Here is a 72,089-nt window from a genome sequence, read left to right as displayed (position 1 = left end):
ACCCCTCTGTCATGTCACATAATTATCTTTTATGTGTTGACAAATTTTTAGTTAAATCAGTTTAGTTTTATGAACCTAAACATATCTGTGCCGTTATTACACCCATTGTCTTTTCTTGTCTTAATATAAAATACATTTATTTTGAAAACTTTATTGCACTGCTGTATAGTCACATCTCACACCAAGTAATTCAATCAAGATAAAATAATGTCATTAAATTCCAGTTACTCCACTGTTGACAGCAGTCTCTGAACCCCACGACTGTTTTTGTTTTAAAAGAAGAAGAGGAGCAAGAATTAGAGATGTCTTAAAGGCAACTCTTACCTAATTGAGACCTTTTTCCAAGTGATCAGAGAAGGGTTAAAAGGGAATTTAAAAAAAGATTGCTGAGGCAGCCTACAAAATGGGAGGTGGGGCAGATGACTCTAATGCCCTCCCAGAGCCCGCCTGCTGGGGATGGGAATAGGTCACGACAAATCTAAATCTCAAAGGAAAAATGTTAGAGGATACACAGCAGCTTTAAATCTTTTGTAAAGCGCAAGCGACTGCACACACACACACACACACACACACTCTGCAGCCCTGAGGCTTAAAGGAAGGAACAAAATGGAAGCTATTCCTCTGGACTGCCATGTCTGTGAATCACTCCTTGAGAAAAAAGGCAAGAAAATACTCAATTAAAGCACCTTGTCTGGGTGGAGGACCCTGATCCAGATGCACAGTAACTGTTTCCCTATTTAGAATGACAATGCCAGCCAGGAAAAATAAGCGGGCATAATTGATTATAATAGGTGCCCAGCTTCCTACGGTTTCCTGTGACTTGTCACCCATTACCTTTCAAAATTCTCAAGGGCAGGAGTTCAGCTTTTTCTAGTTTCTTTGAAACTCCTGGAAGCAACCAATGACATGTCCTCTAAGCAATAAATATACATTGACACTGAGTTGTGTTGACCCAAATCTTCAGAGCTAAGTGGGAAGTGGCACCTAAATGGAAGTACTCCCATGTAGATCTTCTTTCCTGCCGGAATCATCCTGGGAGCCTCACCTCCACCCTGCAAGAGCATGCTGGCCGCAGGTTTGCTGCATTGGAACGTGAAATTTGGCGGCTGGCATTTAATGAGACTTTTGTGTCAGTCTAAATTAAAGTGGAAATCTTCAGGGCTTTTTCCCACTTTGGTAAGAAATGGTCCACCCCAGGCGTAGGCAAACCAAGACTGGAGGACCAGATCTGGACCAGATGCCTTTTTGGGTATGAATGTTTTTTTTCTCTTTTTAAAAGGTTGAAACAAAACAATTTTTTCATGATATGTGAAATTCAAATTTCAGTGTCTGGTGTCAGTTTTATGGAAATACAACCACACTGGCTCGGTTATATATTGTTTTGGCAGAACTGAAGTTGTGATTGAGCCAGAGAGAGCCATTATTAAACTTAAAATGTTTACTATCTGGTTCTTTAGAGAAAAGTTTGCTGACACCTGACCTAGACCATTAGCTTTGACTTTGGCTGCACATTGAAATTACTTGGAGCACCTAAAACACATTGATGGTAGAACTGATGCCTGGTCTGATTCTGATTAATTAGCCCAAAAGCTGGGACTTTTAAAAGTTCTCCAAGTGACTGGACTATGTAGCCAGGTTCAGCAACAGTTGACCTAGGCTAATGTTTGTCAAACTTTAACTCGACATAAGTCACATCTAGTTAAAATGCAGGCTTGTTAAAACGCAGCTTTTGATTTAGTTATTTTGGGGAGGGGCCTGCTATTCTGTATTATTAATGAGCCCCCTCATGGAACCAAGGTTGCTGTTCTGTGGCCCTATTTTGAGTAACAGAGTTACTATTGGACCTATTCTAGCTGTCCCCGAAAGAGAAAAAAAAAAAAAAAAAAAAACTTTTCCAAGTGTCTTTTATCCTCCCTTAAAGGTAGGTTAAATGATGCAGCAGAACAAATATGCCTGAATCTGATTTCTTAAGCAACCTCAGTGGACTGGAAATCCACCCTGCGCTGAAAGGGATTTTGATCCTTTCCCAGGAACAAAATGGTTTTGAATACCTGCCTTCACATCATTCCATTAAGACATCCCATTTTTACTGAAGCAACGAAAGAATAATTGCTGTTTTCTCCTTTCACCTTCCCAGTCTTTGGAGAAAGTTCTTGAGGACTGTATAAAGAAATCCTCTGTTGGATAATGGCCTTGAAATTGTGTGTGGATTAACAATTAGTGACTGGGGGAACCTCTTCCCTGATTAGCCATGTGTGCACCTCAGGTATTAACTAGAAGGAATATAATGTCCTTCAGGCATGGAATACTCTGGAATCTAAGTCAACCTGAGTCATTTGAAACCTCTTTTAAAGGAAATTTTAAAAGGGAAACACTAGCAAATCCCATGAAAACATTTTATCACTAACTTCTGCATCCCCTTGCTGTGAATTGGATTAAGAATGTTGAATTTGAGAGTCTCTTTCCTCTATTTGAAGTTGGTGGGTATATCCTGTTAAACACCGTTGCCTGCCAATTATATAGATAATGTAGATAATATCATAATATGACAATAATGTAATGTAATATAAATATGCATGAACCTTGAATATGTTAAAATGATAGTGATGAGCTCTATGGAGATAAAAAAGTTTTACTTCCTATTTCCTTTTCTCTGGACTCAAAAGCCTCCTCCAGAAAATTTTATTATTGAAGCCCCAATTTACATTGGAGAAAAATGTCCTTTTCTTACATCTGCCTTTGAGATGCTCATGACCTGACAGTGACTGAAACTGATGACTCAGCTCCACACTACACCTGCAACCCACAGTCCATACAGAACAAAGACCATTGGATACCATAAAACTATGGGAGTTCCCAGGGTACGGGGTGGAGGGTAGCTTTTAAGGGATAAGGAAACAGCTGAAAACACCCCTGGATTAGCCCACATCCATTCAGGTGTTGCTTTATACACACTTCTGTACTCACCGCCTTTGCCACCTCTGAGCCATTTTCTTTAAGTAGATGAAGGAAAATGTTAGAGTGGGAAGAGAAGCAGAAGTTGAAATTTTTAGTATAGTTTTATAGAAATCTAAAAATCTAAATGAAGTGTAACCCCCAGTGGTAGTAAACACACAGAGTTGTGCAACCATCACCGTCTAATTTTAGAACATTTTATTACCTCAAAAGAAACCCATGTCAATCAGCAGTCATGCTCCGAGTTCCTCCCCAGCCCCTGGACACCACTAATCTGTTTTCTGTCTCAGTGGAATTGAAGAAGGTTTTTGTAGCCTGAGTGCTGGTTTCAAAATGTGTGATTCTCAATTGCCTTCTTGACTCCTTGCCCTCCCTGGACCTCAGTTTCTTCATCTGCCAGGTGGGTGTTTGTCGGTCTTGGCTGTACTTTTGAATCAATTGGGGATGTTTGAAAAATACTAATGATCTGGTCCACCCCAGACATTCTAATTCACTAGTTCATTAGGTTTGAGTTGGCGGTTAGGGCCTAGAAAATTTTTAAAGCTTTGTAAGTCAGATTTACTCCAAGGCCTTGCCATCAAAATGCAGTTCTGGGACTAGCTGGGAAAGTGTTAGAAATGCAGACTGTCAGTCCACCCGATACCTCTGAGTCAGCACGAGGCACTGTCAAGACCCCAGGTGATTGGTATGCATGTGAAGACTTGGAAAGCCCTACTCAGTGTCCCCTCCGGCTCTCGGTCTGCAACTCTGACCCCTGCTCCTGCCTTCATGGGCTACCAGGTGATTTTCCTAATCCTTTCCCACAAGCCAGAGTTTACCCCACACTGGAAAATTGGCTCTCAGTTTGCTTGCTGAACAGGATCTAGGAATATGCCATTGGCAAAACCCTAAGAGAAGTTTGTTCAGTGATAGTTAATTACACAGTAATTTGGAAGAACATCAAGTCACTTTAAAGGTGTTTTATCTACTGTCCCAAAGCGAAAAAGAAAATGATATTTCGGTCTCAACCTGTAGCCAACTTCGAAGTGTTCTGTACTTTGCAAAATCATATATCAGGCAGCCACTCGGGATCCATTTAAACAGAACAAGCAGTTTCTCAACTGCTGCTGCCCTTAGAATCACCTGGGGAACTTTAAAAACTGATATCCAGGCCCCCCTAGCCAGTGGTTTGTAAAGCTCCCTAGAGCGATTCTCATAATCAGTCAAAGTTGAGAATCGCTGGTATGGAAGTTGTACTACTGGTATCCTATTTTGGAAATACAGAAGACTCCTGGTTTTATACCTTGCTCTGGTTTAAGGCTGTGTTTCCAATGCACTGTCATTGATCCAGAAGGCTGTGTACCACATATCCAAATATCTCAAGCCCCTCTAGCAGCATTTGAAAGAAGGAAACTTCCAGAAAAAGAGACCTAGACAGATACTTGGAGAAGCCAGTTACCTTTGCCTGGTTACCACTGTTACATGCTCTGGACAATGGCAGCCTCAACTTTCTCCAGGGCTCCGTGGTGTGGGGCAAGTCGGCACTGACAGTCCAGCCTGTCCATCTCAGGAAGTAAGTCATTGGACATAATACGGGTTTAGCTTTCTCTTGGTTCTCACATCTATGATAACTGCACCAAAAAGTTAAACTAAACTGAAGTTTAGTTTAAACTAAACTAAGTTAAAACTTAAACTAAAAATCATTCAACAGCTGTGTACTGAAAAAGTGGCCAGCACCAAAGGGAAGGGCTGAAAGAAGAGACCTCCAGGCTCTGACCAGTGGGATAAGGCATCCTGAAATGGGACAGTGAGCAAACAGGGCTTAGTAACTTGTAGTCAAGGCACCAGTTGGTAGCAAAATCACAGGACTGCAGAAATTCAGATGAAGAGAAATCAGTGGCCACTGGAGAAGCTACATGCAAAGACATCTCTTGGGGCAGGGAAAGGGAGGGGGTAGGTGTGTGAGGAGGGTGTTCTTATGACTGTAGATTACATATCAATAATATGCTGTTGGTTACATTTTACTATGAGCCAGGCATTGTGCTAAATGATTTCTATGTATTGTCTTATTTATTCCTCTCAACATCATTATAAGACAAGAACTGTAATTAAGCCCATACTGTAAATGGAAAGACTGAACACAGAGACATTAAATAACCTGCCCAAGGCCACCTTGAACCTGGTCTTTTTGACTCCTGAGTGCATGCACTCCACCATGCTATATTGACTATCCATGACACATTTATTAGCACATGCAGACAGACGGGTTTCTAAAGTGTTACACATATATCTCATTTAATTCTAAGGCAATATTTTCTAGAGGGCAATCCCATCATTCTTAAATTCTGAATAAGAAAATTCAGGCCCAGAGAAGTTAAATAACGTGCCCAAGATCTAGGGTTAACATAAAATACAGGACATGGTTAAAATTGATACATAACAAATAACAGGTTAATATAAATATTGCATGGGCATACTTAAACTAAAAGTTATTCATTGTTTATCTGACATTAAAATTTAAAAAGGTGTCCTGTTTGCATTAGTTTGTTTTTGCTAAATCTGGCATCCTACTAAGGTCACCCTGCTGGCAGGTAACAAACAAGGTTGGAATCAGGTGTCCAGTTTTAGGGCCCACACTGTTCAGCACGGCATTCCAGTTTGGCTGGCGCAGGCGACTTGACTTGGGTGGACATTAATCTCAGCAGAATTGGGAGGAAGTGAGAGGACCTGCCTTTGCTCAGAGGTTAGGTTGAGGGTGAGTGAGAAGCAGCAGCAGGCTTTACCCCTGTTTCACTAACCCCACCCCCCACCCCCTTCCCCAGCTCTGCTGCTGTAGCTACTGCTGCTATCCCCACCTGCTGGTAGTATCGGGGTTAAAGCAGCCGGGCAATGTGATCACAGCCTTTGTGGTAACAGAAGCTTGGTTCTGATGCCAAATACTGGAGGTAAAGCAAAACAGGGAAAATGAGAGAGACAGTGCGAGTTCAGATGGGATTCTACAGGCACTGTCACACTTACATCTTCCAATCTCAGGACCGCCTAAAGGGGTTTCATGGCTATGCCTAAAAGCAAACACAGAACACAGAAACCTGCACAGTGACTGCAGTTACATCACCATCTGATTGTGCCTCTATTGACCAGGGATCTAGAACTCTCATCTGGAAACTTACAAATCAGTCAACTGACTTAGGCCCAGAACCATCAGGCCCCTGACTCTGTGTGTGTGTGTGTGTGTGTGTGTGTGTGTGTGTGTGTGTACTGCTTAAGCAAGGAGGCCTGAGGAAGTGACTTCTCCCGAGTAGAAGTTGAGTTCTACCTCAACACTTAATATCAAGGAAATCTAGCACAGCATAATGAGCTGCAGGGATGTTGCAGCTGCAGAAACACACTTTCCTGTAGTTAAAGGGAGTGAACATTTGTATAATTGAACATCGAGCAAGTGTAGAACAAATCTGAGAGCTTAATGGGACCAGTGTGATACTCACAAAGAGGCATTAAGAATTAGCAATAAGAAGATAAGCTGGGGCCTCCCCGGTGGCGCAGCGGTTGAGCGCTGGGTTGCGAAGCTGCCCGCGGCCTCTGCTGTGCCGGCTCGATCCCCGGCTGCTCCCCGGCCACCGGAGGAGGGTCCCACATGGCGCGCAGACCTCTCCTGCCGCCCGCTGCTCCCCTCAGCAGTGTACTTCGGTCCTTCTGCCTGCTCTGCTCCCCGCTCTGGCTCTGGTGAATTCTCTCACCCTCCCGCGCTTCTGACTGTACCCAGTGCATGTATAAACAAAAAACAAACAAACAGACCAGCAAACAAATAAATAAAGCATGCCTCTATACAAAAAAAAAAAAAAAAGAAAATGCTAAAAAAAAAAAAGAAGATAAGCTGAACCAGGTAAACTGTTCCCTGTTGTGGAAGAAAGGGAGTCATAAAAGAATTCACCATATATAAATACACAAATAAATACATATTTATATTTGAAAATGCAATACCCTTTACTGTATTACTTAGTCGCATTTTTTACGATTATTTTTATTATTTCCTGAGACCTGAGTTAAAGAACGTCTTGAGGGAGGATATACATGAGTAGTACTGAAACCACTCAGATGCAGCCCAATAATGCCAACCATTGACAGTTTAGATCTCTTTTCTAGACTGTTGAAAATGTATTAACCACTTCCCCTACTCCCAGTCTCGCTGTCCTCTAGTTAGTTCTCCTTACCATCACTAGAGTTATTCCTATAAAACAAAGTTGGTTTAAGTCACAGTCAATTGCATCGAAGGGAAAATTGCAAAAGTTCAATGCCTTTCGCAACCTCTTTCCAAACTGTTTTCCTAGTTCTTCTTTCATGATCCGTTTCTCCTATCACAAGCTACAAGATCTTCTCTCTGTAGATCATCTTGTTCAGGCTGTGCATGCTTCCCCATTTCCATCTTTCCCAGCCCCTGTTTCACACTCTGCATGCAGGACAGTTGTCAACTGATCACCAGGAACTTTCAGCCCTCCCTGCCCTCGCTTGGGCGCTTCCTTTCCTGTGGTCCCTCAGTCATATGTGGGAGCTGGCTCTCCAGCTTATGTACCCCTAAGTCCCAGCTCCGTTCAGTGGCATCACTTTGGTACCTTGAGATCTGCTGCAGAAGACCTTCCATATTTACACCATGGAAATGGCAAATGCTGGGCATAGGACTTTCTGTTCCCCTCCTGGAGTGCGGTTGTTGAATATTCACTGGCATGCCACTGTCATCTTAACCTTCAAGTGTTGAAAATAAAAATTTTCTTTTAAATGTAGAAAGAAAAATAAATGGTGCATTAGAGACCTGTGGCAGTGCCCTTGAGCTAGCACTTGAAAAGCCTGCCCAGTAGCATGGGTCAGGAGAGGGGCAGCGTAAGGTCTTGATGAGTCCCTTGGGAAACTCATGGCACACATTGACCTTCTACTTATTTACCTCTAGGACCACACACTTCCTGCTCACCGGTCTAAATAAAGTACTTCATTTGAGGCATCCCCTACCTCAGGTAGCAACTATGGAAAAGAATCACGGCAATTTCGGAGTCCCGAGAGGAATATTAATGAACAGGAAGTGTCACAGAGTTCAAAAGTTTCTGAGCAATAGAGGAAACTCTTCCAGGTAATTAAAGTACCTAGAATTTGTTCTCAACTTGGACATCTTCATTTCCTTCAATGAGGAAGTGGTTGTGAAACCCCTCTCAACGCTCTAAGGAAGTTCAGATGGGCAGTGAGAGTTGAGTTTCCTGGCAAGAGGTTGTGACAGGACACGTGGCTTCCACATAAACTGAAAAAATATTTATTGAAAAAGAGGACTTTTTTTTCTTTTTATTTGCTTTTTCAGATATAGTGGACATAAAACATTACATTAAATTAATTTGATATTTACTCACCAAAGTCTAGTTAACATCCATCACCAGATACCATTACAAAAATTATTTTTTCTTGTGATGAGAACTTTTAAGATCTGCTTTCTTAGCAACATCCACATATACAATCCAGTATTATTATTATTACTATTATTAGTAGTAGTAGTAACCCAGAGGTCTTTTGTTTTCAGACCTATCATGCCATGAAGTCAGAGATATCTGTGGCACGCACGCTCATGGCCTTGGCATTGCTAGCCTGCATTTTCTTCACACCCTTCTTGTGCTATTTGACAAAGCACATGTTCCTCAGGAACTTGGGGCCACCCCATTAAGAGATTTGTATCTTTGTGATTGGTGTCTCTTGCTGCCATTTCTGTGCCATTTTTTCAGGACTAGTGTATGGTGTGGTTCTTGGGCATAGCCTCTGCAACTCTGTGGCTCCCCCAAGCTCCTAGAGCCAGAAGAGCAGACCATTACAGTTTGGTTTTTTTGGAATGGTTTTAGGTTTACAAAAAAATTGAGGAAAAGGTACAGAGATTTTCCATATACCTCCTGATTCATATGCATAACCTACACCATTATCAACCTCCCTCAACCAATGTGTTACATCTGTTACAACTGATGAAACTAAATCGACATATGATCACACAAAATCCTTAGTTTATCTTAGGGTTCACTCTTGCATAGTCTATGGGCTTAGACAATTGTATGCCAGAGTACTATACAGGGCAATTTCATTGCCTTAAACATCCTTTGGCTCCATCTATTCATCCTGTCCATGCCCCTTCCCCAACCCTTGGCAATAGCTGATCTTAATAATTTTTACATAATTTTGCCTTTTCCTAGAATGTCATATAGTTGAGATCATACACTATGTAGCCTTTTTAGATTTCCTTCCTTCTCTCAGTAATATGCATTTAAGTGTCTCCCAGGTCTTCTTGTGGGTTACAGTTCATTTCTTTTTAGTGATTAATAGTATTCCATTGTATGGATGTACCACGGTTTTTGTATTCTACTGAAGAACATCTTGGTTGCTTCCAAGGTTTGGCAATTATGAACAAATCTGCTATAAACATCAGTGTATAGATTCTGTGTGAACAAACGTTTTCAACTCTTTTAAGGAGCATGATTTCTGGATCCTATGTTAAGATTATGTTTAGTTTGTAAGAACCCACCAAACTACTTTGCAGAGTAGCTGTACAAAATTCATTATATGGGCCTCCCTGGTGGTGCAAGGAGTTCAGACATAGCACTATGAAGCTATCCACAGCCTCTGAAGCACGAGTTCTATCCCCGGCCAGCGAGGTGACCCACATGGCGCAGCAGACCTCTCCTGACTCGCCTGCTGCTGCCCTCAGCAGGCATTTCAGTCAAATCCACCTGTTCTGTTTCCCACTCTGTCTCTGGTGAATTCTCTCACCCCCTACACTTCTGGCCTATACTCCTGTTCTTGTATGCATAAATTAATAAATCTTAAAAAAAAAGTTCATTATATTATATACATTTATAAAGCTGTATGTCAACGAGTCCCTTTAGATAGCTATCTTCTGAACCACACCTAAAAACTAGCCAGAACAAGTGACCACAGTAAAAGGCCAGGCAAGCAGCCAACTTACAGCAGAGGGTCTTATTTTTGGTGGGAAATGTGGCATTTTGGATTATCTTAGGAGAAAAAAGCCAAATGTTGGGCCTAGAACCAATGTTTGGTTATTGGATTTGATTCATTTGGTGTCTCTTAAATCACAGGAAAAAACACTCCTTGTCTCTAGTGTGAGATTTCCATGTTCATCTTCTCAGTTCAGGGCCTTTTGTTCTGTCCCAATACGATGGAGTGAGAGGAGCTGTTCCCAGATTAGCCCCTGGTGTAATGCAGCGCTGGGCCACATGTGTGACTTGGAGCCAAACACAACGCAGGCTTGCCAGGTGTTCCAGCAGAACACACACCCCATCTGTTCATCTGGCTCTTCACTGACGCATGTGGGAAGGGGACAGATGTGAGGGCCGGGCTTCCAACCCCAGCGACAATAGTAACAACTTCAGAGGACTATTTATTTAGTGTATTTACTCAGATGTTTGGAAGTGAGCTTTAGAAAAATCAATAAAAATAAGACAAACTGTGGGGCATCTTGGCAACAGTCAATTCCTTCTCCCTGGTGCTGAACACTAATTATCCTGTAACTGTCTGCATTGAAGGAAAAAAGCAAAGTCTTTTTTTTTAATAAAGTGTTTCTACTGAGGATTGAGTCTAAACTGCAATCAGTCTTTCTTTTTCTCTCTTTTGCCATATATATACATGTATGCAACTATGGCATACATATACCTATATACATGCATAAACATAAATCTGTCTGTCTCTCAGTCTGTCTACAAAAATATCTATTTCAACATCTTATTGGGTAAGTGAGAAGGTAGGGGAAATTTAAGTTATCGTCTTTGTCCTTTCCTGAAAAAGCTATTTGTCCCGAGGTACTTGGCAATTGTCAGGCTAAGGAGGTGTAACCTATCCTGAGGTTGTCTGGGGAGGCACTTTTCCCTAGAGACCTCAGTCTGACTCAGACACCACCAAAAGATCCCATTTTGAGCTGACCTCAGAGAAGTGTCCTTTTCTCTGCCTCATACAGGCTTTGAACTTGGAGTCAAGGCATTGACATTTTAATTCTAGTTCTATCTCTAACTGCCACGTGATGGTGCACAAAACCACTAATCTCATTGCCCTCCCCCACCATCTGTCCAATTAGGAGCTTTAGAGGAGGTCAAATCAAACTTTTTCTGTAACAGGATAGATAGCAAATATTTTTGGCTTTGCTGCCCATGAAGTCTCTGACGCAACCAATCAACTGTGCCATAGTAGTGCAGGGCTGCCATGGACAGTGGGTAGATGGATGCCATGGTTGCGATCCAAGAAAATGTTACTTATGAAAACAGAAGGCAGACCTCCTCCTGTGGGTCATAATTTCCAACCCCTAGTCTAGATGGTCTTGGAGAGTCCTTCTAACTTTAAAATATGTAAGGAGGCCTCCTGGTGGCTCAAGGGATTAAGACACAACCTGTGAAGCTATCCACAGCCATTGCAGCACGAGTTCAATCCCCGGCCAGGGAGCTACCCACATGGTGCAGCAGACCTCTCCTGACTCGCCTGCTGCTCCCCTCAGCAGTGTATTTCATTTCATTCAATCTGCCTGTTCTGTTGCCCACTCGGTCTCTGGTGAATCCTCTCACCCCCCACACCTCTGGCCTGTACCCCAGTTCTTGTATGCATAAATAAATAAATCTTTAAAAAATAATAAAATAAAATATATAAGGTCTGATGATTCTACAATGTTGCTATTAATGTCCTCTTCCTCCTTCACATCACCCTAGAGCACTGTCTCTACCAACAATATCCTGGTAAGAATCACTAACCAGTTTCTGAACACCTGTTGTCTCTGATGCTTGCTATGGACCAAGCATTATTCATTGCCCCCAACAGGGATACTAAGTGATTACTATTATAACCCTCATTTTGCCTTAGGAGCAACTAAAGTGAGTGAATCCCCTAACAGATCCAAGGTCACAGAGTTGGTGAGAGCAGAAAGCTTCACTGCAAAAGTAAGACTGCAAAATCTTTGCTTTGTTTTCTTCACCTCAGGTCTCCTGGGTTAAAGCACCGTTGAGAATCCAATTTTCTTGATGGGGCGGGGGCAGGAGGGGAAATCATGCAATATGTTAAATTACTAATGAACTGATGTAAATATTAAATGTACTTGTTAAAGTATATTTAATGGTATACTAATAGATATTGAAATATACTAAATTATCACAAAAATTTCACAGACTCTTTTTTTAATTATAAGTAACCAAAGTGATTAGTTGCTGACTTAACTGTTATGTTTCAAGATGCAAAAACCAGCAAAAGAACATGTTGATACCCTGGGGGAAAAAAAGCTCCATCTGTCTGGTAAGAGACATGAAAGAATTTGTGAACAAAAAATTACAGTTCTGAATTAATTATAGTCAGAGTGTTTGAATTATAACTCACTTACTGCATTTGCGAGACAGACGGACACATTTCTTCAGGACCACTCTGCCTGATGCCCACAGCCCTCAGAAGGATCTCCCCAGAGCAGTACACTCAGGTCCTGGGTTACTCTTCTATGACTGCTGTAGCAAGTTACCACAAACATAATGCTTTAAAACAACACAACTTTATTATCTTACAGTTGTGGAGGTTAGAAGCCCATAATCAGTCTTACTGGGCTAAAGCCAAGGTGTTGGCTGGGCTGGTTGCTTCTAGAGTCTCTCAGGGGACAATGTCTTCCCTTGCCTTTTCAGCTGAAAGCTGTCTGTAGCCTCAGTTCATGGTCCCTTCCTTAGATCTCTCAGAGCTCTTGCTTCAGTTGTCACAGGCTCTACTACCAACGCCGACCCTCCTGCCAGGACCAGCTCCCCCTATCAAAATTCTTAACTTAATCACATCTGGAAAATCCCTTTTGCCATGAAAGGGAACATTCACAGGTTGTTGGGATTTGGACATGGGCATATTTGGGGAGCTGGTATTCAGCATCCCACAGGCACTACACCCAACTTCTTCCAAAGTTAAATTGTATCCTGAGCAATAATTGGTAATGTTTGTTTCCAGATCTGCTATTGCACTTGATCTTGCAACTGCCTTGTTTAATTTAAAAATTATGAGATCTGAGAGTTGCAGTGTCTACAGAAAACTGAGATAAGTCATTTTTTTTTTTAAATGAGGCTTAATTAGTGTGGCCAGGAAGTCTGAAAATTTGAGAAAAAGTCACACTCTAGAAGAATTAAACTCTGTAATAGGGATGTCTTGTGTAAGAAAGATGAAGCAAAACATCTCCAAGGAAGACCTACTCAAACAAAGGGACTTGGCCCCACAGCACAAGACTGGTCACTGCTGTGCTTTTAGATGGTTTTATTAAAAGTTTAAAGTAGATATGTTTAAATTATGACAATCCCGCTTTAACCAACCTTTTAGGCTAACTGACCAGCCTCTTCTAGAGTTTAAATAAAAAGGATCTCATTAAATTTGATGCAGGGTTTCAGAGACAATATTCCTCAGTTACACCTGCAAAAGTTTGTGAAGGTTTAATCAAGAGTCAGACCTGGGGGCCTCACTGGTGGCGCAAGGGTTAAGACACAGCCTGCGAGGCTGTCCGCAGCCTCTGACTCACCTTAGCAGTGTACTTTGGTCAATCTGCCTGTTCTGTTCCCCACTCTGTCTCTGGTGAATCCTCTCACCCCCCACACCTCTGGCCTCTACCCCAGCTCTTTTATGCATAAATAAATCTTTAAAAAAAATAAAATTAGCAAGAAACATATACTGTTAAGTGGAATTTGGGGATAATTACCTAGAGTGAGTCCAATCTGGAAGGTTGGGAATAGATTCTGGCTACAGCAGTTTATGCAAAGAGAGGCTAAGTCCTCTTTTTCCCAAGGAGGCAGTGAGATGGGCTTGCCTTTTCTTGTCCTGACTGCCTTTTATTCTACCTTTTTTTTTTTTTTTAAGATTTATTTTTTTATTTATATAAGAGCCGGGGCACAGTCCAGATGTGCGAGAGGGTGAGAGGATTCACCAGAGACAGAGCAGTAAACAGAAAAGGCAGACTGACGAAACACACTGCTGAGAGGAGCACTCTCCCCAGCTAAGTGCCCAGCCCACATTGAACAGGATAGAAGGAATTTCAGCAGTCTCCCAGATGTTGGGTGCTGTGGACACTGTGAGAAGGTGCATGCCTATTCTGGAGGCTGTTTTTCAGCGTTCTAACTAAACTTTCAATAGGAAAGGTCTCTGCCCATCTCTCCATATAGTCTGGGGGTGGCACACCGTGGATCCCTAGAACTACACCAAGTGCAGAGCAATAGACTAAGTCCGAGTGCTCACTGCCACTGGGCTTAACCCCAGAACCAATTCTAATCATGGGCAAGGGAGGTGCTGGTGGGGGCAGGGGGAGGGTGGTAAGGGGCATTCCTTTCCCTCAGACTCACACAGGCACATGTTGTATTCCAGAATCAGAAATGTGAGCGTGGGAGGAAGTGGTTTAGCCTGCAGAAAGGCAAATGAGGATCATGAATCTACAAAGAGCTGGATCAAAAATCAGACTATGCTTACAGACCAACCATGATTCCGGGGTCTTTGCCAGCTCCCAGTACAGCCTTAAAAGTATCTACATCCAAGAAAAATTCCTGCAAAGCAAGGAATCTTCCCTGACTTTACTCTCTACCACTTGAATCCTTGCAGGGAGTATAATGTGTATCTAATCAGTCTATTTAAAAATACTTTAGGGCCTCCCTGGTTGTGCAGGGGGCTGAGCACCACACTGTGAAACTGTTCGCAGCCTCTGCAGCGCAGGTTCGATCCCGGCTAGTCGGCTAGAATCCCACATGGCGCGGCAGACCTCTCCTGTCTCACCTGCTGCTCCCCTCAGCAGTGTGTTTCATCAGTCTGCCTGTTCTGTTCCGCACTCTGTCTCTGGCGAATTCTCTCACCCTCCCGCCCATCTGGCCTGTACCCCAGCTCTTGCATAAATAAAATAAATATTTAAAAAAATAAAAATAAAAATACTTCAAAAGTTCAACATATGTATTAACGTGTGGTATTATTTTTGCAATGTTTTAAAATTTACCTAAATGATATCATAGTATATATGTTCTGAAAATTTCTTTTCAATGATTCAGTATTATAGTTGGAGACATATATTGAGACATATATTGAGACATATATATATATATACACACACACACACACACATATGTTGTATATTATATACGTTTGTTTAGCTAACTGTAGCCTATTCTAACTGATAAATATATAACATTTTATTTATCTATCCTCCTACTGTGAAACACTTAACTTTTCACTATTTCAGTTTTTCACTATTAACAGTCTTGTATTAATTAATAACCTTGTATTTTTTCCTTGTGTACAAGTGGGAAATATTCTCTCTATATATATATCTATCTACATATATCTCATATATATAACCATGCATATAGCCACACACACACACACACACACACACACATATATATATATATATATATATGATTCATTTTAACTTTTTTTCCCTAAAAGCAGAATACAAATATCTGCTTAGTACATGGAATGACTGTTTGGAACAAGTAGCCCTGTAGATATAAAAGTGCTTTGTAAATGATGGTGTATCATACAAATATACCATGTTATTATTCACAACTTAGTATAATTAGATCATTGCAATATGGGTTACTCTATCTTATATTTAGAAGACTATCAGTTTTCTTCCAATGATTACCTCTTCACCATCACAGAATTTTTTTTTTAAGCTTTACTGCTAAAATAAAATTGAAATATAAAGATTACATAATAGTTTGTTGGTCTTACCCAAATAGACCTCAGGCTCTGGACACATGTTGTTGGAAGAGGTGGACATTTGTTGGAATTTGGAGTATAACATATTTATTAGAGGGCCTTCCTGGTGATGCAAGGGATTAAGCATAGCACTGTGAAGCTATCCACAGCCACTGCAGCATGAGTTTGATCCCCGGCCAGAGAGCTACCCACATGGCGCAGCAGACCTCTCCTGTCTTGCCTGCTGTGCCCTTCAGAAGTGTATTGCAGTCAATCTGCCTTTTCTGTTCCCTACTCTGTCTCTGGTGAATCCTCTCACCCCCACACCTCCGGCCCATACCCCAGTGCTTGTATGCATAAGTAAATAAATCTTAAAAAAATATTTATTAGAGATCAACCCCTATAAAAGTGTGGGAGGAAAGCAGGACTGGGCAGAGAGGTTGAGCGGGGAGGTAGAACACAGAACCCTGGACCCAGTGAGGGGCCCTGAGTGTGCACTGTCCAGCAGTGTCCCTTGTCAGTTGAAAGGCTGGATGTTTTATTAATGAGGCAATTTATTAGCTCAGCATTATTTGTTCTAATGCTTCTTTTTGACAGTTGTCTCCTCTCTGGAAATTCTGTCCAGCTCCCTCTGTCCCTGAGGTGTCATTTTGAGCCCCCAGCTTGGTCTTTCCACCATTTTCAGCCCTTCCAGGGCTTAGAGGACCTGGCAGGCCCTGCTCTTGGAACCTCTGCTGAAGAGACTGAACGTGACACCACTTCTCTGATTCCCCACAGATACCAATCATGGACCCCACCCCAGCGCCACCCTGGAGGTACAGATGCCACACTGTGGGAGCAGCTTGTGTGTGGAACTCTCTTCCTAATGAGCAAGCTCTTTATACTTGGGCAGCCTGGCAGTGGCCATCCATTCAGGTCCTTTCTGTTTCCCAACCTTCTGAGGATGGCTGCCTGAGCACACATGCACTCCTGCTGTGCCAGGCCCTTTACAGAAACCCCTGGCGTGGCATGGCCTTCAGGCTGCCAGGGGAAAGGAAGCAGACCTGGAAAAAACTTCACACTGAAGCATGAGCATGATACTGGAAAAAAGCACAAAAGATAAAATCTTGGAAGCTGATCCAGGTTTAAAAAGAAATACAATTTGATGGCACATGGAAATGCGTATCACAAATTATGCAACAAGCAGAAGGAAGCACTGTCCAAATTACTCTTCCTAAGCTAACTATAGAACTGAAGCATCCAGAAGGTTGAGGAGATGGGGGAGCAGTAGGAATAAAGAGGGAACACAATGCAATGGACTACAGTGGTGGACTGTGGGTGATTTGGTGGTGGGTGCACTATGGTGGCAATACCTACTGGGGGGTCACCTAATATTACTTCAATTAAAAAAATTAATAATTAAAAAAAAACTGCTCTTTCTATTTACATAGACACAAACTATCTTAATTTATTTTAACATCATTAATATATTTCATTAAAAAAATATAAGAATAGGGACTAAAGATCTTTTTTTTTTTTTTAAAGATTTATTTATTTATTTATACAAGCATTGGGTACAGTCAGAAGCGCGGGAGGGTGAGAGAATTCACCAGAGCCAGAGCGGGGAGCAGAGCAGGCAGAAGGACCGAAATACACTGCTGAGGGGAGCAGCGGGTGGCAGGAGAGGTCTGCGCGCCATGTGGGACCCTCCTCCGGTGGCCGGGGAGTAGGCAGGGATCAAACTGGTGCTGCAGAGGCTGCGGGCAGCTTCTCAACCCATTGCTCAACCGCTGCGCCACCCGGGAGGCCCTAAAGATCTATTTTTAAAAGATAAATTTAAGTAAATTTACTTTTATCTATTATTAATTTATCTAAAAAATTAGAAACATTAGCTTTTTTTTAAAGATTTATTTTTTCATTTATAAAGAACTGGGGTACTGGCCAGAAGCGTGGGAGGGTGAGAGGATTCACCAGAGACAGAGCGGGGAGCAGAACAGACTGACGGACCAAAGACACTGCTGAGGGGAACAGCGGGTGAGACAGGAGTGATCTGCCATGCCATGTGGGTATTTTCCTGACTGGCCAGGAATCGAACCCACACTGCAGAGGCTGCGAATAGCTTCATAGTCGGGGAGGCCCTAGAAACCTTCGCTTTAATGTTTCTAATTTTTTCAATTACAATGTATTATACTAAATAAATACTAGTTTTATTTTTGCTTGCTAACCATGCCCAGCATCCATGTTGCAGGTCAGAGTCTCTGAAAGTTTGGGGGGCAAAATGCTTATTACACATTGACACTTGTGAAAAGATGTAAGCAGAAGCAGGATGACATTGAGCACACTGAGGAAGAAGTTAACTACAATGTTGGTCCCACAAAGTCTTTGACCACCCAGCGGGAACGTCTGGAGCAAGTATTGCTTGTCTGAGTTTCCCAGTTAGGTCAAGATGGCTGCACCTTTATGTCCCAATCTCCCTCAGACACTAGACTCAAGCTGTCCTGGAAGGGCAGGACTTTGGTGGAGGCAGCACCATCAGTTGTCAGCTGCTCACACTCCAGCAGCACATCCTTCTTTGAAAGGATCCATTCCTCATATGCAGCCCTGCTTTGAATAAGAGCATTGACAAACATTCTCTCCACTTGCGAAAAGATGGTAGCATACCATAGAGCTAGAGTCCAAGTCTACCAGCATAAATCTTTTCTGAGACTGAAAATAATATTGAGTGATTTATTCACACTTTTTTTTTTTTTTGCTATTTCTTTGTTACAAAATGGATACTCACGAAAAGAATAATCATTCATATTTCCCTCTTTCGAGTCTCCTAGAAAAAAAGCATCATGAATGATTTTTCCTTTGCAGATCACTGGGAAAGCAGAATCATCTGGTCAACCCTGTTACTAATACACTGTTAAACTGTACAAAATTAAACACATCTCACATGACTGCCATGGGTTCTCTCTGAAGGGCTGAATCACAAATACAAAAGCAAACTCCCCTAAAGGAATAACAGAAACATGGAAAATGGGAGGAAGTCTCGCTGGGAGAGGCCCAGCAGGAGAGGAGCTTGGAGGTCAGCCATGACCTGATTGCCAACAGTGCTGAAATACTAAAAGCATTTTAGTCAAGCAAGGGTTTACTTAGCATCTTCAGTATTGCCTCTAGGGTCCCACATGGTCTGAGGGGAACTGAGGGCCATCAGGACTAAACAACCCCCTCAAGGTCATGATCCTGACAGACCCAGACAAAAGCCCAGTCTCCTGACTCTGAGAATGCTCCTCCAGTTGCTTTCTCTTCCACGCTGAATGGTGTGTTTGGTATTCATGTGGTTGTAAAGCACAGCAAAACCAGAGCTGTTTGCTATTATCTCTCTGATGCTACCCCATTTTCGAGATCACTTGGTAGATGCTGTAAATGTGCACTGGCTTTGGGTTTGATTCCACCACCACCCACATTTTCCTCGCATTAGCCCACCTGAATTGTGCTCCAAAGAGAGATAGAATTCCCCTGGTGATCTCCCCCCTCCATATCACCAAGAGCAATCTTTATCAATGGCTGGCAGATAAGGGGACATAAATGTTCTCATCCCTTTCCTCTGTGGGACAACTCTGAGACGGGACCTTCCTCAGCCCCAAGTCACCCCTGCTTGGCGTCACTCCCTGATTTGGTCCTCTTTTCTTTCCTATCCCACTTCTTTATTCTCCTGATGATTTTCCCTGGGCACACTCCTTAATATATCATATTCCTATGAATTTTCCTTGTCTCAGAATCTGCCTCCAAGGAACCCAAGTGAAAACTCATCTACTCTGAAATGATTATTTTTTAATTACAGCCACCCTTGCTTGAGCCCCTTCAGTGCAGAAGTGGGCATTTTAACCTTGGTTAAGATCCTGGCCCCTGCTGATGTGTTGTTTGGTTTTAGATGTGTTATTGAATCTCTTGAGCCTAAGTTTCTTCCTGCGTTTAACATGGAAAATAATCTTTCTTTCTCCAGAGACTGAGTGCCTGTGGGTGTGGGCTAGGGGCTAGGCACTCAGAGAAATAGGCCAGGTCAGCACCTTGTATGCAGCAGGTGAAAGATCTACCACTGATGTATGTATGTGACCAGACTGGGAAACCATTAATTTCCAAACCTGGCCATTTGGTGGAACTAGAGAAATGGTGTTTTTTTCTGTATCATACCCACATGGGCCTAGACTGTTGGAGAGTTTTGCAAGCACTTATTAACAGATGACTGAACATAACTAGATCAGCTCCCAGAACAGATGGGATTTTTGTAGGGTATGTGATAGAGAATAGAAGCTAAAGGAACAGGCATAAGCTGTAGATCAAGGGCATTGTGGGGGAGGGGTCAAGGGGCTGGTCAGTGAGGTCCTGGGGAAGATTCCAAAGGAGGGAGGAAAGGTGTGGGGCATAACGAATAAAACTGGATAGACTACAACACAGATAAATACCCAAGAAAAAGAAGCTTCCAGTAAGATTGTAATCATTTGCTAAGTGCCAAGCAATATGTTGGTAGTTGTGACCTATGGCTAAAAATTCTGCAACACACCCTATTCATGTAGGAAGAGCCGGTTTAGGCCAGTTGCTGTGATTGGAATTCCCACAATTAAACCATTTGATGAAGGCAAGATTTCTTAACCTGGACCCAACCTGGACTTGAATTCAGAAGTTTTATGAACTAGGGTGGAGAAAAATGATAAATTTATTTTCCCTATCATCTAACTGAAATTTCTTTTTTTTTTTTTATGCATATAAGAGCTGGGGTACAGGACAAAAGTGTGTGTGGGTGGGGCGGTGAGAGGATTCACCAGAGAGCAAGGGGGGAACAGAACAGGCAGACTGACCGAAGTACACTGCTGAGGGGAGCAGCGGGTGAGTCAGGAGAGGTCTCTTGCACTATGTAGTTTGCGTCCCAGCGGGCCAGGAATCGAACTCATGCTGCAGAGGCTATGGACAGTTTCATAGGCTGCATCCTCACCCCTAATGCCACCAGGGAGGTCCCTGAAATTTCTTATGAATGTCGTCAATAAACTTTAATGCTAAGTCATTGCCACCAATAGAAATGACAGACATTTCCATGCAATATTACGGTTAGTAAGGGCAGGACTGGCCACAGTGCCAGTTTTCTGATCCCATGCAGACCCGGTAAAGGAGGAGTCAGAGTCCTCAGTGGTTTTGCAGGTCTTTTATTGGGGTTCAGCAGGTACGTGCAAGGCAGGGGTGCTGGCTGTCTTCACTCTATCTGAGCTTTCTGGAGTTCGTTCTGCTGCTTCTCGGCTTCTCTTTCAGCTTCGGCTTTGGCTTCTACTGCTGCTCCTGCTGCTGCTGCTGGCGTCCCCGTGACGCCGCCCTTAAAAGCACAGTCTTAGCTCAGCTGAATCCCATCTACCTATGCCCACACCCTATTCCAGGTGCCCGCCATCAGGCATGCATTCAGGACAAGGATCCATCATCTATCCTGATGGCGGAAAGGCAGAAAAGCCTGACATTTTCTTTACCCTACACGGTTATAGTAGATATTTCAAGATATATATATGCATCATTAAAATTATGTAAATATTAAATATATAATGTATGAATTATATAAATTATATGCAATCATATGTGTCACTGAAATTAAAAAAAACTGTTAGAGGGAAAATTACTAAGCTTGCTTCTAGATCTTGTTTTCTAATATATAATAAAGAAGAACCATATTACTATTTCACATTTTAAACATTTTGAGGACAATATTTTAGTAGTATTAGTTTCCTTTCTATTTTATATTGTGCATTTAAAGTCATTATTCTAAAGAGGCATACTTGGCAGAAAAGAATTAAACAATTACCATTGTTTAACCCTCATCAGATGAACTCCATCCACCAGTGAAGAAAGGATACAATAGAAAAGGTGAATTCTGAGGGAAGCAAGAGAAAAGAAACTTCTGCAGTAGAAGGTAGAGGACGGAGCTGAGGACGGAGCTGAGGACTGAGCTGGGTTTTGGCACCCCTGGGGAATTGTCAGCATTCTGGAAGGACATGCTTCAAAAAGAGAAAGGTGGAGGCTCTGGTGCTCACACAAGAAAAACAACCTCTTTCTGCAAAGTGACTGTGGACTGAGGAGTGAGCCTGACAACCTGTGGGAGCTGGGTGAGAAAGGCAATTGGAGGAAGCAATTTATCCCCTAGGTGATTGGGTGATAAAGCACCAATAGGGGGATTTGCCTATATAAGAATGTTGAGCTACAACAAAAATTGTAGCTTTCAGGGAACAACTCCACTACCTTTGACATGCTAATCTGGACCTGAATTCCCAAGAAATCGAGATGCATGTGGGTCATAATCCAGGCCTCTATTGAGGCAGGTGGACCTTCTGCACTCCAAGGAATTTGAAGTCCTGTGTCATTCATGGATGCACGGTGCCCTCTTTTTGCAAGTCGCAGGTTGGGACTTTTCTTGGAATAGATGACTCTTTTAAAGTAGGTCTGAGTTCTGATTACATTTCCCATTTTTTTTTATAGTGAAATATTTGCCTATTAACAAATCTGTGTTACATAAATTACAATGTCCTAACCTTAGTGTAACTGAATGATTTTGGGGTGGGGGAATTTCTGAAAAGTAAATGCACAGCATGTTTCAAACAAAGATTTAAATTGCTAATCGCCCAGCACTGGAATGTGAGGAAGGATTGTCTCAGATTTAGCATGAAAGCCATGCATTTAACATTCCTATGTAGTCACTCTTAAATTGCATTCAAGAAACTGCAAGAACAAATTCAAGAAGGAAGGGAAACTTTGTTGTTTATTTTAAAGGGAATGGAAATTTATGAAGCCCCAGTGTCACCAAGAAAAGAGCTTTCTCTTTAGTGTCCCGTGCAATTTGTGCCTCTGATCACATCGGAAAGAACTTTTTTCCTAATGCCGTCTGACTTCTGCATTTTCATGTCCAGAACAAGGAAGTGACATGCAAAGAACAAGCATGTTACCAGACAATATGTCATTTGAGCAAAGGCATTTCTTTTTGCCTAAGGCTGGGACAGTCAGGCTGGGGATGCCTTGAGAAATTAGAACTTAGCCACTTCCTTGTTACTCATTTTCTTTGGGGTAACCAAGACATGGCATTTTGACTGCTAGCAAAGCCTCACTGTGACACTTCAAGGCCTAATTGAGTGACAATTGAGCTTATTTTTATTGGGCACCTTGCATATATCCCAGCGCCTGGGTCAGCCCTCTATCTGTGTTGACTCATTAACTCCTCACAATGAACCAGGAGATAGGTTTTATCATTACATTTTACAAGAATGGGATTTGACAGTGATTCTTATGGAGTAAATACACATTGAATGTAGCTGCTGTTTTAAATCATCATTATCATTTTTTATAAGTACCTTCCTCATGTGGCAATTAAGGCAGTTTCAGAATTTTGCTTGGGCCTAGGGTAATAGGTTCAATTTTGGTAGTTGGAGACAGGAGACAGAAAACAGTCTTCCATAAACCCAAGGAAGGAAACTATATAGAGTAGGTGGTAATAAAGAGTAAATGAGTTCTTTTAAACTGAAGTGTTTGTAGAGAGGCATGTTTGGATCCCTGCCTGAAAAAGATAACTTCGGTCTAAGTTTGGAGACTTGCTTGGCCAGTGAATTTGGATATGAACTTAAAGCAGTGGGAACTTACTGCAGGTTTCTGATGGGGTTATACAGCAATAACTTATCAAATTTAGTGAGATTTTATTCAAATGCAGATACCCAGGCTACAATGCCCAGAATTCTGTGTTTTTTATGGACCCCAGTGATATGCATTTTTAATAAGACTCCTAGGGTTACCAGTGTAGGCTCCAGGGGTTAGCTAAAAAGGTGTGGTTGGGTAGGCAGGTATAATTTAAAAAATATCATTTAATGATTTAATGAGTCATCAAATGAAACAACTACCAGTTTAGCTTCTGATATTTGTAAAATGGCTGCTAGAGTCCGCAAAAATTGTTTTGTAGTTCTTATCAAAGGACCATATATCCAAAGGGAACTTACAGTGTAACTTTTCCCTTCTGGGTCTAAACTTAATGACTTACAAGGAAAAAGTGAATTATGTCTTAACTACTAAACTATTTATATAACTGAAGGTATTTGTTTTATTTTAGAACATAATCACATAAATTATCAAGTTGATTTTTTGTAATGAATAGAAAACATCCCTCACTTTGGATTTTTTTTTAATAATTTGTTATACCCAGCAAATGTATAGGCATAGAGAGAGACTATTATTTCCTCCTTGACTGCAACATTTGTATTTACTGAAAGAAAACCTTAGCTTGCTACAATTCTTATTTAGCTGGCTCAAGTGAAGTCTAAATTCCAGCTAGCAAATTCTTCATATGAGCATGTTGCCAGTTTCATTTTCATTTATATCCTGTTGGTATTTATCTCCCTTTCTTAATTCATCTGGATTGTTGTCACCCTTTTTGCTTGGGGTGTGTATGTGTGTGTGCATTTTATTTTCTCAGTGAATGCACTGGTATTTATACACCATTTTGAACTGGGCAGAGGTAAACCTTGTTGGAGAATGTATGTGATAATCAAAATCATAATAGAAATTACATAATAAGAACTACAAAGAACTCTCACTTCCATTATCTCAGAACTTATGAAGTGCTAATATTAACATCATTTATAGGTCAGGAACTTGATATTTCCCCAGGATCATACAACTAGTAAATAGTGAAGCCAGGAAATTGTTTTTAATGCCATGATGGGTTTGATCCATATAAACTGGATTTCATTTTATAAGATTATTTTTTAAAGTTAAAGGATCACCTCATAAGCTTTTATATAGTATTAGAATAGATGCTACATAATCAAATTGATATTCTGGGGTTTTATTAATGTCAGGGGTGGAATTGTTTTAGGGCAATTTGAGTATTTAATTATATTTTAACTTTTAAAAGTGAAGGTTAAAGAGCTTTGAAAATTTACATGTGTGTGTGTGTAAAGCATAGATGATGACTATTCCTGTGATTCTTTAGACACTGATGGTGCTCAGCTTCTGCAGCTGTTTTTATCTGGAGACTCAGGTCTCTGTTCCCATCTCCAACAGCATCCTTAGGGAGCAGCAATGTAAGGGCCTCTAGCTCACCATGCTGAGGTTCAAGATCATTACCGTGCACCTAACAGACCAGTTGCCATGTCAGTAACTTAACTACTACCTTTTTGAGATTCAGTGCCCTTCTTTGTATTCCAGTTCTATTCATAAATGATAATAACTATTTTGAGCTATTGGGCGCCAGGTATTTATTAAATCCATTATGTGTATTATCTCATTTAATCCTCCTATAAACCATCGGGGATTCACAGATGAGAATACTGAAACTCATAAGTGGTAGTAAATTGCAAAGCGAGCCCACCTTCCTTGTTGCATCAAGTCTCTGCCTAATACCTATGCCCTCTGAGCTAGTGCTTGGGCTGCCTCCTTCCCTTTATCCAGCCCATGCTCCCTCTCGATAGTCACAATACTGTCAAGGGGCCCAGAGAAGCAGTATACTAAGAATACTTTGTCAGTTGTTAATTTCTATAATTTGTCTTGAACACACTGTGTCTTCCCCTCCTCCTATAAAGTGATATTAATTGTTTTTTTTCAAAGTGCATCCCCATCCTATTTGAGGATCCCTTCTTTGGAACCCAAGTCCCACATCATGCTTGCTTTTGCTGCTGTACAGTTCAGGACTAGTATCCTACTCCTAACCAAGAGTGAGGGTCCTTCCAAAGACTCATGGACCTTACTGAATGCCTGCTGGAATTACCCATCATTGGCCATGCTGACATGACTTTTGCTTGTTACAGTCTTCCTCTTGCCCCCTCATGACCACATGACTGCAATGCCCGAGGTCAGTTCCTGCATCCTCCAGGCACCAGATCTTACCAATTGACTACTCTCACACTTTGCAGATAGCTCTTCTTATCTCTCCAGCTTCTCAGCACTCCACTTTCTCTCACCGTCACCTCTACCAATGGTGCATTGCTCCCATGGGCCAGAATAATGTGTTCCATTTCTCTTTAATTAATAGACAGAGTTAATTAATATTACCAAGTCCTATGCAGATACCAGCCTGACCTCTGATGTCAAATTCATAACACACAATAGTTAAAGCAAATTATTAGCTTGTTTTTTTTAAAAAAGATTTATTTTTATTTTTATACAAGAACTGGGGTATAGGCCAGATGTGTGGGAGGGCGAGAGGATTCAGTGGAGACAGAGGGGGAACAGAAAAGCAGACTGAAGAAATACACTGATGAGGGGAGCAGTGGGCAAGACAGGAGAGGTCTGCTTCGCCATGTGTGATTCTCGCTGGCTGGGATCGAACCTGTGCTGCAGAGGCTTCGGAGAGCTTCACAGTGTGGTGCTCAAATGCCTGTGCCACCAGGGAGGCCCAACCAATTAATAGCTTGTTTTAACTCCATTCAGCATGAACATATCAAACAGGAACTTTTACCATGCCTTCAAGGAGCTTAAAATCATGTGGGGAGCGGGTAGGAGAGACGTGATCAAAAAATGTGAAGGGTTTGGGATTTTATCCTGTTTGCAAGCTAACCAGTTAGTCTCTCATGTTACCATGCATGCTGGCAATCAGACACAATTCTCTTGGGTCAGAAAAAAAGGACTTTATTACTCACAGCATAGTAAGCAACATGAGCATAATCACATTTATGTCAACTCCTCTTGCCTCTGAGTCACACAAGGTAGATGTCAACAAACCCAGATGGACAACTGGACACACAGTGGATTGCATTGCAGAGAGAAACCCTGAACTTAAAGGACCCAAATCTTTCAAGCTACATGGTATAAAAGCTGACTTACACAAATATGTCATCTTAATATAAGGTAATAATAGTGGAGCAGTGTAGGGTTTATGGGGACTATCTACTATCTTTACAAGCTTTCTATAAATCTAAAATTATCCTAAAAGGAATATTAATTTTTTAAAAAATCCTCACCTGAACTTTGCTCTGGAGGCAGATATTATCTCTATCTTCCAACACTGTTTATTATACAAACATCCTTGAAAAGTAATCCAGAACAATGCAGAAATACAAACAACCCAGCAGTGCCTGCTGTTTGTCTCTACACTGTCTTGGTGTCTGGTGAATATTCCCATAAATATACTACTCTACTGGCCATTTTAATGAACCCCACTGACAGGGGTTGGGGCCACTCTGTTCTATTGGTCTCACATAGCATCCTATTAAGGCTACTATGAACTGGAATCCCAATAGCAGGAAAGACTTTCCTGCAACAATTGCTCAGCTCTGTCCCCCCAGGGTCTCACCATCAACTCATTGAACAAATCCTATAAGCCCCCAGGCACTAACTTCAGAAAACTCACAATGGGCTCTTTCCTAGAGTTCCTGCATTGATCTTTCTTTGACCCTAGGCATTAATGTACAGCAGGATGTTTTAATAATGCTATAGTCTCTGCCTTGGCCCAGAAGGAAGAAGTTTAGAGCAATTCTACCATCTATAATAATAGCACCAGTCAGAAAATTGAGGTGGACCTGAATTCCTTCAGGCTAAGGTGGTGTCACTCATTATTCACTTAAAACCAGGGGACAATTTTTTTTTAATTTTTTTAAATTATTATTTATACAATAGCTGGGGTACAGGCCAGAGACACAGGAGGGTGAGAGGAGGATTCACCAGAGACAGAGTGGGAAACAGAACAGGCAGGCAACCAAACACACTACTGAGGGGAGCAGCGGGCGAGACAGGAGAAGTCTGCCGCACCATATGGGAATCTCCCTGGCCGGCTGGGATCGAACCCATGCTGCAGAGGCTGCGGACAGCTTCACAGCGCTGTGCTCAACCTACTGTACCACCGGGGAGGCCAGTGGCAAATTTTGCGCTGTTTTTTGTTTTTTTTTTTTACAGATTTATTTATTTATTTATTTATTTATTTATTTATACAAGCACTGGGTACAGTCAGAGGCACTGGAGGGTGAGAGAATTCACCAGAGCCAGATAGGAGAGTAGAACAGGCAGAATAATGACGTACACTGCTGAGGGGAGCAGCGGGTGGCAGGAGAGGTTTGCACGCCATGTGGGACCCTTGCCCGGCAGCCAGGGATTGAACCAGCGCTGCAGAGGCTGCGGGCAGCTTCGCAACCCAGCGTTCAACCGCTGCGCCACGGGGAAGGCCCTCTTTTTCTTTCTTTCTTTCTTTATTTATGCATACAAGAACTGGGGTACAGGACAAAGGTGGGCGTGAGAGGACTCACCAGAGACAGAGTGGGGAACAAAACATACAGACTAACTGAAATACACTGCTGAGGGGAGTAGCGGGCGAGGCAGCAGAGGTCTGCTGCGCCATGTGGGTAGCTCCCTGGCTGACTGGGGATCGAATTTGTGCTACAGAGGCTGCAGACAGCTTCATAGTGCTGTCTCAACCCCTTGCGCCACCAGGGAGTATCCTTGTGCTGTTTTTCTAATATGGCTTCTATTTATAGTAGTAACTGGCTGCAGATTGTGCATAAATTATGAGTCTGTGTAATCTCTTAGGGAATCTCTTCCCTGTTCACAAAGGAAATATCTTTTTGGGGCTCACAGTCACTTGAGGGATATATGGTCTACTTGTGGTGTTTCCTTGAACACTTTAAGGTTCCTTATGATCATCCCTAATATGCACGTCACAGGTCTGGGTGAGTAAGTCAAGAGAATGTCTGGCTTCCATGCAAGCAATATTGTCTGGGGGAAGCATGTGTAGCTGGAAAGAAATTGCTGCAGCCTCCCATCCCAAGTCTGACCTATACCACTTAGTAGGTCAACAGTACCACCAACCTGGCCTAGCCACCAGCTGTTAATCTTAGGGTTCTCAGGTTGCTTTGAAGAATTGAACTTAGTCCTTATTTGTGGAGCAGCTGCCTTGGAGCAGTCAGCCTAAACTGTTCTGTTTGTTGATGTCACCAGGCAGGTGGCATTTATCCATTCCGTGGAATGACTGAGCAATGGCTATCGGAATGGGAGTGGGAAAGACTCCAGAGGTTTTGACAGATGTTTTGTGTAGGAGGTGCAGAAGTTGGAGCCATCTCTTGCTATTTCTGATAGCCATCCTGGTAAGGTTAAAGAGAATGGCAGTCAAATCTCAAACCTTGTTCAGAGACATTTGGGGAAGGGAAGAGGGTGGCCAGACCCAAGAGAGAGTTAATCAAAAGGTATTCGCAACCATTTGGAGAAGCATATTAAGATGTTTTCCTTTCCAAGAAAGCCTCCAGGGATGATTCGAAAGGTCAAAGTTCCTTAAAGTCTTTCCTCCCCCATACCTGCTGAGGTCTGAGGTATTATTTGCCCAGAGGCTGGATTCACCACATTTGTGCGTCACTTGGAGACTGGTTCGCATCTGTGTGCCCTATTCCTGCACATGTTTCTTCACCTTTTCCCTATCAATCCTCAATTGTCACCCAGACCTTTTATCTGCAAGAATCACAAAAGAAGGGCAAGGCATTTTTATATACTTAATGTGACTTATGTTTCTCCTTTGGCTCCCATGACCTACAGTGGAGAGACATGGTCAATAGTGACTCTACCAAGTGGTCATTACCCTCATGATTTCTATAATTGTTGTTTGATAGTGGGTGGGACCTTCTGCCTACCCAGGACAAATATTAGTACTAGTCATTATAAGAGGTGGACCTGAGGCTGAATTGCTAGAAAGGAAGTGCCTCTGTGGGCAGAGAAATAATAACCTAGCAGCCAAGTCTCCATTTGGAGTCTGAGATAACAAGACCTGCAATCACCTCCCCAACGCCTCCTCCTTCACTGTCAATAAATCACAGGGCCACTTAATAATCAGCAGATCACACAATTTCGCCTACAGCTGATTCCCGGGGACCATACAATTTGGCTTATCCATTTCCTTGGTTCTTGCAAATTCTACTAATTGGTCCATGAGATCCTCATCTTTTCTCTTTCTGAGAGCGGTGTCTCTGACCCCATCCTTGACACCAATACTACCAAGAACTGGGAATGGCCTGAGATTTTAACCCTTCAGCTTATCCTGCCTGTTGCAGGTTCATGGGTGCTGGTAGGGGACACAAGGCCCGATGTCCCCAGGGGGGCGGGGGTGGACATGAATGCGCCCAGATGGAGTGGGAATACCTAAAGAGTTTCATTGGAGGAGAGTAACCCAGAGCTTAGGGAACCCAAATCTCTTATACCATGTAGTGTGACTGTTCGCTGCCGAAGGAAAAAAATATATATATCTCAGTTTCCAGTGCTGTTTTCTATATAAACATTCTTGAAAATGATAGTCTGAAAGAAGGCTGCCAGCGACTCTACTCAAAAGATACACAGAAATGTGAGAGATTGTGACGAACTGTTACCCTATAAGAGTCAGATAAATAAACACACTCAGTAAAATTATAGGGGCTGAGATAGAAGTACTCAAAAGACACTTAAAATAAATGGTCATTATTTCTGCTGAGATTTAAAAGAGACTTTCCAGTCAGCAAATCAATTGCTCTATATATTAACTATTTTGAAAGATGTAAGTTTAGGAATTAGCTGTAACAATAAATAGGGGACTAAAGAGAAGCTGTTTATATACTCTAAATATATGTTTTTTAGTTTGTTTGTTTTTTTCAGTGTGTATGTTTTTGTTTCCTCCTCCTACTCATCCTTCTCCATGATTCCACCCATTTCTTAACTGATTGGTACATTAAAACTACCAAATGCCAACTTCTTGTGCTATTACTTTTAGTGTATATAAGGAAATAAGATTAAAATTAAACAGGCAACCATTTCTTAGTACAGAACAGTAGTTGTAAAAAAAAATTTCCTACTATATCATTTAAAAACCTATTGAGGGCCTCCTTGGTGGCCTAGGGGTTAAATCTCAGAGCTACCACCACAAAGGCCCACCACAATGGCCAGAGTTCTCTCCCCATCCAGGGAGCTATCCCACATGGCACAGCAGATCTCTTCTATCTTACCTGCTGCTCCCCCCAGCAGTGTGTTTCAGTAGATCAGACTGTTCTGTTCCCCACTCTGTCTCTGGTGAATTCTCTCTGCCCCCTCTCCTGCCCCCTCACCTCTGGCCTATACCCCAGTTCTTCTATGCAAAAATAAATAAATAAAATCTTTAAAAAGAAATAAAACCCAAGTGAGTGAATTATAAAGTAATAATAAAGAAATAAAATCTTGAAGGGGGGGCAGGACTACTTAAAATAATATTTTTATGTGCCATTTTTATGAACATTTGCTGTTCCCCAAAAGGTTTCCTAACATTTACAAGGTGATAGCAAACATGATAATTTGTATCAGTCCAGGGTCCAAGAATACAGGGAACAGAAGAAAGGAATTAACAGGTTTAATTACTCAGATAACCCTTTTCCTTCCTTCTGTCATTAAGTGTTTGAAAACCTGACCTTTCCTTTAGTTGTGAAATCTATTTAGCTATCAGTTGTCAAATGCTGACAATATACAATGCATATTTAAGACTCTGAGTAAAAGGTGGTCTTGGTAAAGTTCATCAAATGTAATATGAGTGAAATTAGCTAAATGCGGTAAGAGTACCAGGGGAATTCAGAGTATAAAAGGAATGTGTCTAAGGGACAGTTCCAGGAGAGGATTTATGTGGCAGAGGTTGAACTCAGGCCTCAGACAGCCTGGATTCAGAACTCGGGATCTACTATTTACTAGTCAGTAAAATTACACAGTCACACCTCAGTTTCCTCCTATGTAAAATGGGGATAATAATAATAATAACAACAACAATAATTTTCTCAATGGTTTGTTGTGAGGATTAAATTAGTTAATATAATCAAAGCATATAATAGATGCAAAACAAAGTGCTCTAGAAATTATATATGATTATGGGGATCAGAGAAGGCTTTAAGGATGAGGAAGCCTGAGAGATGACCCTGGTCAGCAGCAGGGAATGGGATGGAGACAGAGGAGACACTCCCTTCCTACAGCCCCTCTCAGCACCAGGAGCATGGATGTCCTTGACTCCCACCCTGGGAAAGGTGAGACACAGGTGCTGCTCTCTGCCTGTGCCTGAGCCTATGATCCAAGTTTTGTGTATGCGTGCCTGAGAACGGGAATATATATTTTTTTAATTTTATTTTTTGCATACAAGAACTGGGGTGTAGGCTAGAGGTACAGTGGGGGGGCTGAGAGGATTCACCAGAGACAGAGTAGGGAGCAGAACAAGCAGATCCACTGAAATACACTGTTGAGGGGAGCAGCGGATGAGATAGGAGAGGTCTGCTGTGCCATGGGGGTTTGGCTCACTGGCCAGGGATTGAAGTCAGACCTTAGTGGTGATAGTGCTGAGACTTAACCCTTAGGCCACCAGCAAGGCCCTAGAAATGTTCATGAAGGATGTGCCCAGATGATTTCTCCCGAGTAGCAGAATAATAGTGAAATTTATTTTCTTCTTTTGCTTTCTGCTTATTTATACTTTCTAATTATTAAGTAGTTAATATGTATAATGTTGTATGTATTATAATAAGAATAAAGACATATTTTGTTTTTGTTCTTTTTTAAGATTTATTTATTTATGCATGCAAGAGTTGGGATATAGGCCAGAAGTGCAGGGGGTAGTGGGTGAAGGGATTCACCAGAGACAGAGTGGGGAGCAGAACAGGTGGATCCACTGAAATCCACTAATGAGGGGAGCAGCAGGCGAGTCAGGAGAGGGTTGGGGAGCGAACTAGTGCTGCAGTGGCTGTGGATAGCTTCATAGTGCTGAGACTTAACCCCTTGCGCCATCAGGGAGGCCCTTAAGACATATTTTGAAGGCCATATTCACTGATACTTGGCATTTATTGATAAAAATAACTGTTTCTATTCCTTCTCAAGCAAGAGGAATGATATGTAAAATCTGTGATTGTGACCAGTCAGGAATTCACCATGAGGCTGAGATCAGGAGTCATTCTCCTAGCTAGTGAGCCTAGATGATATCTCAAAGCGGCAATGCAATCATAGATCATTATATAATGTCATTTAATTCCTTATAGGAATAATTGTGGATAAGACTATCTTAATTTTATGGATAAAAAACTGAAGGCACTATGTACTATGCTGATGAAGAAGAAGTTGGGAATTGGAGATTGTGCTAGGGTTCTCAGTCTCAGCCTTACTGACATTTGGGGTCAGATGATTCTTTGTTGTGGGACTATCTTGTGCATTGTAGGTTCATTATCAGCATCTCTGGTTTCTACCCACCAGATACCCATAGCATCCTTCTCCCACAGATCATGATAATCAAAAATGTCTCCAGGCATTGTTAACTGTTCTCTTGTTGAGAACCACTGGTCTAGTGTATTTTAATTTTAACTCTGAACATTAAACTCTGAGTATTCAAGATATAATCCTCAAACCATTTTCAAAACTTCATCTTCACGGGGCTTAGTTCTTTAACTAAATCCTTAATAAATGTTGATGATGAAAACAGACATAATTCCATAATGCAAGGAATATGTTTTTGATAAGCTTTCTCCTATCTTTTGAATTATTTCCACCTTAATGTGGATCAAATAGGATAAGCATTTTTAAGCCTTTACATCCATAAGTCAATCGGTTGACCATAAAATCTGTACCAATTTAGATTTCCACTAGCAGTGTAGGAGAATGTTTTACCACAGTCTCACCAGAATTTACTATTATGTATATATTTCTATCTTTGCTAATACAAGTTCCTATTCATATTTATTTTTACTTATTGTTTATATTATTTGTACTTTTGAACACTAGTAAAAGTGACTGTTTTCCCATGTTTTTTAGCCAGTAGTATTTCTTCTTTTCTTAATTGTTTGTGTGTTTTGGCCCATTTGTAAATTGGGGTCTTAGTATTGTTTTAGTAACTTGGATAACACAAATTCCTACAAACAACAACCAAAAAAGCACATGTAAAGCATTTGAGCTTAGACTGTATTAAAGATCTGGGCAGATGGCAAAGGATCTATATCACAGCAATTGAAACAATCTCCAATGGTATATTCTAAAACTGCTAGTTTTACAAATTTATCATGTTGCTTTCCTTTTTCTCCTTTATCTTCCCTTCACTCCCCTAAGCCTTCCTTCACACCTTCTTGCCCCAATTTCTGTTCCTTTCAATCTATATGGGGAAACTAGTTTAGTTATATCTTTGTGGGTTTTTTTTCTCCATTTGTCCAAGCTCTAAGCTTATTTCCTGCTCCATCAGTTTGTTCCTTAACCTGTACGGGAAACTAGTTATGTCTTTGGTTTCTTTGTCTTCATTCGTGGAAGCTTAGTTTATCTTTTGCTCCATTTAGTTTATCAAGGTATTGTCCAATATAAGAACATTTCTGAGGAAGAAGACCAACTCTCAAGATATTTTTAATATTATAAGTGGGCAAAATTGATTTTGATTTCTATTACACTGCTAATTTCAAATACTTTCTCCACTTTAATTACAACAACTCTCTTTTCTTTGAAAAAAAGTGTAAAGAAGACAAATCTATGTATTTTTTTCAGTGCTTTAAGCTTAAAAGGTGCTTGCAGATGGGGAATAATCAGAAAGTTGGAAATGGAGGCAAAGGTGTAGCATGCTTAAATATATATACTTAAATATCAGGTATACACAGTAAATTAAGCTTACTGTCTAGTCTATTAGGAACAATTAGAAAGCAATCATGCCTTGCTTATATTAAACATATATGCTAGATTTTAAAAACTGATACATATTAGGCCTACTAATAATTAGAGCTAACATTTATTGAGTGCTACTTAATACTCTGTTTAGTGTAATGGGGTTTAAGATATTGGAAAATATGGCCAGAGGTTGGCGTACTTGAGTATAAAAATTAAGAAACCTTGATGAGAATTCTGCTTCAGGGTCACATATAAACATAACAAGTAGGTTTCAAATGCAGATCTTATGTTTGTACTGTCCAAAGAAGTTGCCACTAGTCTTATATGGCTACTTGAATTTTATTAAAATTTTAAATTCAGTTCTTCAATTACACGAGACACATTTCAAGTGGTCAGTAGCCACAGGAAGCTATTTTTTTTCAGCGGTACCATACGGTGGTATAGAACACTTCCATCATTGAAAATGATTTTATTGGATTACATGAATATAACCCCCAAAACTGTCTTTAGACCCATTATATAATGCCAAATAAAGCCTTTGAAATTCCTGACAAGTTTCCAAAGCTGTTTTAAATAGAGCCGATTGTCGGAATTGCCTGAACTTCATCCAAAATTGGTGAAAAGCTACAGTTTGGGGTAATTTGGTTGGTTGTTACTTTCTGTCAATACTGAAGAACTAAGAAACTCCGTGGTGAATTTCTGCAGGGAAAGATCAGCAGAAAAGGATAGGTCAGAAAACCTGGATCCTATAATACATAGTAATGATGGTGGCCACTTACTGGATGGTTCCTATACGTACTTCATCTAATCCTCACAATATCTCTATAAGGTATGTACTATGAATACATTTGACAGACGAAGAAGCTGAAATTTAAAGGCCAAAGGTGACAACTAGTAAGTCATGGAGCCAGGATTTAAAATTGGACATGTCTAGTTACTCTCGTGCTAAAAAGCTGTGACCTCTGGGGTCAGCATTTTCCTCCTCTGTAAATCTAAAAGGGTTAAATTAGAAAACCACAAACCTCTCAACTGTTTCTAAATTTGTTCTAAAGTAGAATACCACTTATCTTCCCAAATCAATGAAATACGCAGGGCTCAAAAGAGTGGCTGTTCTCCCCACCTATCCCTGCCAACACCCCCCCCCCCCAAGACTATACTTTCTCCTGTCCATGCCTCTGTCCAGAAACCCTCCTTGGTTTCCCATTATCTAATGTGATTTTGCTTTAGGACATCCTTTCCCCCCTAACAATTTCAGCTCTTCAAGATGTTTATCACACGCCACACATACCCCTGAACCAGGTAACATGCTCTCGTGACAAGAACTGCTTCGCTCTGGGGCATCATCCTGAACAAAAATTAGCAAACTGCCTAGTGCACAGTCAATGCCTCACGAACGCTTATGGAATCAACTTTCAGTGGGCTGGAAGGAAAGCATGAAATCAGCCAGGCGAACTGGGTAACAGGAGTGGCTGAAGAAACACCGAGTGTCCAGGAGCCTGTGCAGGGGCTGCCCACAAATTCCCACCCGTAGAAATCCGAAGCGGGATAACGTCAGGGCCGGCGGCCGCGGGGCAGCCCGGCCACGGGCAGAGGCGGAAGCCCACCCCGACCCCACACCCGGAACAGCGGCCTCGGGCCCTGACTCCCGGGTCTCCCGGCCTCCGGGAGTTCCCCGGCCCCGCCCCTCTTCAGAGGTCGCGCCGGCGGCGACGGCGGCTGCGGCTGCGCGGTGGCGCGCGCGTAGGCGGAGCGGCGCGCGCCCGGGTCAGCTGACTGCTCCGGCTGGCACGTGACTTGCTCCGTGGGCGCTGGGGTCGAGGAAGCCGTGAAGCCGGGGCTTGGGTCGGGAAGGGATGGAGCGCTGAGCCGTTAACGCCTGCCAGGCTGCCTGCCTCCGTACCTGGTACTGCTGCCGCTTCCTCGTTTAACACCTTCCTGGGTTAGTGAGCGATGGCTGCCCCCGATGGGGAGTCCGGCCAGGCCGAAGCTTGCGCTGCGGTCGCCGCCTGGGAGGGATGGGGGCGGGCGCGGGCGCCCAGGCCGTGGCGTTGGAGCTGGCTTGGATGTCTGTGTCTGGTTTTTCGTCGCAACCTTGGGCCTAGGGTTTGTCTCTCAGGAAGAGGAAGGAGGGGAACAGAATGGGCCGTAGGGGGTACTCAATGGCAGAGGCAGAAAGGTAAAGCATAGTGAGTCTGGGACCTTTCTCCTTGGATCGGGTTGGGGTCGCCGCGAACCCACACTCCCTGATTGAGGGGGATGAAAGGTAACAGAGTGGCCCAGGTGAGGATCTGGGTCTTGTGTAAGGTCACAGCGATCGCAGAAGACTTCACTGGGGGTTCGCGCTTGTGAGTAGGATATTGGCAGTTTAAAGGGTCGAGGAGCCTTTCACTGCAGGGAGGGGACTCTCACGGAGGATGCAGGGTCCTTGTAGACCCAGGAAAGAAGCCAGAGAGCTCAAACCATTTTTATTAGAATGGGGAAAGGGTAAGCAGGAAACCCCTGAAAAGGAACATAAGTCACATAAGGCAAATTGAATCATCGAAGAAGCAGTGGAGTAAAAGGGAAGCTAATACTCTTTTCACAGGGAAAATCTGGCTTGTTAGGGAAAAATAAACTATTTCTGTGAGAATTCGGTACTTAGCACCACTCAGATAGTGGAGGAGTGGGGTGTTAACAGCCTTAGAATTTAGTACCTGTGTTGGAGAGAGAAGTTACACACACACCACATTGAAGTACTATGAAATTACATGTAATTATCAAAAAGCAAGTGCTAAGTGTTTTGGAGCAGAGACAGATATATGGAGTAGTGCTATTAAGAAGTATCTTTAGGAAAGATAAAAAGTGGGTCTTGGCAATTCAGTGGGATATGAAGAGGTGCAGAGAAATGGGGAGAACTTTCTAGACAGGGAAAACTACAGGATGTGAAGGCCTGAAAATGAGGGAAAAGTGCTTACAGAAGAGTTAAAATTCCAGATTGTGGGGGATTTGAATTGTGAAGTGGGAAATAAAGTTGGGGATAGGTAATGAAGACTTTGAAATATTCGTTTACTTACTCATTTAATTAAAATGTATTGAGCTGTATGCCAGCTAGTAGGCTGTTAGCAGGGTTTAGCAGACACAGTTTAAGCAGAGGAGATGCAATTTAGTAAATAATCATGTAAGTGTGAAATGTGCTTTGAAGGGTAACGGTTGTGAAAGAGTTCACCAGGAACCTGCCTTTACAGAAGGTTCAAAGAGTACTTTTTAGAGGATATACTTTTTTTTTTTTAAAGATTTATTTATGCATACAAGAACTGGGGTACGGGCCAGGGGCGTGGGGGGGGGGTGAGAGGATTCACTAGAGACGGAGTGGGGAACTGAACAGGCAGACTGACCGAAATACACTGTTGAGGGGAGCAGCAGGCAAGACAGGAGAGGTCTGCTGCGCCATGTGGGTTGCTCCCTAGTCTGCCGGGGATGGAATTCGTGCTGCCGAGGCTGCGGAGAGCTTCATAGTGCTGTGCTTAACCCTGTGCACCACTAGGGAGGCCCCTAGAGGATGTAATTTTTAACTGACTTCTGAAAAGAGGCTACAAGGATGTGTAAGTGAAATTATTCTAGGAAAGAGTATATGTCAGTGCCCTGAGATAGGAGAAGGAATAATGTGTGTGAGAAGCGAGAGGCCAGCTAGCATGGCCAAAGCTGGTGGGGCCCAATTCAGAGGGCAGGTGGGGAATTCCTACCAGGGCTTTTATCCTAAAAGCATAGGCAGAAGGAAGATAGAGGCAGTAGGGTGAGTCAGAAGTTACAAGTGAGTCTGATTTTTGAGAAGATAATTTTGTGGAGAATGTGGAGGGTGGCAAAAGTAAAGGAGGACCTCAGGGACATAGCTCTAATACCACCAGTTGTTTGGAATTGGACAGCCTCTGGAGGATTCGAAAGCCAGATATCTTATTACCCCACTAAGGAATTGAGGAGAATGGGACCTAAGAACTTGAGGAAGGGTGAAGAATGCTTAGATTCTGTTTGCACTCTTCACGAAGGGTAGTTATATCTACTCTCTACCCTCCCTGCAAGCCATCCTGAAGTACACTGAGATTGAATCATTTTGGAGTTGATGGGAAGCAAAAATTTGTTTTGGCCTTCCAAACTTATTCTTTGGTAAAGTCATCTATTCCAGAATACCTTTTATTAACTATAGTTAATCACTGGGAGGACTCAGTTGCCTTTTGTGTTTATCTTGTCCTCCAAGGTATTTGAGAGAAGGTAGGTGAAAATACTATTTATTACACAGGAATCAATCTATCAATAGACCCTTGGAACTAGAAACAGGAGTAAAATGATTGGTCTAAACTGGGTAGAACTTCCCTTTTCACTGATGACATTTAGTTCCTGCTGATTGCCTTTGTGGTACCTAACATAATCCTTTCTAGAGAGGAAAGTGAATTTCTTGAAGTGTAATCTTTGAGCTTGGCTCTTCTGATGAAGTTTTTCTGGGAGAACAGCTTCATTGGATTTGGTCATGGTGGTCAGTGCTTTAAACAGTACTTTTTGTAAGCCTTAGTAAAACTATTCAATTTATAGTGCAGATGGAGGAGATAATGAGAAATAAGGTGAGCTGAAAGTGCTCAGGTTGTAAATCATGGTTCTTTGGCAACAGGCAAGTCTTAAATTGTGTTCAAGATCGGGAGCCCGTGTTGTGTCACAGAAGTCTCAGATCTTTTTCTCTCTTGGTATACCTAGCAGGGACCAGATAAAATCTAAAGAAACAGTACTCAGCATCTGACTCCAGTAAATGCTGAGAACTAGGTGCCTAGTGTAATTTGACTTTTAAAACTGAGCAGGAAATACTCGTTTTTACTTTTTGTCATATTAATGTTAGCATCCTAGTTATGTTAGTCCTTACCACCTAAAAATATAGGAAAACCCCAAAATTGGATTTGTGATTATTTCCATAACTCTGAAATAATTAACTCTGGCCAAAGAGCAAAATGGAATGCCAAAATAAACCTTTGCCAAAGTATCTCTTCATAGTCCACCAGTCTCAAAGTAACCAGTCTTCCTTTTGAACTTGAATTTGCTTAGGGTAGCTACAGTTTTGATAAGTACCTCTCAGTTAAATTTTGTTCTTATCTGTATTCTTACCTAGCTGCAGTAGTAAATCTTTTTCACATGTTGGTTGTGGAATTTTATATAGTTTTAGTTACAAACTAGTTCTTATTAAATTCCCTTTTCATCTTTTTCTTTTCTTTTCTTTTTTTTAAGACAGTGGAAACCATTAGTATAGTGCCCTTGGAAAGATAGTTCAGGCAATGACCAAGGAGTCTAAAGTTTCCTACTAATACTGGTAATTCTTTGAAGTAGAAATTTCAAAGTATATTCTTGACAATGAAAATTCTTTTCCAGTGGGAAATCTACTTGTGACATTATATCACTCCGCAAATCTACTATACATTTGGTGAGTTCAAAAAGGAACCCGCTAACAAGGGAGTATTGGTGGAGGGAGGTTAAGTGAACCCTGTGCACTTATGGAAGTGTGAAAATGTTATATGGATATGTAAATGACTGACAAATTTATTTTTTAAAAAATGTCAGGTGGGCAGAGGAAAGGTGCTTTGGTTACATTCAGGATAAAATATGGAGGCCTAGCTCTATGTCTAAAATGAGGTGGATGTATATTTGAAAGTAAAATGCCAGGTAGATGCAAAAACTGTCTAAAGTAAGAGATTGTTGTATCTTTGAATCAATGAATAGGAAGTGATTTTAAATTAAACTGATTAATAGATGGTTAACTTTACCATGTAAATGGCTTTTTTTTTTTTTTTTAATAACCAGCTTACTGTTTAGTGTTTCTGCAACAGTGCTACTGGGTATTTGGACAGGAACTTCCCCATTTTTCAACCCCCATCTGTCAAATGCTGATATCCTCCCATATCATAACAACTGATAATGTCCCCATACATTTCAAAACTGATCCTGGTTCCGTCATTTATGTGTTAAGTGGATATTGGAGTGCTTTTTAGACAGGCACTCTACTAGATGTTGGGGATATATAGAGGTTAGAGGTATTTTAATAAACTAACATCTAAAATATAGGTAATCTCTAGCTCTGTCACCTTGGGCAAGTAATTTCAGTATCTTATGTGTAGTGAGGGTGTTGATAACCTACTTTGAAGGAATTTATACAAAATTGCTTAGCATATTGAAGTGCTTATCCCTGGGCACAGCACATTGCACATTTTCAGTAAGTGATTGTTATTACCAGTAAATAGAACCTTAAGCTTAATCTTAAGCTTAAAGTAACTTGTTTTGAGGCTTTAACTTGCTAAATTTCAGGTTAGAGTGCATTGTGTTAGAGATATCAGTACCTTCTAGTGGACTGTGGTCGTGTGGTCCAGGATTTATTATAAAATACCAGCCCAAAAGAAAAGGGAAGTAGTATTTTGAGACCCAGGAGTGTAGATTCAGGGAATTCCCTGTCATGGGAAGAATTGTTTGCCTCTTGGGTCATTGCTGAATTCCCTGAGGCAAAGAGGAAATCTCTGGGAGTTGAGATGGTTCTAATGATTACTTTCATTAGTGGGGGTGTACAGTGCCCTCCTAATGTCTACTAACTCAACTAGCTCTACCAGAAATTACAAGAAAATTTCCAGCATTGTTTTATGCGCTGTTACTTCTCTATCCTCCCGATCCCCAACATATTTCCATTTTTTATGATAGTTTTCTGTGTAAAAGTAAGATCTGGCCTTTACAGATTTATTTCTAGACAATTGTGGAGTAGAAAGATGTTAATAGTTGATAAAATACATTTACTAAAGATTGAATTGTCTTTATTACTTATGTATATTTTGGCATGGTAATTTTTAATAGGATTATAGAACATTTATAAATATTGTTTCAATTCAAGACAAAACATACAAAAGTTAAGTTTTATTAAAAGAAGGTATATTTAATAGTTTTACTTTTCCTAAGAATCATGAAAATATCCTTGAAATGTAAAATCCCCCTTTAGTTATTAGAAACTTTTAAACAAGTTATCAAGAGCAAGCTTTCCCACAATACCAGTTAAGATGCATAGAAGAACTGGGATGTAGGCCAGAGGTGCAGGGGTGAGAGAATTCACCAGAGACAGAGTGGGGAGCAGAACAAGCAGATCCACTGAAATACACTGCTTAGGGGAGCAGTGGGCAAGACAGAAGAGGTCTGTAATATGTGGGGTAGCTCCCTGGCTGGGGGGTAGGGAGGACACAGCAGTGATAGGGTTGAGATTAAACCCCTATGCCTCCAGGGAGGCCCCTTGAAAGATAGAATTTTAACATTCAAAGAGGTAATATTTTCTTTGCTTTGTATTTGAATGGTGTTAACAGTTTCTGGGATAGGATATGACAACTTTTCTAAAGGAATGAATTGTGATAAATTGATCAGTTGATGATTGTATAATCAATCACACTGATCAGTATGACAGGAATGTTCTTTTTTAAAAATTTATTTATTTATATGTGTTTAACATCATTGTTCATTTTTTTTTTTTTTAAAGATTTATTTATTTATTTATGCAAGCACTGGGTACAGTCAGAAGCGCGGGAGGGCGAGAGAATTCACCAGAGCCAGAGCGGGGAGCAGAGCAGGCAGAAGGACCGAAGTACACTGCTGAGGGGAGCAGCGGGTGGCAGGAGAGGTCTGCGCGCCATGTGGGACCCTCCTCCGGTGGCCGGGGAGCAGCCGGGGATCGAACCGGCACTGCAGAGGCTGCGGGCAGCTTCGCAACCCAGCGCTCAACCGCTGCGCCACCGGGGAGGCCCTATCATTGTTCATTTTTGAACAGTGTTTGCTTTCTCCCCCCTCAGGTGTAGTCCCCATAGAATTTCCTCCACTAATTTACCCGTGCATCACCACAGCCCCTGTGCTCCTTCCTTCCTCCCTCCAATACCTCTCCCTGTCCCTCCCCTGCAAGATGTCTCTGGTTTATAATTGTCTGTCTGTTTTTGTTTTGTATTGTTATTATATTTTCCCCTGATGTCTTATTTGGTTCCCCTATATTCCTCCTGTAAGTGAAACCATCCGATATTTTTCTTTTTCCTTCTGGCTTATTTCACTGAGCATAATTCCTTCTAGCTCCATCCATGTTGCTGCGAATGGCATGAATTTATCTTTTTTGATTGCTGAATAGTATTCCGTTGTGTATATATACCACTGGGAAAAATCTTTGCACTCCATACAACTGATAAGGGACTGATCACAAAGATACACAGAGAACACACACAACTCAACAAAAACAAAGTAGACAGGAATGTTCTTAACCTTGCTTTTGGTGGTTACAGAGGTATGTGTGTTTGTTAAAACTTCATAAGATCAGATTGTACTCATATTGAGTGCATTTTAGTGTAAGTAAATTATATTTCAACAAAGTTGTTTTTTGAAAATACAGGGGAAGTTGAAGGGAAGCTAAGCAATTAAAAGACGGGTACTTTAACTTTGTCATCTCATTTAATCCACATAGTCACTTATTCATTCAAGAATATTCAATAAGTACTTTTTGTGGTTTTACATATCAACTTCTGTGTCAGGTACTGAGGACACATTTGTGAGCAGAAACTCTTGTGGTTTCTTCTTATGGATAGTTTATGTGACAGACATTAATGAAAAGTGTCCCTAAGAGAAATACTAAAAAGAAGGTGCTTAATATATGCTGTCATGATATATGACATGAGACATGTTATAATATTTGACATGTACTGCATGTACTTTCTGTGCCTTGGTTTCTTTGTAAGTAGTGCCTGTCTGATAGGGCTGCTTAGAAAGTACTAGATGAATTAACACATGTGAAGTGTTTTGCCTGGTCCTGGTAGGTACAAGTGCTCAATAAATATTGGCTACTGTCTTGCCATTTGCAGTTCTGATTGGCTAGTGGTTGCCAGAGTATATCTTATTACTTCAGGAAACACTGGCATAGGACTAGGTTTGGGGGAAGAGATTATGAGTTTTAACTAGAAGTGTTAGGGTGTTTGTGCTTTTAAGACATCCAAGTGGAGATACCATGTCATCAATTGTGGAGATGGTTGGGTGCAACTCTAGATGCAGCAGAGGAGCGTAGACTGGAGGTGAAATTTGGGGGAGTGTTCAGGAACTTGTCTGGAATCGCCTTGAGTGTAGGTCATGTCACCAGGAGAGAAACTGCACACGTTTATATACATCTCATGGAGGGACTTCAGTCTAGATCTGGGTCTTGAGGAACTCCATTTAATTGGTGTGCTTTTAAATTTCCTTTTGTTTAATATATGATTTGTTTATACATCCAAGAAGAAACAAGGGGAGGTAATTAGGGAGTCATTTGAAGAGGCCACAGGAGGGCACGTTCCAGGTTTTTAGTGAGATGATAATCAGCGGACGCCAATTTTGACTCTTTGTTTCTGTGCAACAGGAAAGTGTTTAGTAACATGGGTTTTCTTATCTGACCAAAAAAAGGATATCTGTTCCATCTGTAGAGATAAATTCATTTGGAATAGAGCTCAATTTCTTAACTTTTAAGGAGAATTTTTTTAATGTTACTTGTATAAATTAATAGTGCTTCCAGTGGAATTTGTTTAAAAACAGAGAAAATACAGATTTTGCAAAAGACTCATTGACGCTGTTCTCATGGGCAGTTCTTACATTTATCTTTAGGAACAACATAACTAGCTTGTCTTTCCCATCAGGCTCTTGTATTAATTTGACTAAGAATTAGAAGGGTTGACTCCATGACTTTACCTAAAAGTACAGATTGATTCTTTCTCAAGGCCTCTCTCTTATATTTCTGACTGTATTCATCCTTAAAACAACAAAAGACATAGTAACTTGCCCCTTTACCTATTTTTAATTTATAAGCTATTTTAAAATTAGGGTTTGTTTTCTGAAAGATTTTTAACTTAAAAAAGTATTTTTCTTGGCTGGCCCTTATTTTTCTCTAATCAGACTTTTTGATTGGTTCAGAGTCATGTTCTAATTATGTTTCATTCATTCATACAACAAGCATTTATTAAGTTCCTGTTGTTGGCTGGAATTGTGAATGCTAGATTTTAGGCCTTTAGGTCCTGACCATTCAAGATTTCTCAGTCAAATGGAGAAGAAAATATGTTATGAAAAACAAGGGAGGATAGTGTAAATGGTGCGTGATAGTGAGATTTATATGGTAGTAAGTTAACAGGACATTTCCTTGGGATGTAGGATGGGTTGAGCCAGTAGCTAATCTAATCTCATCACCTCAGGAAGGGAGATTGAATGGGAAGGAGATGTAGGTATATTGTTCCTTCCTTCCAGCAGCTTTGTGAAGAGACTTGTAGTATTCCACTTTACAGATGAGGCACCTAGTTAAGTGAGGGGATAGAGTCAGGGCTTGAAAGATTGTGAGATCCAAATTTTGTGCTCTTTCCTCTGTTACTGCCAGGTCTCTTGAATCTCTAATGTTTAAAAAAAAATGCTATTCTGATTGGAGGATTCATCATTCCTTCTAGGGGATGGGATAATTTTAGATGCTATTTACAAAATTGTGATGATGAGGAAAGAAAAGAAAAAGGAAATGGAGCACGATCCCACTATCTAGCCAAATTCACTGAGCTTGGAGCACCCTGAGCCTGGAACTAAACATAGGATATAGGGGATAAGGTTTTATGTGCATCTGTCTTCAAATAGGAGGGCTAAGGTGGACATGGCTGCAGAACACAGTAGAGAAAGAACGTGACTTAAACACAATAAGATTTGAGCCCCATCTACTGGGTATTTGACCTTGGGTAAATTACTGACCACATCAGTATTACTACCTTGTTCATTGTGGGCGTGAGAATTAAATAATATAATGCATGAGAAGTATGTAGCACAGAACTATGCACAGAAGCAACTTTTCCTCCGTTTCTCCAAACATTTAGGTTCTAAAGAGGGCTCAGTTAAAAAAGAGAGCTTTCTATAATTTTCCTGGTCATTTCTGGATGCTAGTTTTGTTTATAGAATTATCATGACATTATTTCATTTGATCCTGATGAAAGCTCAGGGAAGTAAATCGGGCAGGTATTTATAAATGAGAAAAATGGGATTCTCTTTCTTATTTCTTCAAATAGTTTGGAAAACTGTCAAATGAAAAAGATTTTCTAGAACTCTTAAGTGGTATGATAGTGACATCTACTGTAATAGCTCTTATTATTACAGTCTTTGAAGAAACTGCGGTTTAACTAATTTAACACTATCATCAGGAGGACCCTAATTGATTCCAGTCCCTACTTTTTTTGAGGGTGAGGTGGTATAAAAATATATCATCAACTATAGTTTGTTTAGCAGAGGTACTAATTATAACAAAACCTCAGTTTTCTGAAAGCTGTCATCACTTAAAAGATCTAGATTATTAAAAGTGGTTTAAAGATATTACTAGATTCTCTAATCAGCTGAGAAGTTTAGATTTCAAGGTAGTCTGGTGACTGGTATTTGGGCTTAAGAAAAAACTAGCTATGATAAGTGCAAGAACATTTGGTGGAGGAAATCAGAGCTGGGGAGTAGCCAAGGCTCAGGTGCCAAAGGAAAGTGAAAAAGTATCAAGTATGGGAGCAGCATTGGGGAGCTGACCCAGGTGACGTGGAGAATGACAGGAAGGCAGGAGGGAGACCTACAACATTTCATCAAAAATTATTCAAAAGAGCAACTACCTAAGATAAATTCTGGGGTTTGGTCAGGTACAACACAAGCTCCTGCCCTTGCAACATTATACAATTAAAATTACTTTATATTGACCCAAAAATACTTATTTCAGATAACTCAAAAACTTCTAAAAAGTTTGTGTTTAATAGATCATACTTGTTCATCAGAGGATATAAGCAGATTAGAAAGAATTTCTGCTAGGGTTAAAAAAGGGAAGTTGGATTTAGAGGATTAATTTGGTAACTAGACTCCTAATATTCTTTGAATATTCAAGGTTCATTTGAAAATGCACTAAAATTGTATTTTTTATACATTTTGTAAGTGTTTACAATAAAACAAATTATTTGAAATAGTTCCTTTTTATTATAAATGAATTACAATCTTATGTCTTTAATTAATTTTGAAATGTTTCCAAAATACAGAAAAAGTCCAACTATTTCATATGAAGACATCTATATCCTCACTACCTAGATGTAACAGGTATTAACATTTGTCATATTTGCCCCAGATATTTGTAAAAGAAAATACACAACTAAAGCTCCTTTCTCCTAGGCATGTTTTTATACTACCAGTAAGAGAATAGCAGTAAGTAAGATATATCATTGATGTGGGGGCGTCCATTGATAACTGCTTTGGAGAATAATTTGGCAAAACCCAGCAGAGTTGACAGTGGTCTGTCATTCTGCTGGGGTGAAGCAGCTGCATAACAAAGCACCCTAAAAGGTAGTGGTTTTAAACAGTGATTCCTTTTTGCTCCTGATTCTGTGGGTTGTCTTGGTGGCTCTTGTGCTTGGTTCACCTGGGTACATTGAAGGGGCTGCTTTTGACTGGCATGTTGACTGGGCCAAAAGTTCCAAGGTGGCCTTGTGTATGGCAGTTGATGCTGGTTGTCAACTGCAGTGTTGTCTTTTCTCTACCACATGACCACTTACCTTCCAGTGGACTCCACTGGCTTTGTTCCATGGCGGGGTGAGGGCAGCTGTCCAAGAATCAGAAGTGGACTTGCAGTGCCTCTTGGGACCGGGGCCCTGAACTCAGAGTGTGGTTTCTGTGTGGTTTTTTGTTTGTTTGTTTCTGTTAAAGCAAGTCACTGGACTCAAGCCAAGATTCAAAGTGAGGGGAAATAGACTTTTCTTTTTTCTTTTTTAATAAATTCCTATTTTTTTTAAAGATGTATTTATTTTTGCATAAAAGAGCTGGTGTACAGGCCAGAGATGTGGAGGGTGAGAGGATTTACCAGAGACAGAGTGGGGGACAGAACAGGCAGACTGACTGAAATACACTGCTGCAGGGAGCAATGGGCGAGTCAGGAGAGGTCAGCTGTGCCATGTGGGTTGCTCCCTGGCCGGCCGAGGATCAAACTTGTGCTGCAGAGGCTGCGGATTGCTTCATAGTGTGGTGCTTAACCCCTTGCGCCACCAGGGAGGCCCTAGGCTTTACTTTTCGATGGAAGGAGGAGCAGTCACATTGCATGGGAAATAAGGCCTGTGCCTGCATCTTTGAAGACAGCATGCCCACATTTTCATGCTCTGCAATTCATCCATTTTACTCTCCTGTCTTGCACAAACTCACAGAAAGAGATGTAATATACTGCATAATTGTTTATAACAATGAAAGTGTAAAACAATATAACTTTCCAGGGGAAAATGGGAAATAAATTTCAGTTTATTCATAGAATACATTTAGCAATGAAAATGAATGACCCTACATATGAATCACCTTGAATAATTCTAAAAATAGGTTGTTTAATGAAAAAATGAGGTTGGAAAGAGTATGAGTTAGTTTTAAATTTACCTTTTGAATTTTTCAGGTAGGCTCGTAAGATTTTTGTTTTTTAACTTCTGTTTTCAAATCAAAACTTACCTCTGGATGCCTTTATTAGAGTTTGGTCCTCTGAGAGGCTTTTATCTGAGTGGCCAATTACATCTGTACTATTATTTTCTGGCCAGACTGAGTGCTTTGTCTGGGGTCATTAACAACAGGCTGTACTTAGCTTGTTGACCACTGCAAGTGTAGCTCTTAGTGCAGTTTTATCAGAAATGTTGGTAAAAATCTAAGAGTACAATTTCTTGGGATATTTATTTAATACCACTGTCTGTATTTATACCAGCTTAACCTCTCTGAGTCTGTTTCTGTAAAATGCGGAAGATGATACATGCCTTGTAGAGATGTTGGGAGGATTGAGACAACAATGTAAAAACATTTAGAGCAGTCTCTGGTTTACGGTGGATGCTCTGAAAGGTTAGAAAAAGTACATAGAATGGCATCTATGTTCATTTCACTTAACGACTAGGTAGGATTACTTTAATTACAGTGGTCTTTTGAAATTATGAAAGTCATTATAATGAAATAAGATAGTTGCTTTCTATTTAAGAGAAATGCCAAGTGGCAGAAGTTAAACAGGCAGAGGTGGTAGAAAGTTTATAGTTGTTCTAATAAAGGCATATTAAATTGGAAATGATACTGAAAGATTTTCATTTTTAGGCATTCTTTTGTGTTAGCATGCTTTTACCTACTTATATCTAAGTAGATTTGGCTCTGACCTTTTTTCCCCTCCATGCATGGGTGCATGTATGTTGGGGTGGAGGAAAAAGATTGTGTAAGAGGGTTGGATGTGTCTTTTTTTTTTTTTTTTAAGATTTATTTACTTATGCATACAAGAGCTGGGTCACAGGCCAGAGATGCGGGGGGTGAGAGGACTCACCAGAGACAGAGTGGGGAGCAGAACAGGCAGACTGACTGAAATACACTCCTGAGGGGAGCAGCGGGTCTGAGGGGAGCAGCGGGTGACACAGGAGAGATCTGCTGCGCCATGTGGGTTTTTCCCTGGCTGGCCGGGATTGAACTTGTGCTGCAGATGTTGTGGATTGCTTCATAGTGCAGTGCTTAACCCCTTGCACCACCATGGAGGCCCTGGATGTGACTTAGTGGAAATCTTTAGAAAGGGAGATCCACAGCCTTTCTCACTCAGATTCGAGAGTGACAACACAGTCTTCTCTCCCCTCCTTTATATTTTGAAATACAAAGCAAATTGGCATGATATTTTTTGCAAATTTGTCAATGTTCGAAGGCAGAAATTTGAGGAGATATACTTTGGTTGATTATAGATTAGAATTAACTATCAATTTGACTAAACTTATAGGACTTGCTAAACCAGATGCAGTTACTGTTCAAATGCATTGATTCAATTATTTCGCAAAGGTAAACTTTATACTTCATATTTATTTCTTATTTTGGTTTTAGATTTTAAAAGTTTAAAATAGACCTGTATGTGTGTGACTCTCACTTCTTTTGTGGAATCAAAGTGTTGGTGACTGGCATTTTGCATAGTCTCATTTTGGATAGTCTCATTTAGGATATTTTGTACTTGAAAAATTAGATACCTCAAGTTTGAGGTCTTTGTTGTCTCTTTTTCCTAATAAATTATCTTTTACTATTTTACATGATTTTACTTGGAGGTATTAAAATTGATTTTGCATGGGGTCATCTGCCAATGTTGGATTCATTTTGAAACGGTTATACATATTGTGTCTCTGAAATACTATAGAAACAAATGATATTAAATATATATATTTTTTACTTTGTTTTACATTTCAGAGTCTCTTGATTTTAGAAGTAAGTGGTGACAAACATGACTGAGTTCTGGCTTATATCAGCTCCTGGGGAGAAAACATGTCAGCAAACATGGGAGAAATTGCATGCAGCAACGACAAAGAACAATAACCTTGCTATTACTTCAAAGTTCAACATTCCTGACTTAAAGGTAAAAACCTACACTGTGCAATAATAGTGGATGAGTTCCCCAGGGAAGGGAGGACAGTTGTCTCTGCCTACATTTTGGAAGGAAAGATATACCCAAATTCCTACAAAAGAAAATTCATTAACAAAATTTAAAATCTACTTTGTTCTTTCCAACCTTCCGATTTTAGGTAGCGAGGAAACAGATTTCAGAAGTAAACTACCAAAATAAAGTAACATTTTCCCAAAATTGTTTTGTACTTTTCTGAAAACTAAATTATGATGAGAAAGTGTATGAAGATATTTGATATATTACCTTCATAAGTATGATTTTCAGAAGTGAAAAATGTTAGTACGTTATATTCCTAGATAATTAGTTTTTCTGTTGTTAGAGTCTTATAAGTCTTACAGTGCTTTCTTTCTTTCTTTCTTTTTTAAGATTTTATTTATTTTTGCATAGAAGAACTGTGATGTAGGCCAGAGGTGTGGGGGGTGAGAAGATTCACCAGAGACGGGTGAATGGGGAGCAGAATACGCAGATCTGCTAAGATACACTGCTAAGGAGAGCAGTGGGTGAGACAGGAGAAGTCTGTGTGGCATAGCTCCCTGGCCGGAGCTATTGTGGCTATTGTGGCAGGCCCTCATGGTGATGGTGCTTAAGAATTAACCACTAGGCCACCAGGGAGGCCCTGATTCTTATAGTGCTTTCTAATGTTGTCCCACTAGCACCTCTTTAATCATACTTGTCAAATATAACTAGTTATTTAATGTAATCTATAACATTTATTAAAGATCAGTAACCTAGCAGCTTTTCAAAGTGAAGCAGGCTCCCAGTAATCAGTGATTGAACTCATGTAAAGAATGGAAAAGATCATATTTATTATTTGCTGGCTAACTAAGTGAGGCTGTTGTAGACCGCACTCATTTTAGACATACTTAAAATTACTGGTTCTTCATGTTTGGGGAATTACGAAATCCTTTGAGATACTAATATAGACTATGCATTTCTTCCAAAACATGCTCATTTACACAATACAGTTTTGTATGTAAATTCAATTATAAGCCCTCTAATGCACAGCCAGAGAACTCCACTGAAGAGCTACTGTTTCCAAAATGCCGACAATAATGTAAGCCAGTGTTATATCAATGAAAAAGAAAAAACACAGAGCCACTGTTGTGAACCGGAACTTCAGATTGTCCACCATCACTGGGCAGTGCAAGCTGAAGCACATGCTTGCCTTTGTAGAATCTTCATGTCTTTAATGGCAGTTGTACCCATGAATTAGAGGATAATCTAGTACAAATAAATGACTTTGAAATGTTTAACAAACATTTTTTAATTATGCTTGCACATAATGAGACAAAATATAGAGAACGTTTGTGGACCCTTCAAATCAAAATGTATCAACTTGTAAAAAAAAAAAAAACAGTGAAAACTAAGTAATAAAATGCTGTATTTTCCTTCTAGGTTGGCACACTGGATGTCTTGGTTGGCTTGTCAGATGAACTGGCTAAACTGGATGCATTTGTAGAAGGGTAATGTACTTATTGCATAGATAGAGTAAGATGAGAATCACTGTACTCAGGCTGCCTGGACATGATCACATGTTTATTATCACATGTATTCTCTGCTTATTGGGATAGTTTTAGAATGTGATGACCATTTTTTTTTCTTTCTAAATCAATTTTTTAAAAAAATTATTTATGCGTACAAGAGCTGGGGTACAGGCCAGAGATTCAGGGGTGAGAGGACTCACCAGAGACAGAGTGGGGAACCAAACAGGCAGACTGACTGAAATACACTGCTGAAGGGAGCAGCGGGCGAGACAGGAGAGCGGGTGAGACCCACATAGTTTGTCATGTGGGTTGCTCCCTGGCCGGCCGGGGATCGAACTCGTATTGCAGAGGCTGCAGATTGCTTCATAATGCGTTGCTTAACCCCTTGTGCCACCAGGGAGGCCCTGTTCATCAATTTTATGAAGATATAGTTTGTATACAATATAATCTACTTGTTTGAAGTTTGATAATGGGATTCTTTTTAATATTTTTGAGGTGTATTTCACATACTTTGCAGTTTATCTATTTGCAGTGTACAATACAGTGACTTTAGTATATTCAGAGTTGTATATCTATCACCACAATGTTAATACATTTTCATTTACTCCCCCAACCCCCAAACATTCTGCTCTCATTAGCAATTATTCCCAGTCCCCAGCTACCTACTAATCCACATTCTAACCATATATAGGTAAACCTATTCTGGGCATTTCATATAAATAGAATTATACAGTATGTGATCTTTTGTGACTCACTGCTTTTGCTTAACATGATGTTTTCGAGCTTCATCTATGTTGTAACACATTTCAATATTTAACTTATTACCAAATAATACTCTGTTGTAGAAATATATAGTACATTTTATTAATTCATTCATCAGTTTTGGACATTTTGGTGTTTCTACTTTTTTGGTGCCATGAACATTTTGGGTACAGAGTTTTGTGTATTCATATATTTTCATTCTCTTTGGTATGTACCATTGAAGAATTTGCTAATGGGAACACAGAGTTTGGGAAGGGTGATGAGTGGAATTGCTTGATCACATGGTAACTCTATTTTTATCATTTTGAAGCTGTTTTCCAAAGTGGCCATTCATTTTACATTATCACCTGTGGTGTGTGAAGGTTCTAATTTCTCCACATCTTTGTCAGCACTGGTTTCAATCTATCTTTTTGATTATGGCTTATATCATTTTTTTCTGAAAATTTTCTTCTTCCCTAGGTTTATAGTACTTCAGCATAGGACTATTATTCAAATTTAGCCCTTTTGTCAGTTTTTTCTGACCCCTGTTGGTTCATGTTGCAGGAATTTTTTAATTTGTCTTCCAATCTACCCTCTCTGCTGTTGAGCATCTGAGTAATTGTCCAGAGTCCTGTTTCAACCATGTCACTCCTCTCCCTAAAGTCTGACCCCACAGGCTGTCCATCTGCAGTCTGGTACTGGCCTACCTTCCTAGCCTACACACCCCTTCCAGAATGACATTTCTGCATGCCTGTTGCTTTTCTACCTTTCCTTAACCTTGACTCGGGCAAGAAAAGACTTTCTTTTCAAGTAATCCTTTAAAAACCATTTCTATGCTTCATTACCCTAATCATGAGCTGTTTCAGCTTTCTCTGATAGTGGCTGGAAATGATGCCTTTTGTTTCATGCTTTTCTGGTAATCTCAGTTGGCATTTACTACAGGTTGAATTGTATTTAGTCATTTGTGTGTTTTGGTGGCTCTCTAGTTGACTTTTAGCAATGCGAAGCTAGTTGTTTTTGTCTTATATGCTTTTATTCCCTACCCCATGTCTGGAGCCAAACATGGACACTGGACTCCAGCTCCTAGGCACCATCTTCCTAGTCACAGTTACACCATTAACTGGGTTTGTTGCTTTGGTTAAATCATTTATTCTCTTTGCACCTTGGTGTCTGTTTGTGAAATGATGGCATGACAAGGTGATAGCTAGGTGCCTTAGTAGTTTGGGCACTGTCGTTTCCTCCACAGCATTGCTCCTTGCCGGTAGCAAATAGTTAATGAATAAATCACAGAGGAATTTGTTCTTCCTCATTATTGTTGCTTATATCCTTTTGCCTGTTGTCTCCCTTTCATCCTAAGTGAAAGCACGGTGTCTGGCATAGGACAGGTACTTGGTGAATATTGCCTCCATGCCTCTCCTTTGTTCTTGGTCTTTGCAGTTGGATTTGTTGCCCAGTTTCTTGGCATATGAAGAATTGCTATTTCCAGACTGTCACTAGCTTCCCATTAATTTCCAGACCAACAAACATACTGCATATAGTCCCCTTAAAACTGTCCAGGTATGGGGCTTCCCTGGTGGTACAAGGGGTTAAGCATCGCACTATGAAGCAATCTGCAGCCTCTGCAGCATGAGTACAATCCCCAGCCGGCCAGCGAGCAACCCACATGGCGAAGCAGACAATTCCTGTCTCACCCGCTGCACCCCTCAGCAGTGTATTTCAGTCAGTCTGCCTGTTCTGTTCCCCACTCTGTCTCTGGTGAATTCTCTCACCCCCTGCATCTCTGGACTGTACCCCAGCTCTTGTATGCATAAATAAATAAATCTTTAAAACAGAAAACTATCCAGTTATTCAGTGGAATTTTGCATATAACAAAATCTTGGTCCAGTTATCCTTAAAATATTGTTTATAGAAGGTAGGACCCATTCATTTTACATTATATAGGTATGTGTAATGGGAACATATTTAGTCAGATTCTTTCATCTTAGAGCATGGACTTTAGGTCTATTCCTGAAAATGATTGTTGGTGTTTTTTTGTTTTTTTGTTTTTTTTTTTTTTTGCTCTCAAGGGTGGTTAAGAAAGTGGCTCAATATATGGCTGATGTCCTAGAGGATAGTAAAGATAAAGTTCAGGAGAATCTGTTGGCCAATGGAGGTAAGCTGACATTTCATGATTTGATACTAACTTACAGAAAGTGAATGACTTAGTGACAAAAAAGAATGTGAAAAAAATCTGTGGCTAAAGATATTAAATGTTATATAGAAAGTAGCAATTATTACTGAATTTGGTAATAGTGTCAGTTTATAGCTTGTCCCCTGAAACACAATCTCATATAAGATAATCTCATATAAAATATAACTGCTTTTATGTGGTTGTCATGTCTTTCCAAAAGCAATATTACTTCTTTTGGCGCCTGTTTATAAATGTGTTTCCAAATTGTATTTCTCAACATTGTTCCAGTTGAATACTTGTTGTTTTTTCTAGCTTTTCAACTGCTAAAGCCTTAGAGTAGAAATTATTAACTTTATTGTGGAGTTATGTCCCTTCTCCTCAAATTTGAATGATAATGACTTTCTCTAATTTCATTTCTTCTCCTTGCAAATAATACTCAATAAATATTTAAGTCAATAAAAAATTAACAGTTTTTTCTTGTTCTTTATTATAATCATGATCCTGATTTAATTGTTTACTGTTAATTTGCATTTTGGGTTGAAGGACAGGACAGAAGGTGGCTGTGTTAACGTAAGGTGCCTTTACTGTTCTTCTAGGTAATTTGCTGCACTAGGGCACTCCATTAGGAGGAATGAAGTTTGGCAGTCAAGGTGTAATGCATTTAAAGTTTCTTTTGGAAGTACCTTCTGACTCATTGGTTTTATGTAAAGAGACATTAAGAAGAGAAAGATTTTTTGATCTGGATTACTCATGCCAGTCAGCCATATTGGCATTGGTTTCCCTGATCTTGAGCCCAGTATACATGTGAAGTAAAGTTTTTTTACTAAATTTTCAGGGAATTTGTTGAACGTTTCTTTGGCTCTACTTTTTTTATTCTTTCCATTTGTAAGTGAAAAGGTCCTGTTTTGAAGATTGTTGAAGTGTAGGTGCCTGGTAACAGTCAACACATGGTTTTAATAGATGAGTTCATTTTTTAGTTTATTTGGGTAAGTTGACAAGGAACATACTTTTGCCAAGTTCTGCTTATTGAGACAATTTGAAGGCATTCCTTAACCTTTTTGTCTCTTTTTCCTACATCTGAGGCTTATCATGGTTATGTACATACACCATTCATTAAGTCATCTAGTCAAAAGGAGCATTTAACATGTAAAATTTTGAGTAAGAAGAGATTAATTTACATTATAAGTTAATTTTTTTAATTAACTTGTGGCACTTAATATAGTTTCATGTTTATTTAATCAAAACTCTTCAGAAATGACAACACCTTTCCTGATTTTCTTAATGCCAGTATCAACATTAAAATCAATTATTATGGGGCCTCCCTGGTGGCGCAGGGGGTTAAACACCGCACTATAAAGCAATCCGCAGCCTCTGCAGCACGAATTCGATCCCCTGGCTGGTCCAGGAGCAACCCACAATGGCGCAGCAGACCTCTCCTGACTCACCCGCTGCTCCCCTCAACAGCGTGTTTCAGTCAGTCTGCCTGTTCTGTTCCCCACTCTGTCTCTGGTGAATCCTCCCACCCCCTGCATCTCTGGCCTGTACCCCAGCTCTTGTATGCATAAATAAAGAAATATATTTATTTATTTATTTTTAAAGATTTATTTATTTATTTATACAAGCACTGGGTACAGTCAGAAGCACGGGAGGGTGAGAGAATTCACCAGAGTCAGAGCGGGGAGCAGAACAGGCAGAAGGACCGAAGTACACCACTGAAGGGAGCAGCAGGCAGCAGGAGAGGTCTGCGCGCCATGTGGGACCCTCGCCCGGCAGCCGGGGATCGAACCGGTGCTGCAAAGGCTGCAGGCAGCTTCGCAGCCCAGGGCTCAACCGTTGCGCCACCGGGGAGGCCCAAAGAAATATTTTTTAAAAATCTATTACTGTGTAGTAAACTCTTAAAAAAAAGTCTGTTGCTTCTCTTCAGTAATTCATTTGTTCCCTTATTTCAGTTGACTTGGTTACTTATATAACAAGGTTCCAGTGGGACATGGCTAAATATCCGATCAAGCAGTCCTTAAAAAATATTTCTGAAATAATTGCCAAGGTAAGATAAAAAATGACATAGATAAGACATGTTGATTTATAGTGACTTTGTTTCATAAATATTTAGCCATGAAATACTTTTTAGGTTCCAATAAGACAGCTTGAAAACTGCGAGTATTCGTTCATCTGTAGGTTCTTGGAAGCTAGCTTTAAGCAAATGGCGTATAATGAAACCAGGTCCTTGAATAGCCTTCTGCAGCATCTTCCAGGAGTGTTTCTTTCTTGTCAATGGTCAAAACAGTATTTTTCAAGGACCTGCTGTTTGTAAATGGGGGTACCCATACTACAGCCTGGCTGAAGAGATGTTAACAAGCATAACACTTTCGTGTGTAGATAATCTGAGTTATATAGTTTCTTATTTACATGCTTAACATAAATGTTGCATCAACATATTGTTTAAATAAGAAAAAAATTAATTATAAATTGTAAGAGTAACAGAGGAAAATTGGAGTCTGGTAAAGATGAGTCCCTTCAGGTGGGTGATAATAGTCACTTTAATCTGTATTGTTATACAGTAATGACTTAAATATTCAACTTTGTGGGTTTTCTGATGCCTATGATGTTCAGTATGGATCCTCTACCCAGAAAAAATGTGCATGTTCATGTCCTACATGATTTTATGTAGTTTCAGGTTGTAAACATCCTGGAACTCATCCATCAACTCACCAAGTAAGAGCTCCTTTTCTCTTTGGTCCTTGAGCTTGAGAGAAAATGTTAAAGTCTTACCAGAAACCATCATAAGGCAAACAGATGAGGATCTGTTAATTGTTTGCCAGTATTTTTATGATTTAGGGTGAAAAGCATGGTTTAAATGAACTGAATCAACTTCCCTTGAGTTCCAGTGGCTTTAGTTGCACAGTGTGCTATATATATGTAAATGAGTAGACTATCAAAGATTTAACTAAAGTCAGTATAATTTAATGAAAATGCAGATTTTGATAATATAGACGATCTTCTTACTATAACTGAGTCTTAGTTTTTTTTGGATCTTATCAAGGATCTAGTCTTCTTACTAATACTGTAAAAGCAAAGAATGCAGGCTCAGAGAGGTGAAGTGACTTACCCCAGGGCCGCACAACTAACTGTGGTAGAGCCACGTTGAGACTAGTTCTTCAGAAGTTAAATCTACTGCTTATCTTTTTGAAAAGTCACCTTTTGTAACATTTCTAAATTAAATTCCATTATAGTTTTAATTTCATTGAGAAAATATTTTGTGTATTAATAGAGTTGTGAACAGTAAAACTATATAACTTAGCTCCTTTTGAAAATTAATCCTTCAGCCTTATCCATTAAAAGTCTTGTAATTAATCTCTAAATCCAGTTTAGATTGGGTTTAGTTTAGATTGGGATTTCATGTACATGGTTTAAGAAGTGTGAATCAGTAAGCTAGTTAAAATGCATGTGGACTAAAACATTATAATCAGTAAAGATTCCTGTGACCATTACCGTGGTTATTAAGAACAAATTAGTTTTTTTAATGACCTTTTTAAGTTGTGCTTTTAAAAATAATAGAATATTCTTACAACGGGATTTTGTATGTGGTGTTTTTTTTTTTAAATTAATGTTTAAGTACAGTTACTTAAACTTATTAATAGAGGCAGATTGAGTAAAATTTTCCCTATTTTTCTTCTTTTTCTTTTTTAAAGGGAGTAACTCAGATTGACAATGATCTGAAATCCCGAGCATCTGCATATAATAACCTGAAAGGGAATCTTCAGAATTTGGAACGAAAGAATGCGTAAGCTCTCTTTTCTGAAAATAGAACACACTTGTTTTTGCTGATATTATAGTGTCACTATTATGAGGATGGCTTTAAGCATTAACTATTCAAGATATGCATTCAGATCCAGAGGGAAGGTTGGTTGGATACTGTCCATGGTGCAAACAGGGCAAGTCATTTTCATTATGAAAAGATCAATACTGGCAGACCAAATGAAGACAGGTTTGAAGGAGATGATTATTGGGTTAACTAACCAAAATTGCCTGGTGTCAAATGATACCCAGGGAGAGAGGGGAAAGCCAAAGTCTTATGCTTAGATGATATAATTCCATAATTATTATGATATTGACTTTAATTGCTACCTAATGAGTAATAATTTCCTAGTTAAGATAATATATGTAATCAAGACAAGAGTTGAGTTACCATAATTAAAGCAAGCACAAAGAGGGATACTAGAGGCAAATTTTGATCAATGTTGACATTTCTTTGGTTGCAGGGTTGGAAAATATTGGTTAAATTTTGACTTCTATAGAAATGTATATATTGTATGTGTGAATATAATTCGTTTGCTATTTTTTTTTTTACTTGTGTTATGAAAGCACATAATTATCAGCCTAATGGTTTCTTTCCTATTCCTCAGGGGAAGTTTGCTAACTAGAAGTCTAGCAGAAATTGTGAAGAAAGATGACTTTGTTCTTGATTCAGAGTATCTCGTCACATTACTGGTTGTAGTTCCCAAGTATGTCTTTTTATTATGAAAGGTTTTTATTTGTTAAAGTAGAAGAAAAATGTTAGTGTGTAATATTGTAATTTTAAGTTTTCCGTAAAACCCAGTGTAAAGGGAAGGTCACCTTGTCATTCATTCTGTAAACCAACATGTGCTCATGTCACACATATAGTAGAATTTTTTTCATAACCTGGTAATGGAGATGTTACTGCACATTCAGATTCCATATCACGTTTAGCAGCTTAGTAGCGTTAGCTCATTAAAAAATTAAGTAATGCTAAATTCTTTTTATTATTATTATTATTTTTTAAAGATTTATTTATTTTTATACAAGAGCTGGGGTACAGGCCAGAGGCGCGGAAGGGTGAGAGGATTCACCAGAGACAGAGCGGGGAGCACAACAGGCAGATGACTGAAATAAACTGCTGAGGGGAATAGCGGGCATGACAGAAGAGGTCTGCCACGTCATGTGGGAATTTTGCTGGTCACCCAGCAGTCAAACTGGTGCTGCAGTGGCTGCAGCAAAGGCTGCAGACTGCTTCACCACGCTGCACTCAACCCAATGTGCCACCAGCGAGGCCCAATGCTAAATTCTTAATAAATATTTTAGATTTTTCAAAATAGGAAACTTTGTTTTGATTTTCTGAAAAATCTTTATGACTGACTAGAATAAATTAAACCCTGTAGAAGCAAAGGATCAGCAAATTTTTCTCTGTCAAGGGCCAGTTAGTATTTTAGGCTTTGCACATCATATGATTACAGCTATATAACTCTACCTTGTCGACTTTGTGTTTAGAGCTGAAAGCATCCATGCACGATATATAAACAAATGAATATGGCTGTGTTTCAGTAAAGCTTTATTTACAAAAGCATAGTTTACGGGATTAAATAACCCTTTAGAATCTCCTTTAGATTAGGCTCGTATTACTTAACATTTGATCATGGTTAATTTTGGTAAAATCAAAGCTCTGTACACTTGTAGGAATGCTAGAACTTTGTGAGAGAGAGAGAGAGAGAGAGAGAGAGAGAGAGACTGACTCTGACTGAGAGACTGTTAATGCTTTCACTTTTGATTTGCCTGAAGTGTCACTATTGGGCTATTTGGTAGGGAATTTGGAAACTCTTCAGAGCATCATCTCTATGCTCTTCATTTTTGTTTGGTTAGGAAACTGGGAATATTGGAAACTGATGTCTCCTGGAGAGTGGTGGAATGCACCTCCGTGGAATCTATAGTGGCCACAACATTATCTGACTTTTGCTTTTCCCCTTTCCTGAAGAGAACAGGCTTTTCAGTTTTCTTTGCACACATGAAGAAGGGCTTAAAACTAGGAGTTTGGCCTCTACGGTTTTATTTTGTGTTTCAGTTGTCACCCATTTTTGCTATACTAGAATGCTGATTATAATCAATTTCTGTGTTTCTATGATATGTTGGAAAATAATCTTTGCCATGATCAAGGATTTGTCTCATTGAACTTTTATTTTAAATTAGTATTTAAAACCAGAAATATTCATAGTCCTAGGGTAACTTATATAATGAATTATTCTCTACCTCAGCCCACAGATACTGTAATTCTTCATTTTAAAGAACAATTGTATTTTCTCTCCCCACATCCCCAAAAGCCAGGTCTTTAGAAAATGTTACTGCATTGTGTTCAATGGCAGTGCAGCTTCCTGACACTTCATTCAGCATTGCCTAATACTTTGTGCTATCAGTAAATAAAGTTTCATCCAGCCCTTTGTAATGTCCAGGGCATAGAAATGATGATTTCAGCTTGACATTTTTCTTTTTTTTTAAATGAAGTGATGTAAATCAACCCTAAAGTTTGAAAATAATTTAGAATCTATGCTCACCTTCTTTTCTCAGCTCTTTTGCAGTAGTTACTGGATATGAGAGTGGTGAGTTGTATTTCCCACTTCACTCAGTATATTTAAAATTCATGTTCAGTAAGAAACTCAAATTTTTTTCTGTTAAATAGATTTGAGGTGTGCTGTAGCCCAGTTTCCTATTTGTCCCTTAGTTTTCTCTCTTTCTGGATATGGCAGGAAGTAGGACTTGTTTTTCTTTTCTGGTGCTTATTGTACCTTTTCTGCAGGTTAAACCACAATGATTGGATTAAGCAGTATGAAACACTCGCTGAAATGGTGGTTCCAAGGTCTAGCAAGTAAGTAGTTGTCTTTGTAAAACTTGTCTTTCCTAGAATTCCTTTTCTAGTTTGGATGGTGGGTTGGGAAATACCTTTGCTATCTTTCCTTTGTGATTTTAGAACCATCTTCTTCACTTTATAAATTAGTGAGTTATCTTAACTCCTAGTTATCATAACTTTAGAACTGGAAGGGGCATCGCACAGTCTGATTGACCTACTCATGTTTATAGATACAGAAGTTCGAGGCCACAGAGCTGAGGTAGTTTGCCCAGAGTCACACATCACGTTAGTGGCAGGGCTAACACTAGAACCCAGGTCTCTGGTATGGTACTTTTTCTGCTACACTGTGCTACCTTCAGAAAACTATTTAATATTTATTGCATATGTAGTATATGTCTGTAATTCTTCATTTATCTTGCAAAGAAAGTGCACCAAAAATGGCTGCTGGGGTAGCATATGGAGCTCCAAATATTCACCATCACTTTCCAGGGAGCACAGAGTCTAACTGATCTGTACTTGCTTTTAAGAAAACCCAGCCTTTTATTAAGAATTTTTAAATTTATAGGTTAACATCTATTGTCTGATATTTACATAAATTCTGTACAGTAGTGTGGCAATTAGCATTCTTACTCTCCTAGATGAGAAAGTCAAAATGCAAAAGAATTGAATAGTTGCTAAGGCATATGGCTGTCTGTGTGTCCAGTGGCAAAGTTAGGACTAGAACTTGTGTCTTTTAATACCAGGTGCTATACTCTGATGCTATGCCGTGTCTTTTCCCCCTCTAGTCTGCCATTCCACGCAAGATGTTCTTTGAGAAAGTATTAAATACAGTGTATATACACCACCAAAAGATACTGCATATGTGCCTTAAGAGGTGGCAGTACAGTGAAGGAAAGGTGGATGAGAAAGTAGAGAAGTGGTGTTAGAAAGGTCAGGCCCATGCAATATTTTCTTTTCCAGTTTCATTGTGTCATATGGGAGGTAGCTTAGTATAATGGAAAGAGTCCTCGACCCAGGGATCTGAGTTCTATTGCTGGTTCTGCTACCACCTTGCTGTGTGATCTGGGGTAAGTCTTTTAACTTCTCTGGGCCTCATTTTCTTTGTCTGTAAAATGAGTGTAGTACTTTCCCTGCACATCTTGTGAGGTTGTTTTAAAGCTTGATAAGTTATAAGAAACATATGGTAATATGGTTATTATTGTAGTTTCACAGGTGTTGAGTTTTAGAGAACTAAACCACAAACTTGTGCTTATTATGAATTGTTCCCATTTAGAGGAATAACTTCTATTCACTCCAGCCCTTCACATGCTGAGTTGGAAACTGAGATTAGTTTGCACTGAAGTTACTTCTATCTTATACCTGTGTGCTCTGTAGGACATTAAAGCCGGGAAGATTGACTTTGTGTCTGCGAGGCAGGGTGCGGAGGAGACCATGGACCCACTGCACACAGAATGTTCTTGAAAGTTGTACCTATGACAGGCCCACGTTTCAGGGGAGTGGTGTGTATGCTAGCTAAAGATTGCTAGTCTCAGATTTATTCTGTAAAAAGAACTTTAAAAATACTACTTTAGAGACTTTTATATTTTGAAATATACTTCAGTAATTTAAAGGAAAAAAATGTCAGAACCTGTCTTCCCACTGAGAGGTCCCCACCCTTACTCACTGAGAGAAAATATCTGTTGTACCAGCTCCTCAATTCAGAAGACATTTGGAATCACTAACTTGAAAACCTACCTGTTCACATGTAATCACTGAGAACAGTAGCTCCGCGTGGCACACAGACTGTGGGTTAGGTTTTTTTTTGGCCCACTATTCAGAAAAATCCTTATAACCTGATGCTGGATTTTTTGCTCTTCACATTACCATTTTTAAGTTACTACTATGTACTAGTTGTTGTTTGGGTGCTTTATTACATAGTAATCCTCTCATTCTTGCTTCCTGGCATACTTGAATGATTACTCTTCAAGCAATGAAGATGAAAGTGCAATGTTGAAGCAAAAAATAGATGGAAAATACCACTTCAAACCTTTTCAAGTGGAAAGAGACAGTTCCGTTTAAAAAAATAAACATAACTTAGATATTTTTAAGATATCCTACACAAGTTTTAATACATTGGCTAAGGTGGAATATTGCCTTTTTTGTGTCATTAAGTACAGGGATGGATATTATACGAGTGCATGTCAAAGTTACAGCCAAAGAAGTGGAGGGTCAGCGGCTGTTCTCCTTTTTGTTGAAAAAGTGTTGGAAAGAGATGCTTTTTCTCTTATGCTCTCAGAATTATCACCTCCCTTTTGTTTGTCTACATTTGCTGCTTTGCTCTGGTTTTGGGTCATGGCAGATGGGCTCTTACCTCTCTCCCCTCATTTAATTTTTTGTGTCATTTTTGCTTCACAGTACTTGGTGGAGCCATGTGAAATTGCCATTTTGTAGGTTAAAAAAACTCAGATATCAACAATTTTATATCATCAGCCTGCTTTAAACTACCCTCCCCTCCTCACACCCACTGGTGCTGCTTCAGTTTAGAACGGCCACTGTCTCTTGCTTGGACCATTGCAATTATCCTTAGCTGGTTTCATTCTCATATTTTCTGCTTCTCATAAGTCTTCCACACTGCTGTGCTTTTCATCTTGGGTGGTCTGCAATACCTATTTAAAACCCTGCTCTTCCTTACACACACACAAACACACACACACCCCCTTATTTCAGGCACTTCCCTGTAGGCATCATGTTATTCTGCACCTAATGCATGTGTGCATGGATTTCTGCTTAGAATGTTCTCTCCTTTGCTTGACTTTCACACTTCTACTTCTTGGCATCGCTTCTTTGTGAAACTTTTTTGAGTCCTTTCAGAGAAAGTTATTGCTCCAGTTTTTCGCCCCAGTGTATCACTCACACCTTCTGTTATAGCACCTATAGCTCTGAATTGTAGTTACCTATTTATGTCTGGTTCCTTTATTAGACCTGTGCCTTGAGGTTAGGGAGCCATGGCTTATTAGTTTTTTAATAAAACTAATTTTATTCCCAGCAAGAGCTGGGCATACTTGTAGAGGTTTAGTGCTTGCCAAATGACTCAACTCCATTTTACTGAGACTTGTGGTTCACTGTTTAATACAGTTTTAAGAAACACCTTTTCTGGGGAGAAGGAGGAAAGCAAATGGCTTCTATTTCTTTATTTTTCCTTAATTAAGTAGCACAGTAGGATTTAGTCATAAAAACAACTGAATTTTCTCTTGGCTTCTTTGCCCATAGGATTTGAGCAAGCCAAGCAGATTAGCTAAGGCCCAAGCCTCTGCCTGACAGATAGGTCCTTGACAAAAGACATCTTACCTGCCTTTTGAAAAAGGACCCTGTCAAGCATCAGATGCTTTTCAAAGGGGCTTCAAAAAGTGGAGGGTGATGTAAGTTTAAAAGATTGATATGATGATGGTGGAATATTGCCAATGGCTTAGTTAAATTGTCAAGTTAAATTGCATTTGTTTTGATCTTAACCAGTTTGCTTGTTAACTGAGTCAAACTGGCAAACCAAAAGATCATTTAAGGTCTTTTATCAAGTTCTAGCCACTTGGCTTTGGCCTTGCTTTGGATTTAATAGGCACTGGGAGTAAGAACTAAGGGTAATAATTTTGAAAGGAGGAGTAAGCATTCTGTAGTGGCTGAGTTTCTCCCCATGTCAGTGATGAAGTGATCAGTACTATTGAACAATTCACTGTGTGACTTCATGTAAGAGACTCTGCACATGAAACTCTCTGTGTAAGTTAGCTGCAGGTCATATTGAGAGCCAAACTAGGATTACACTGTATGTGAGCTATACAGTTTGTCTTCCCAAACTGAAGTTTTCCCCACAAATTTACACAGCAGTTCAAATTTCCTGATAGTGTGTCTGGAAAGGTCTTTCCAGTGAGGTTCATGAAAATTGTGACTAGATAGAAGTTCTGACCTCACTAGAATCTTCTGAAGCCTAAGCTGGAGCCCTGAGATTCATAGAGTGTTTTTCCAGAAGTTAGCCAGTTGCGTTTTCCAAAATTTATGGGAGAATAGGAAAGATCTGAGTTCAGTGGTACTGGCAAGGCAGAGAGGGTGGGCCAGGGCTCTGTGAGGCCCAGCTAGACTGGAGAGAGTAAAAGAGAATGGTATCCAGCAAAGAGGGTGCTGACCAAGGAAGCAAGGAGATTCTGGAGACAGACCAGCTACTGGGAAGTTTTGCCTTGGCCAGCCTAGCACTGACCGATATAAAAACCTGACTTTCAGAGTTTGGATGCTTTAGTTGAGTTAATGTTTAATTTCATTGGTTAAGGAGAAGTAAATGTATTTATGAACTATGGAGGGATTGTAAATAAAAACTTCATAAACATTCAGAGTCATCAGCATTAGAGGCGACACATACGAGTAGCATTGCGGTGGTGTGGGAAGGGCTGCCATCTCCTCTTGGACCTTCTCCTCCTTCCTGTTTCTAAATTCTGCCCTTAAACATGAATGGAAGTAATAAATATAAATCTGTAAATGGCTTTGTCTTTTTTTCCATAGTGTTCTTTCAGAGGACCAAGACAGTTACCTTTGTAATGTCACCTTGTTTAGGAAGGCAGTTGATGACTTCAGACACAAAGCCAGAGAAAACAAGTAAGATTATTACTTTTTAATTTTGTGTTTGTTAGATCACCCATACATGGTATGGATAATTTTTTTTTTCCTTGAAATTTAGATTCATCGTTCGTGATTTCCAATATAATGAAGAGGAAATGAAAGCAGATAAAGAGGAAATGAACAGGCTTTCTACTGACAAGAAGAAGCAATTTGTATGTGTTAATATTTAATATGATCAATGTTAAGTAGAAGAGAAGTGGTATTGCTTTTCTTCAATTTAAAAAAAAAAGTTTCCCTAATTTTGCTTTTGAGACATTTTTTTCCTATTAAAATGAATTTTCTCTTAAGCTAAGATCTATGACTAGTTTCTTCAAATACATACTTTAAAATTAATTATTCCTTCTTAATCCATATCAGAAATTGATTTTAAATTTAGAGTTTGGGTTACTTCCCCTGAGAGAGAGAGGAGTTGTTTTAGTTAAGCAATATCTTTTTTCTGTAAGAATTTTCATTTTCTTGAGGCAGGATTTTTTAATGCTGCAGTGTTGTAAAAAACAGTTTGTATTTAAGATGTGGAGAGTATGTTCTATGTAAAATGGGGAACAGGGATGGAATTGTGAAAGTGAACTTTCTTGCCGTCTTCAAGTGCAGGATAATTGTGAAGGGTAAAAGCTTGTATGGAAGGGGATACATGATGAGTGACAAAATATTTCTCTTCTCATACAGAAGAAAGTAAAGGCTGATTCCATATTAGTTGGGAGAAAACTGACCCTAACCAAGTAATGTCCAAAAAAATGAACCAAAACCCCTTTTATTTATTTATTTATTTATTTAATTACTTTTGTATAGTTTTTATTTACAGAATCTTCTAGTGTCTGGTTTCTAGTAGGTGTTTCATGAGTAAATATACACTAGAGCCTTATGCTACAGATAGTGTGAGTTTTACCCAATCACCTGCACTGCACCATCATATACTAGAGGTTCTTTCTCTTCAAAGGAAGAGAGAGAGGCACTTCCAGATCTGGTTTCAGGCTTGCTTGGAGCATAGCAATTCCAAAATGCTTATTTAAACCCATTACACTTTTTTATTTTTGCACCAGACACCACTAATTTTCCACACCCTCAAACAAGTGCTGCACCACATCCCTGGTCCCTGTAAGGAGGTGAGGTCTTGGCTCCTTGCCTGCCTTTCCCTTCTCTGTAAGGCTGCATGACAAAAGCTCCCCTTACTCAAGGTTTCTAAATATGGAGCATCCAAGTGGGAAAACTGGGACCATGGATTTAAGGGTCACTGGAGGCCACAAAGACCTCTTACCTCTTTACAAGCCCTTCTCTGTTCCTGCATTTCACATCTCCCCAGTCTTTGCATGGGAGAGGCCTCTGATAGAGATCCCAACACACAGAAGCACACAGAAGCACAATCCCAGAAACTCTGGAGAAGGAAGGTGCAAACATTATACTTCTGGCCAAAGGAGACTAGGGTGGGGTCAGAAGACATTTAAAGAACAGATGTTTTAACTAAGATTTTCACTTTTTGCGATTATCTTTATTGCTTATATTAATTGGTACATGCAGTTGAGCCTACTGATGTATTCTAAATAACTGTTAGCTGAATTGATTATTATGTCAATTTTAAGAATGGAAGGGGGGGATTTAGGATACCCTTTTGAAGAGGTATTTTTATTTACTACTGGAAATCATACTAATATTTTAAGTTCTAATACTTACATTGTATAATAGAATCATTAATTCACAATGAAGAGTTTTAGAAGTCTAGATCAACTTTCAAATTTTATAGAAGAGAAAAAACTAAGAGACCGTGGGGTATTAAAAGACTTACCTATATAATTTTCATTGTTTCTGACAAGTGTTAAGTTGAATTCTACTTTAAATGTATGAAATGTTTCAGAATATTACATAGTAAATTCAGATTTTTATATTTTGGTTTTCAAATTTAGGGTACCCCTATATTCTGTGCCAGTTTAAACTACTTTTTCTGTGTAGTGAGTAAGTTCAAGGAATTTTAGTGTCTACTGAGATTGCAGAGTAGTAGTTAAGCTTTCAGTCTAATTTCAGGTCATTATCAAGGATAATGAGAATGATGAAACATTTTAAAGTGAATTATAATGTGATACAGCGTCTTACTAGATAGTCACTCCTTAAAATTATTTTCTTCATCTCATTTCTAATTGCCATTTTCCAGACCAAATTTATGGTGGATTTTTTTTCTCCTTTTTATAGGGCCCACTTGTGCGGTGGCTGAAAGTAAATTTCAGTGAGGCGTTTATTGCATGGATTCACGTGAAAGCATTAAGGGTTTTTGTGGAGTCTGTTTTAAGGTAAAGAAAGTTAATTGAGAAACTTGGAACTAAAGAGGTCCCTTTATATTGGATCTCTTTATCATAAAGTACAGTTCAGTAATAGGAAACTGATTTGGAGAAACTAAAAGGTTGGTCATGAGAGACAGATTGTCAATTTCATATGCTTATTACGTGCATGTTAGTCTTGCCCTAACACCAGGTTAGGAAAAAGAGATCTATGCTACTGTAGTTTCTTATGTGGTTAATTAATTTAAAAAAAGATTATAAAATATTAGTTAATGCTTGTTTAATAGATCTTTCAAATATTTTACATATAATTTGATACATAGTATACTAATGACTTTTTTGCAGTCGTCATTTCCTATTAGCCTAAAACATTATTAGTTTGAGATCCTCTCTACATGTTATTCACATGAGAAATAGTTAAAAGTACTTATCTTCAGCCATGCTCACTATTTTTAAATTTCTTTGAATTTTCAAAATAGATGTGGGTAATTTCATGTTATTTACATGGGTGGGACTAGAGGGAATTATGCTAAGTGAAATAAGTCAGGAGAAAGACCAATACTGGATGATTTCACTCCTGTGTGGACAAAACAAAGAAACAGAGAACCAAATCAAAACAAACCCTGAAGTGCCTCCCTGGTGGCTTAGGGGTTAAGTCTCGGTGCTATCACTGGCCCGGCCAGGAAGCTGACCCATATGGTGCAGCAGACCTCTCCTGTCCTGCCTCTGCTCCTGTTAGCAGTGTATTTCAATAGATCTGCCTGTTCTGCTCCCCACTCTGTCTCTGGCGAATCCTCTCACCCCCCCCCCCCACCTCTGGCCTATACCCCAATTCTTCTGCACAAAAATAAATCTTTTAGATGAAAAACAAACCCTTGAAATCTTTTTTTTTTTTTTTTAAGATTTATTTATTTATTTATACAAGCACTGGGTACAGTCAGAAGCGTGGGAGGGTGAGAATTCACCAGAGCCAGAGCGGAGAGCAGAGCAGGCAGAAGGACAGAAGTACACTGCTGAGGGGAGCAGCAGGCGGCAGGAGAGGTCTGCACACCATGCAGAACCCTCCTCCAGTGGCCGGGGAGCAGCCGGGGATCGAACCGGCGCTGCAGAGGCTGCGGGCAGCTTCGCAACCCAGTGCTCAACTGCTGTGCCACCGGGGAGGCCCAAACCCTAGAAATCCTACTGTAGAATTGAGGTACCAGATGGGAAGGGAGCAAAGTGTGGAGGACTATGGGTACTTTGGAGGTGGGTGTGTTGTGACAACATACATCTGAACAGGTGTCAGTCTGAGTCATGTAGTGTTGCATACCAGCGTTACCTTGGTACAAATAAAAAAAAATCTCATGTTGGTTATTATGTCGAAGGTATCTGCAGGTTTACATATTTATCACTATTTCATAAGGGTATTATTTGTAGATCATCTTAAAAGTTGAAGAGTAATTACTCTCGAGACAATTTGCCCTCCTTTTAAAGAAGGCTTTCTAGTGGGCAAGACTAGAGAAAGTTTGGATTTCTAGGTTTATTAAACTTACAAATGTGTTCATTAAAATGAGATTCCTTCTCCCTGTTACCTGTGCTTTAGAAAATCTGTGTGTTTGCTTGTGTTATATACTATTATATTTCTGCTTCTTCTTAAGGTATGGCTTGCCAGTAAATTTCCAGGCAATGCTTCTTCAGCCTAATAAGAAAACAATGAAGAAACTAAGAGAAGTATTACATGAATTGTATAAACATCTAGACAGCAGTGCTGCAGCCATTATTGATGTGAGTGCCTTGTTCATAGCCTGGTACTACAGGAACTGGAATAATTTCAGAAAAAAAGTGCTGGGATAGGATAGATAGAAAAGGAGTGGTAAATACCTTGATACATTTTGAGGTCCTCAATTTGTTAGATAAATACAGCAGGTAATTTGCCTTATGTATCCTGTCTTATGCTAGTTGGAGCTGTGCTTTGCTTCCTGGTATTTCTAAAACCTAGTCATAAATCAGACGTTTATACCTGTAAGAAATACAGAAATAACCACTTACACTACTTTTTTTCAAAAATTATAAATTGCGGAGAGAAAGAAAATAGTTATTTTGACTTTATTTGGTAGAAGCCGTAGAGTCGATAGGTGATTTTAAAAGGAATTTTCACTTTTCTAAGACAGTATGTGTTTTTATCTTTTAAACAAAAGATATGAACAAAGTGGATTTTTTTTCATTTGTGGCTGTTTTTTAAAACTTTCATGGGTTTTCATATTTTTTCTTTCAAATATCACTGATTTTTCTTTTAGGTTGGGATGGTGGTGTCTCACATACATTATTAGAACCCACAAATAATAATTTTTTTTTTTTAAAGGTATGATTTTTTTTTTTTAAAGATTTATTTATTTATTTATACAAGCACTGGGTACAGTCAGAAGCGCAACGCGAGAGGGTGAGAGAATTCACCAGAGCCAGAGCAGGGAGCAGAGCAGGCAGAAGGACCAAAGTACACTGCTGAGGGGAGCAGCGGGCGGCAGGAGAGGTCTGCGCGCCATGTGGGACCCTCCTCCGGTGGCTGGGGAGCAGCCGGGGATCGAACTGGCACTGCAGAGGCTGCGGGCAGCTTCGCAACCCAGCACTCAACCACTGCACCACCGGGGAGGCCCCACAAATAATAATTTTTTTCTTGATAGAAACAGTTGCAAGAAGTGACTGTACATTTTCATTTTTACGGAATTATTGATAAAATACTAGGTCTAACTATTTGAAACATAATTTCAAAGCAGAAGGTCTTATACCATGCATATTTAATAAAGGCTGTTTTGAAAACCACACATGGTTTATTTTTTAAAACATTTTATAAGACTTGTATCCCATAAACTCAACCCTAACTCTCAGATGGTGAAAACAGTTTTCCACAATACACATAAGGGATGTGTACACACACACAGGCTCTGCACACACAGGCCTTGGGGTCAGAGAAAGCTTGAGTGTCACTCTGCTACTTGCTGTCTGTGTTCCTGGAGCAAGTCAGCCTGAGCTTGTCTTGTTTCCTCATGACAAAATGGAGATGACAGTATCTAACTGGGGTTAAATTAGCATAAATGCATGAATTTAACCTAGGGCGGGTGTTCAATAAGACGGTAAATGGTAAGACTGTTTTCTTATTTCTCTAAATACATACTTGAACAATTATCCGTTTTTTCCATAGGCTCCGATGGATATCCCAGGCTTAAACCTGAGTCAACAGGAATACTACCCCTATGTGTACTACAAGATTGATTGCAACTTGCTGGAATTCAAGTAAAAATGCACTCTCCCGACAATCCTGTCCTTGTGATGGTGTGTGCTAACAGAAATAGGCTGCAATATGACAGTGCTTTAACTCTGTTTCTCTTTGCTTGCTTCTTACCCCCATCCTGGTGAGTCCTCCGATAGTAATCTACTTCTCAACATTTTCTTTTTAAAAGAAAATATGTGTCTTGTTTCTTTTTATTGATCAGGTCTGTAAATGTGTACTAAAAAAAAATCAGAGTTTATTTATAAACAGAATAGTTTATTTAAAGAGAAGGCCTTTTCTCATCAATATCATGGTATGCATTAATTCCATTCGTTACTGTTGTGCACAGAAGCCTGTTTACAGGAATGGTGTAGACATTTATGCCATTTTGTTCACTGTATTTAGTGTAGACATAATTGTTCATAGTTATTGAATTGTGATGTAAAGAAATGTGATGATATTCAAGTATGTGATTTCTGAATGTTTCAAATTACAATCTCTGAGCACTGTTGACACCCCACAGGAGAGAATAAAATTGCCTGTGCAAAGGTGTATTGTGGTGTGTGTAACTTCAGAAGATTCCAGTTCAGTATGAGAGTTTAATAAATGCCATCAGAGCCGCTTGCTATGATACCCTCAGGGTTTTGTTACATATAGAGGTGTGACCATTTATGTCTGACTTGCATATGATTTAAATGTGCCAAATTTGGGTCAGAGACAAATTTGAAGATTATTTTTGAACATATAATGGTATTTTCATTTGGGCACTATAGACTGAGTTTTTTTCAATAGGAAGCAGGGCCAATTTAAATAAGAAGCAGGGCCAGTGAAGAAAGTAGAACGATGCAGCTTAGTCATTTGTTTTGTCTATGTCTTTGACACATGCTCCCTTTTCATGATCTATGATTATAAAAGCCTTTCTTTTGACATTTACAGAGGCATTGCTGGCCTTTAAAAAATCGCTGAGTTAATGACTTAATTCAGCATCATGGAGAGTTTTTAAAAGAGGGTTTGTGGTGGTGCTACCCTCTGTGCACTCACAGTCTTGTAAATGGGAGAAGGAAGTTTACGTTTTATTTTAAGGGCATTACGAACTATTTTATTCCCTCTAGGAGCTTAGTCTCCAAAGTCCTTTGTACTTAAAAGTAATTGTAAACTACAATCAAATACACACGTCTGTAAGGTAAAATGTGAGCGGTGACTCCCTCCTCCCCCAGTTTCTTCTTCCTACGGAAGTTTATGTTTTCTCCTGGGCTTTTTTCTGTGTCT

General features: G+C 39.9%; 1 protein-coding gene across 1 annotated transcript; it reads left to right on the top strand.

The window, feature by feature from the left end:
• Nucleotides 1–49,456: 49,456 nt before the first annotated feature.
• On the top strand, nt 49,457–70,847 carry ATP6V1C1 (ATPase H+ transporting V1 subunit C1; the record flags this gene model as incomplete). Its single annotated transcript, XM_084230793.1, has 12 exons — nt 49,457–49,588; nt 51,032–51,099; nt 53,928–54,013; nt 55,981–56,075; nt 57,721–57,812; nt 58,435–58,533; nt 60,615–60,683; nt 65,190–65,282; nt 65,365–65,458; nt 67,488–67,585; nt 69,211–69,337; nt 70,752–70,847. The coding sequence occupies 12 exons, from the start codon at nt 49,457–49,459 to the stop codon at nt 70,845–70,847; spliced, it is 1,149 nt and encodes a 382-aa protein (XP_084086919.1).
• Between the last annotated feature and the right edge of the window lie 1,242 nt (nt 70,848–72,089).

This window comes from Talpa europaea, assembly GCF_964194135.1.
Source record: "Talpa europaea genome assembly, chromosome: 3".
NCBI lineage: Eukaryota > Metazoa > Chordata > Mammalia > Eulipotyphla > Talpidae > Talpa > Talpa europaea.
The sequence above is the reverse complement of the archived record's forward strand: the minus strand, read 5'-3'. Positions and strand labels throughout refer to the sequence as shown.